Here is a 72089-nt window from a genome sequence, read left to right as displayed (position 1 = left end):
GATGCGATCGTAGATGGGCGTAATGGAGCCACTGCCACGCCCACGAAACGCCATTAATCGAAAACCTATACATTACCATAACTAAGCCTCAAATTAAAATACAAAACTTTAATTTGGTACAACGAACCGCAATAACGAGGACCGTGGTTTGAAAACTTTTAAAAATTGAGCGTGGCCACACCCTCTAATAGGTTTAATGTATATATTTTCCAAACTATTTTAGCTATATCACTCAAATTTCCACAAGATAAATTGCTTTGACACCTTTTGCGACAGCGTGAAAATAGTTGAAATCGGATGATAAGCACGCCCACTTCCCATATACCGGTTTTGTTAAACACAATCAATAACAAAATGCGTCAGAGAAATTTAATTTTACATCCAGAAGAACACAAGAGGTATTTATATATGTGCTGTAAACAAAGTGAATTTGAAAAAAAAATGGTTGAACAACAATAAACAGATTTATTTATTTAATATTACACTTAGTAATACTACAAATGTTGGTCTTATATTGTTCAAAAATGAACATGTGTGTTGGAACCAAAAGGGCCCCACTTAGACGATGTGCAGCAATAAATTTAGTTTTTATTATTCTACATACTAAGAATATAAGATAAGATAGAAACATGTAAGAACAAATACAATCCACTAATCTTAAATATGTATGTTCAAATTTATTTAACAGGCCCACATGCATACATAAATAAACACACTAACATATAAGTATATGCATTCATAACAGAACTTGTTGACCTAAGATATACATTTAGGCAATTTATTACAAGTGCACATGTGCACTTAAAAGCAATCCCATACTATGCAGTATAAACAATGTGCTACCTACATGCAACAAGGTGAATTGTTGGTCAAGTATAAATAAATATTTATTAAATGTTAATTATAAGAGTGAACAAATTAGTGTGATTTCAAAAATATATCTGCTCAGACAACTTAAACCGAATTGGGGGTTTAACGACTTGACGGCTCAACGACTTAACAACTGAAATGACGACCTCTTGTCTCGACCGCTGCTTTCCGACTTGACCCTTTTATTTAACTTTCGATAACTTGACTACTTTTCAGCTAACGACTCTTTTGACGACTTCTAACGATTCTACGGCTGATGGTGTGCCACCCTTTTACACTCGGTCATCCTGATCAGCATCTGAACCAGATGATAAACTCTAATATTCTTCTACACTTCCATAGTTTAATGTTGTCGACACTTGTGGATGTTTGCCGTGGCCCCTCAAAATCTGCCGCCTTTTCAACATCATATCGGCCATTCCGTTTTACTTTTACAATTTTATATGGTCCAATATATTTGTTGCTTAATTTTTTGCCTGCTACGAATTGCGCCTGTTTAATCGCAACCAAATCAAACATTTGATACTCAGCATGCGATTTGCGCCTCTTATTGTAATTCTTCTTATTCTCTGTTTGTGCTTTTTGAATGACTTCTTTTGCTTCAATTCTTATATTTCGCCGTTCATCTGAAAATATCGTCAAAATTTCTTCTTCTATAGCTCTTACCACTGCAGGTAGTATTCATTCAGTCATTTCGCAATTTTATTCCAAAAAATACTTCGAACGGTGTAAACTTAGTTGACGAGTGAACCTGTGCATTAATTGCTTTTTGCACCTGTCCCATAAACGTGTACCGCTTGCTTGGTTCTGATGCTGTCAGCTTCGACCAAACTGATAAGATAACGCGGTTCACTCTTTCCATCTGACAATTGCTTCTTGGAACCCCCGTGGTCGTGTACTGCAAAATTCTTTAAAAATGTTCGAAGTAAATGCTGATCTCTTGTCGCTTATAACCCTTTGTGGGTTGTCAAAGATATCGGCCCAGGTTGTCAAATTTTTCACTACATCTGCTGCATCTGTTGACTTTGTTGCATATATTCAAGTGAACTTGGTGAAACATTCGACTATGGCGAAAATATACTTGTTGCGTCTAATGAACCTAGATGGTCAATGTGGATGGTGCACAGTGGAGCATCGTATTTGTTAACGACATGAAAAAAATCGTATTGTTTGCCCATTTTGCGATTGTGTAGTATGCACTCTATACAATTTGCAATGTGTGGCCTGACCTTACGTTCTAAATGCGGCATGAAGAAATCTTGTTGAATTTCGTGCATCGTTTTCTGTACCCCTATATGACCGACGTTATGCGCTATTTCTATAATTCCCTTCTAAATTTTTTTCGGTATCGCCAACACATCATAACCGCTTATTTGTTTGTATATCAGTCTATCTTGAACAACAAAATTTTCATTATCTTCTTTATTAAGGATTTCAGCGACTGCTTTCACATGGTCATCAGTTTGCTGCGCTTTTATTAGCCTCGCTCGGATCTCAGACGTGACCAAAAAAACGTAAAGTTGAGTTTTTGCTGTTTGTTTGAAAATCTTTAATACCGGCTCTTCTACTAATGACCTGTCAGCCCTAGGAAAGCTTGTACACTTCTTACTTATAGGTACTGGATAGTTTTTAACTGTCTCCAATTCGGACCCAGGCAGACTTTGTCATCTTGTATGGTATGACCAAGAAAATGTATGCGTTTTTTCCAAAATTGTCATTTGGATCACTTTATTTCCAACCCGTACGACTGCGCACGCTCTAACACTTTTTGAATATTTGTTAGGCACGATTCCCCTATACCATCATTTCGCAATTTTTGAACAATTAATTTAAGAAAGCGCACAAAAACGGGCGGTGAATTGCAAAACTCAAAAAGCGCCTTATTAAATTCGAATAAAAGCTCTTTCGTTATGAAGTGTATTTTTTACTTTGTCCTCAACCGGCACATGGCAAAAAGACGTTCTTAAGGTCCAGAACCGTAAAAAATTGGACACTTTGCAGTTTTACTAAAACATGTGCAACAATGGGCACCGGAAAACGATCTTTTAAAACGAGACAATTCAACTTACGTAAGTCAATACACACTCTTAATGTGTTATCTTTTTTCCTTGCAAGTACCACTTTGCTTGCAACATCTAAAATAGATTCACGAATGACACCCTCCTGTAACGAGTCAGCGACTTGATTCTTGACCACTTCGTTTTCTATCGCCGACAATCGACTAAGGGGTTCCTTTAAACTACATTTTGTCTCTTTTGAAATTATTTTCAACTGGATGGAAGATTTTTCTTTGGATTTGCCTTGCGTATAGTTTTCGTACTTAATGTCAACGTGAATTTTACAATGAGGTCAGGTGTGCTCCGTTTTCAATCCATCAATTTCAATTGTAGCGGAAAATGTAGCTCCAACTTCTGTGTTTTTTTCCCTACGCCATATAACTTTATGGTACTGCGTTTTAGAGGATATTGCTGGAAGAGTCTTTTGTAAATGCTGAAACTCATGAGCAAGACGTCCGCACCTGTATCCACAAGGCAATCTACTGTTCCCACCTACAAATATTTGTTTTAATCTTTTAGAAACGAAATTGAGGTTTTGATTCGAGGAGTTTTTAGCAATGTGGCCGCTGCCATTGCATTTGAAACATTTTGTTTCTTCTCTACATTCCGATTTCAAATGTCTCGTTGACCCACAGTTGTAGCAATGCTGCTTACGTTCACTCATTTGCTCGCCGTGCAGTTGCCACTGTTGCGCCGCTTTCCATGATGAGAGTTTTCAACTCATTTCGAACTTTTAACCATTCGACGATGTATCGGATAACTGATGTTTCTTCTATTTCACCCATAGCTGCTAATTTTCACATATTTAAAATGTACTCATGTATGCTTTCTGACTCTTTCTTTTTTTGACACTTAGTTGTTGGTGTACTTTGGCGCTACTGAGTACTTTGTCGAATTCTGTTATAAGTGCCTCGCTTAACGTATTGTAATTTGATATGGTGACCATCTCTAGGAACAGTTTCGCTGTACATTTCGTTGTACGTTTGCTTTTCGCTCAACTCATTGTCATCGAAATTCTGTAACCACTGTCTAATAGGTATGCTTATTCCGTCACAATCAGGAACACAGGAACAACAAAACAACAAGAAAAGCTTTAGATTGAAACCGTATTTCTTGAATCGTTGTACAGTTTTTCTGTTAATATGCCATTTCGCTTTTCAGGCTTTGTTCAATTTTTTCTTTGGTTGTTTCTTCACTTTAAGTTGGTGTTGATTCTTCTATAGCAATTTCCACTGTACTTACTCCTTTTAAAGATCTTAATCGCATATTATGCATAATACTACAATACATTGCCTTTATGGCGTGATAGGTTGAGCCCCCATGTAACAATGCGAATTGTTGGTTAAGTATACATGTTTATTAAATGTTAATTATAAGAGTGAACAAATTAGTGTGATTTCAAAAATATATCTGCTCAGACAACTTAAACCGAATTGGTGATTTGACGACTTGACGGAGAACAACTGAAATTAAGACCTCTTGTCTCGACCGCTGCTTTCCGACTTGACCCTTTTGACTTTCGACAACTTTCCAGCTTAACGACTCATTTGACGACTTCTAACGATTCTACACACACACACTCATGGAAGATGGAAAGGTGGCACCAAAGAATACTGCGCGCTAATTACCCTGGATGTGAAGAATGCATTCAATTCTGTGGAATGGGCAAATATCATCAAGGCTCTGTACGAAATCGCTCCCCAATACCTCATAAATATTATTATGAGTTATTTTAAAAACAGAAGGCTGTTATTCGACACAGAGGAGGGTATCAAGAGCTACTCTATTTCGAGTGGAGTACCGCAAGGTTTGGTTTTAGGCCTCCTTCTTTGTAACCTGATGTACGACGGGGTGCTAAGAATACATCAACAACAATCCGTGAAACTAATCGCCTATGCGAATGACCTCATAGTGGTAGCAGTAGCGAAACATCTAGATGACCTCCGGGTCAAATGCAATTGTTGCATAAATGGTATACGACGGTGGTTCGCAAACATTAGTCTAGAGTTGGCTGGGCAGAAAACAGAAGTCTTGCTCATTAGCCCCAAGAAAAATTTAAGAAAAAATATCGCTTACCATAGGAGAATGTCAGATAACTTGTAACGAAGCTTTTTGCTGCCCCTGCTTCTTGTGATTTGCTGAGGTATACTCGCCGTGTCCAGGGTTCGTTACAATAAATTTGTAAACGATGGGGCCTTTTACAAATCGTATTTTATTAAAAATTTACCTTGCAATCACAATTTCTCTTTTACTTGACTGTACAAAATGGCGTCTTCCGCGTTGTAGTGGCGTCACCCGAGGATAGCGCTATGGCAGAGTAGCGGTTTGCGTGGCCCATTAGCGCGTCACTATCACGCAGAATTACGGCGGGCAGTGGCAGCGGCCGAAATGCCAAGCGTGGAGCAGGTCAGAGGATCAACTCACTACCCACTTCACGCGTGTCTTTCAGCCTTCGTACGGTTAAGAGTGAAATGTCTGCCAGAGGATCGACTCACTGCAAGGCATTCACTCCGCACCGCTGTAGCGTCATCCGCCTCTCCACGCTCCCGTTGAATAACTATTACACGATAGCGTATTCTACTCTGCCGCGCTCTGGGGGTGCTAAGCGGCTGAGGATGACTTACTTTTTCGTCCTGTGGTGATGATGGCTTCGACGGTGATTCTACCGCTGCGTGAGTTGACGCTCGTGTGTGCTAGGGCAACGACGATGCTGGGATGTTTCTGCCGGCGCTCGTGTAGGCTTAGATGACGATGTCCTGCTGCATGCGTTGAGGCTCCTGGGTGCTACGACGACGACGCTCGGATTTTTCTCGACGCTCGTGTATAGCCGTTTAAAAATAATCCCGGACCACAGGAGACTGTGTTGGCGACCAAAAATTAAGGGTTGAGTCGGTCAGAGGATCAACTCACTACCGAGCTCACCCTTAACGAACGGCGTTCACAACTTAAGACACTAAGACTAGCCAGAGGATCGATTCCCTGCTGAGTCTAGTGTCATGCGTGTGATTGCTGTTACAGTCCTGTGCTGACTGACTGCTGATGCACCTGATTGATTTCCGCCAAGCCGTGTGTTGCTTGTTCGCGCGTTCGCAACATGTTGCTTTGGGGTGGCGTGTGTTGCTAGAAGTGGTGTAGTTTTCCCGTTGCAGCTCAATACTTGTTGTGTTGTTTACGTAACGTGATTTTACCGTATCGTGTATAAGCCCTTGCTATGTTTCGTTTTCCTTTTTTTTTATACCCTTGCTATGTTGTATTTGTTTAACAGGGTGCGCCTTCATGCGTTGTGTGGGCTAAATTCCGTATAGATATTTAGTTCTCACAAACTTCACAGCCACAGCTGAAGTATCTTGGTGTAATACTGGACTCAAGGCTACAATTTAAAGAGCACTTGGAAAACACTCCGGGCAAAGCAAATAAATTCTATAATTCTTTATCTAGAATGATCGCAAATAGAGGCTGTGTGCGTTCCAGCCGACGATTTTCAGATCAGTTATACTGTATGCGGCTTCAATATGGATCCAGTCGCTAGACACAAAATCATATATTAGACCAATAATCACAGTGCATAGGCTTTCTGCAATACACGTGGTAAGTGCTTTCCGAACCGTATCAAGCGACGCTGCTGAAATATTAGCCAGTATGGTGCCCATTGACATCCAGGAAAATGAATTTACGCGCTTATACCAGCTATCTGAACCCTCTTCAGCAACAATAAGAGAGGAAAGAACCAAGAGCATTACACTGTGGCAGTAACGGTGGCAAACCTCATCCAAAGGACGGTGGACTTATAGACTGACACCAGACATCATACCATGGATAAATAGACAACATGAGGACTTGGATTTCCACCTGATCCAAATACTAAGTGGTACATGAGTGCTTTAGAATCTACCCTTACGAATTTCGTCATGACTATAGTCCGTACTGACTGACGTGTACAGAGTGTATAGAAGACTCTGAACATGTTTTTTATCATTGCCCTCGGCGCTCAAGTATAAGAGAAAATCTGAAAACTACACTTGACGGTAATTTCTCAGTGGAAAATTTGACAGCACTTATGTGTGAGTCCTCTATTAAATGACAAGATTGACACACTTACAACAAATTAGGAGTCAGTCAGTCCGTACCGTAGATTAGACTTAAATGTCTTCTTCTCTCCCACGAAGTAATACTTTGTCCAGTGGTTCCGTGGGAGAGATTTGAGTTGGGAGTAGGTTAGGTTTAGCGGATTAAAGTTCCGCACTTCGGCTTTCGATGCTTCCCTCTACTACGAGTATAAAAAAAATTTAAAAATAAAACACACACCCACACAAATAACAATTAACAATACAAACGTATATACATTTAGGCAATCGATTACAATTGCACATGGGCATGAGTTTTAGTTTTACTTATACATTTTTTGATAAACAAGACCGCCATAGGTCTGTAAAAATAAAAAACAAAGAGTGTGAAAAACAAAAGAAACACCAATGCGATGCAATAGCAAATACGGGAAGTGGTCAGTCGTTTCTCTCGCTCATATTTCTTTGAATATATATTCGCACCAAAATACATGTGTTTGAGTGTGAGTGGCGCTTACCACCAATTTTAAAGCAAGTATACTTTAAGTGCGAAAAATAAGCGTTCCAGCATTTCTTTGCTCTGTTTACGGTATATTGTTGATGGTACGAAAGGTACCTTAATTAAATTAAGAGATCATATGTATCTGTTAATAATATGTAGTAATGTTAATCCCGAAAATATGTGATCAATTAATAATTATATTATAGTTGAAAAAGTAAGAAATGTTTGGTCACTCCCGAACTGAGCCGTTCCGTACTTGGTCTAGTTTAATTACAATTTTAATTAGCACAGAGAGGTATTTTCTATAAATTGTATTTATTTTACGAATATATTTCATAATTTAAGTAATACACGAAAAGTTCAAACGTTTTGAATCTCAATTGTCAAAATTTTCCTTTCCTCTATAATATAATTTTTCACCCCATTTCAACACACAGAAAACAGTTAACGTTTGACACAAAGGTTGTGACGACGTATTATTAGATGATCTATTTTTGTTTATTTATTTTATTAGCGGTTATTTATTATTTCTTTATAAACGGCTTATAGGATAGCGACTCCACGCCTCTCTTTGAAGAGAGATCTTGCGAGAGTGAGATCTGTGATTTACGGCTACTTTTTTTAAGTGGATTTGCATAGAAGTAATGATTTTTCTGGTAATACGGCGGTGCATATGTTTACCAGTATAGGGTCCCAGCTGTCTGTGGGAATATTCTGTGTCGATAAAACCGACAAACAGTTTGAAACAGTGGATTGAAGTTTGATAAATTCCTCACTTATTCCATTTAAATTTTTGGCAAGTTCATTAATATCGTTACTTTCTTATCGACCAATATTCTCTCATTTTCATATCTAGATTTAAGAGCTTCCCAAGCCAACTGAGATTATCGGCATTTAGTGCGAACTGTTTAACTATTACGCCTGCTTGACCTTTTATTTTGTATCGGAGGTGATATAATTTTTGTGCTTTTGATAATTTTGGATGGTTGATGTATACGGCTGTAAACATGTCGCGGAAGGACGGCCATTCTTCATTACCTCCATAAAATGTTTCTGTGTCACATGCGGGCACCTCGAGATGGATGCCTGAACTTGCCTCTTGACTTTGAATTTGTAACAGCTCTACTCTCGAATGTGGAGTAGTTGCAAGAGCTTTTATTAGCTTTAACTGATCGGAGATCATAGCTTTATTAGCTTGGTACTGGTCTAATCAGTTTTCATACTTGACGAAAGCCGAGGTTTTAAAATTATGTGGTAGATCTGATGACTCAATTTCTACTATGGCGTCATGAGCCGCTTGGAGACGAGTCCAAAAATTGTTAGGACTTTGCTTTTTTATTTCTAATAACGATTCAGAGTTGTCTTAAAGGTGTAGTTTTTGTTGTCATTAACCATTTTTGTTATGTTATTCATTACTATATGTGTCAAAGTTGATTAAAATATTCTCAGAGTAAACTTGATTTAAACGCAGCGATAAATGATAATTAATACCGAATACTATTCTACGTATATAAGAGTTTTTTTCGGATTAGATAATTATTTACTTGTGAAATAAATTTTTTTAATTTGTTTTTTATTTTAAATATGTTGTTGTAAGTGTAATTTAATTTTCTTAATTTAGTTATTAAGAATCGCACTTTTAATTTAACAATACGTTTTATGACCTTATGTTCATGCATTTAGGTACACCCTAATACACGGACTTGTATGTATATATTTGTGTGCTCGTGAAATTGAGAGCTAGTTGAAGAGATCAATACACTTTGCACATAAGTATGCACTGATTGTTTATTTTCTAATGCAATTGAGAGCTTGTTGAAGATATCAATATACTTTTGTTTTTTTTTGTGCACGCAATCCTGCTAGTTTGTTCCAAGGGGTATTGCAGGATATGTGCCAATGTGGACTTTGGAAATATGTGAATATGCGTATGTACTTATGCCCTGGACAGGCAGATTCTAAGCCGTATGATTATATAGAATATAGAAAGAGAGCGCGAAACGAAAAGTTTGCGGGTACTTGCGCAATTATGTTTATATTATATTATATGTTATTATATAATACTTATGTTAAAGTAAGTATAGATATAGATAGCTGACAGGGATATGCGGATGACATTGTTATCTTAGCTAGGGGTAAATTCGTAGACACACTCTGCGATATCGTACAGAGGAGACTGGGGCGACAAAGGGATGGTGTAGTGTGGTTGGCTTGAACAACAACCCCTCTAAAACTACAGTAATTTCCTTCACTAGACGGAGGTCACTGCCTGGCCTCAGAAGTCTATCCCTTGACGGTAGAGTGGTGGAGATGGCCAGCACGGTTAAGTACCTGGGCCTCACGTTGGATTCCACTCTAAGATGGAAGCAGCATGTGGACCTGACCCTAACCAAGGCTACCAAAGCACTCATGGTGTGCAACCGACTTGCTGGGAAATCCTGGGGGTGCTCCCCAAGGACTATCAGATGGATGTACACCATGATCGTAAGACCACGTATGGTGCGGTATCCTGGGTTTCTAAAGCATCGCAGACTTCGGTAGGACTTAAACTGTCGAAGCTGCAAAGACTTGCCTGCATCTGCACGTCGGGCGCGATGCGTACGTGTCCGACCGCAGCACTGGAGTCATGCTAGAACTGACACCGCTACATATGGTAATCGAACAGACAGCCAAACAGACTCAACTCCGAATGACAGCAGAGTGAGTTGGCAAAGGGAAGGTAGTCTCATCCCAGCAGATGAAGGCGCTAAGTTAGGAAATGCCACTGGCCCTTCTCCCAAGGGACAGTATTACCAAAACAGTATGCTTCACTAAGAAGTTCAAAGTTACCCTTGGCAGTAAGGCGGAATGGAATGATTCATCACTGGACCTGCTGCTAAGGGAAAGCACTATCAAGTGGTACACCGACGGGTCGAAAACGACGGAGGGGATTGGTGCAGGGGTCCTGGGCCAAGCACCAAACTCTCCATTCCCATGGGAAGTTTTCCGAGCATCTTCCAAGCCGAGGTTTTCGCTATAAGTCGGTGGCAGGGATAAACCTCCAACGCAACTATCGCAATAAAAGTATTGAAATACTCAGCGATAGTCAGGCGGCACTAAAAGCGATATCTGCTTATGAGGTCAGATCGCTAATAGTGCAGAAGGCATAGAACGGCTGAACAGCCTATCAAACCACAACCGAGTGCACCTTATTTGGGTGCCTCGTCATAGGGGTATAGCCGGGAATAAACCGGCTGACGATTTGGCCCGCAGCCTACACAAAAATGGCAGGACTAGAACCATGCGTAGTGGTTGGTCCACATATCATTAAAGAGCTGCTCCGTAGGGAGGAAAGAGCAGGCAGGGAGAGACATTGGCAACAAATTCACGGCATGCACCATGCCAGGTTGCTAATGGGGGGTTACGACCTCAAACGGTTTAAAGCCGTAATTAATCTCCCTAGGATCAAACTCCGGCTGCTAGCCGCATTCCACACCGGCCATTGCAGGCTTAAGAAGCATCTCTTCTGCATGGGCTTAGCCTCATCTGCAAACTACCGGTTCTGCGACATAGAGCCGGAAACCCCAGAACATCTGCTCATGAACTGCAGAGCAGTCTGCAGACGCAGAATCAAGGCCCTGGGATCCATGTTTCCAAACAGGGATTGTATCGCCTTACTAGCACCTACCAGAATATTGGATTTATCAATATGCTGCGGCTAGATGAGTCGATGTGACTTAGGGGAGGGCACAATAGAACATAGGTCGCGGTGCATACCTCTACTCTATCTATCTAATATGACATAAGCAGATGAAAGGGCAATGGCACTCTTGCTTGCGCACTTCCTGAAGACTATTTGGGACGACCAAATTCCACCAGTGGTCGCACATAAGTCAAATAGCTCAGATTGGACAGCAACAAAGTACTTATGCAATGTGGACTCAATAAAGTGGACACTGGCTTCCTTCTCGAAATATAAGTCACCAGGGGCTGACGCTATCTTCCCAGCACTTCTGCAGTATGGAGGGAAGCTGTATTGCCGTACCTTGGTGGGCTGATGAGAGATAGCCTTGCGTTGTCGTCCATCCCATCACCGTGGAGAAAAGCAAGGGTAATCTTCATACGTAAGGTAGGAAGGAAGGACTATTCACTTTCCAAATCCATCAGGCCTATTAGTCTTACCTCCTTCATGCTAAAAGGTATGAAAAAGATTATAGACAACCACATAAGATCAAAAGTGCTAAAAGTCGCACCCTTACACGCAAATCAGCAAGCGTACAGAGCAGGCACGTCTACTAACACTGCTCTGTACCAAATAACGGTTAAAAACCAAAACTCGCTGAAGAATAATGAGGTTGCGATACGTGCTTTTCTAGAAATTGAAGGTGCTTTTGATGCGTCCCGCGCAAGCGTAATCAGAGCACAGGAGAAAAGGAACGTAGAAGCTCCGATATGATAAAGGCTATATTGCATCCCAGGATTGCATGGGGTGAGAGCAAGATACGTCTTGGTACCCTCAGAGCGGGGTATTGTCCCGCTTTTATGGAGCCTCGTAGTAGATGAACTCGGTGAGATGCTGACGAACAATAGAATTCGGTGCCAGGGGTACGCCGACGACATTGTCATAATGGCAAGAGGCAAAAGGGGTTAAGCCTAGCAAAGGGATGGTGCGCTGTGCGGCTTCTACGCTTTCAATGATGCATCTAATAGCTCCTAAAGTTAACTTGCTGGGTCTAAAGCCTTGTTGTCTAGGGGAGAGTCCTCCGGCTTCGCCGATGGCCGCTTCAAGTCTGGGTTTAAATAGACTTTCATAAAGTTTTCCCGCTGTGTCAAGCATACATAGTGGAGGGTATGCTGATGGTAAGTTGAGATCACCTTTTCCCTTAATGATTAGCACCAGCCGTTGTTTTTTCCAAGGTTCAGGGAATATTCCGGCTTCGAGGCAGGCGTTGTACATATTCAGAATTAATGCCGGTCGCTCTGCGGCGATTTTTTTAAGGATTTCTGCTGGGATCCCGTCCGGGCCGGGTGATTTATTAGTTTTGAGCTTGCCAGTGGCCAGTTGCAGCTCTTCGAGGGTGAACTGGGGGATTTGCAGAAGTCCTGTTATCTATTCTTACTTACTTACTTATCCTATTTTCGTGCGTGGGGAAGAGTGCGCTTACGATATGATCCATTTTGGCAGCGGTTAAGTCAGATGGTTTTGCTCGAACTCCGAGTTTCTTCATTTCTATTTTGTACCTGAGTCCCCAGGGGTTTTTGTTAACGTCCTCGCGTAGTTCCCTCCATTTTCTCTTTTTGCTATCATCGATGGCGTGCTTCAGCTCCATTTTCGCCGCTTGATATTTCTCGGCTTCTTGAGATGTGGCTCCTCTTCGCCTGGATCTCGTATACGATCTACGAAGGCGAAGGCATGTGCGTCTGAGTTGGGCAATATTTTCTGTCCACCAGTAAACTGCCGCTTTATGTTTGCTGTGGGTAAAACGAATTTCGAATTACGTATTTTACAGTATATTAAAATTTCTTTTTCACATACATCTGTGCATAGATTTTAATAAGTTAAGAAAAAAGGAACGGCTACGCTCATTTTGTTTATCCTCAAGGGACGTTTATGGAGGTATTGTTTTTAACATATAATGGTAGGTTTTGTGTTATTTTTGTATTTTCTCTTTGTTAATTTTATTTGAAATTTATATTTTGGCTACATTTTGGTTTTTTTTTTGTTTTTTATGCTTTTTTTTTAACACCTTTGTTTTCATTTTTGCTAGGTCGTAAAATTATTATGCTTTTCATTTAAGCTCGAAGGACCGTGAATATTAAGAAACCCAGTTTAATAAGAAATACACTCAACACCGTAAATAAAATATTTATAATGCACCAAAACTTGCAATTAGTGTTTAAATGAAATGTTTATATTTTCTGTTTATTAGTGCACTATATTACGATATATAGTATGTATGTACAATACATTAGTATTGTAATTAAAATAACAAATGTAAAGTTGACAAGTAAGGCGGCGAGGATCCAAGTATGTATCGAAAATCACTTGTGGAGGTGCCGATTAAGTGTACACCGAAAAAAAGATTATGTCACCGCATCTAGATAACGTAGCGAAAAAAGGGCAAACGCGTTGAATCGCGTTCGTATTGAATGAGGTGAAAAAGCTGTGCTGACCATCCCTTTTGTTAGCTGGTGATGTCTACGCGCGGTGTAGTGGTGTGTTGTATTGTCCTGTGTGGTCATCTGGTGTGGTATATTGGTGAGTATATGGTGGGCTTTACTAGGGTGCGCCAGTTTTTAACGATTAGAGTGGTGTGGTTATTTACTGAGTCTTAGCCCATTTAACCCAATTCAATTTACAAAGGATTGGATATGGTGTGAGTAATGGAAGAGCTATATGTACGTCTGGTTATAAAGAAAATATTTAAACATAAACGTATATCCCTCATTAGTTCTTACATTCATTGGTACGATGTCATATCTTAAAAGTTTAAAATTTCACTTCGCAGAAAAGATGAAACTTGCACAATTTTTTTTAACATGCCACCCCTAAAATCCTCAAGGAATAACAAATTTTAAAATTAATGCACCTTTAATAGTGTCATTAATATGGTAATTCGCAGAGGCTTAAATTTTACTCGTTTTACGAATCGTCGTAATTGCGTTTGCTTTGAAATTGGAAAGTCATAATTTTACATTCCATATGGCATAGCAAAATTTAAAATTTGTTCACATCGGCCGTGTGCCAAACGGTAGAAAAATTAAAATTCTGACTGATGAAAGTGAAAATGTGACATTTTTCCTGGTGAATATGAATGTCAGAATTTTACCAGCTCAAGAGCCGACTTATATAAGTGAATACGTATATGCATTCCCGATCAAGCGAGTTTAAGAGAACCGCTGCATACATACCATGAGCCCGTATGTTATAATATATTGTGGCAAACACGAATACCAGAACAATTTGGAATTGACGATAATCTGCCAAAAGCAACTAGACAGCGAACTCGTTGTTGCCAGAATGTTCTAGTAGCGAACTTTTGTTAAACATTTACTATTTAAGGGCTGCCGGATTGTGCAGCAAACGCAGTTCTAATTTGAGTGTTGCCGTGTAAAGAGCTATAAGCAATAAGTTCTAAACTCGAATAACGAGCAAAAAGTGTTAAGTTGTTGGAATTAGAAATCAAGATAAGTGCATAGCATTAAATTGGGAATTTAATTAAACAATCCAGTAATCGAATTCAAGAATGAGTTGCAAAAGAGACGATTTGTCGAGAAATCCGTTACAATATGTTCATAATTACTCATTTGCTTATTCAATATTCACACACTCACATTCTTTATGTCAGTTGTGACGTTCAGTTTACTTGTAAACTAATGACAGTAAATTGACTGTCAATGTTTACAGGTTTTTCGTAAGTAAATTTTGTATACGCCAAAAAGAGACAGAACAGGATTTAAGGGGTTACATAGGTCTTGAAACTTCAAAAAATTAATTTTTTTGATAAAATTTATTATAATAGTACAAAGTGTCAGGAATATTTTTCCCAAGTTCCAAGTCGATCGAGACGAAACTGTAGAAATTAGAGAGTTTATAACCCGCCGTCTTTGTCATGGCTTGACCGAAAAAAAAAAACTTTAAACGCGTTTTTCTTAAAACCACTTTATCGAAATCGGTAGTCAAAATTTCTCAACGACTATTGAAGCGATCGAGTTCAAATTTTCCACACTTATTTTAAGCATGTTTTTGTAGTCCCTGAACGAAGGATTTATTTTATCTTTGATTTCAACTCATTTTACAAGCCAATATGTGGCCTAATTTTATGCAAAAAATTACGGTTATTGTAAAAAACGCTACAAAAAATTCAATTTTTAATTTTTTTGATTTTTCTTCGTTCAGGGACAAGGAAAATTCACCTTCTTTTAGAAAAAAATTGGATTTTTGATTTTAGATAAAAATTAAAAAAGTTATCATGACTACCGCTAAAGCACTTTCTTGTGGACGGTCTACTTCACGACACTGCCAACGAATTAACTTATACTATTTTTCATTCAAATTTTCATCAAATATTGTCCACATATTTCATTTTTATATGTAAACAAAATAAATTGTATACTCTATGTAGTATCTTTTTAAAAATTAGAGAAAATAAGCTTATTTTTGGCCTTTAAGACTTATGTAACCCCTTAAAGAAGTTGTGAAATACATAGTGGTTATTCCTTGCCATAAACCAAAAGTGTTAGACGCTTCTGTGAAATAACTCTTTTAAGTTTTGTGTTAAAAATATACATTTTACACATATATAATATACGATAGTTAAATAAGTTTCGAATATAACTGAATTATTAGTAAATTATAATTTTTATTTAGTAATTTTTAAATTTGGAAAAGTCCATGAATTGAAGAAAGTCGCACGCAGAGGCATTGAGAGGAGCCAGCATGGAATCAAGTGAAAGTTTTTTATAAATTATGTTTAATTCTATTCTTCTTTAATTAAAACCTTCAAATGTATTTAAAGTAATAAAAATTATTTATATGTCTTCTGCGCAAAAGAATTTTTCACTGATATATTTACAGTCATAACTGACTAATTGCTGCTATGATAGCTATTCGTTCATTACGGCATGAGAGTGAGCAGTATAGATATATCGTGAATCAATTGCGAATAGCCATTTACATTAGTTTTTGCACAAGGCAATGATAGAAACCTTGTTCTGCAGATTAACAAAAAATTTTCAAGAGAGATTCTGTCCACTCAGGTCTTCTAGACTCAATTGAATTATCTCGATCGAGAAACTTTTCGGCCTGCAGACCGGTCTTAAACTACGCTACACCAATATGGTCGCCTGCATTTAGTGCAACGCAGACGAAGAAGCTGCAGACATGTCAAAACACTGCACTCCGGACTGTCATGGGATGCCCTTTGATGTCCCCAATCGAACACAATCCAACAATAGTGACCACCCCTACAATCGTCTGCTTGAAGCGGAACCACCTTCCAGGAACATCAACAGGTCCTTCCATGATTGCGTCGAAGACATTGAGGAAGACCTCGAATTGTCTCGGGAATCTAGAGTGACCCTTGCGCAACTTCATTTTGGATACTGCAATAGGTTAAACTCCTACTTATCCAGAATCGACACCGACATACCAAATATAAGTCCTGCACGTAATGAGTCTCCGCATGAAATTAACAACCTCTTTGCATGCCTAACGAACCCCACTCATTTAACACCCATTTCCCTATGGTCCGACCCCGTCGAAACAACTCGTTTTCTGGGCCTCCCGTTAGATGACCTCACGACAACCAAACCGAAACTTACCACTCATGCGGCGATTAGATAACCGTTACAACAACAACAACAGCCGCTTGGCTGATTGCTTCGTATGTTTCCAGCAACGTTTCTTTGTCTTTTCCTCATTAGCTGTTTGCTACCGATTCGAAATGACATTAAGAGTCAGTTTATAATCCTTCATCCAGTTCGAGAATGTGGTGGCTATGGATTTAGTGGGGAAAGTGTCAGACTTCTTGCAGAGAAGAAGCGAGAAATATTGGTCAGATAGCTGTTTAATTTCAAACACATGTCATTAATTCCATTGCCTGACGTTAATATCGTACAATCAACTGCTTGTGCGATGAAGGTTATTCCCTCTGGTGGTTGAGGGAGTTTCGAAATATAGAAATTAAATAGTGGCATGGAGAGAACAGGACCCTTCACAAGACAAATATTCAAACGACTCAAAGTTTTATGTTCCATTTGGTATATTAATATGTAAAATTTGTTTACACTGTAGGTAACTTTTTTACCCTTTTTCAACACAGAGTCATCATAGTAACTTTTTCACCCCTATTCAATACACAGAGGAAATTTAATCATTGATATACAGCCTAAGCTGAAATATATTACTATTTTAACGGATTGTAAATTGAAGCCTCAATTTTCTTTCTTCTTTTTCAATTATCTTTATTTCTAAACAACTTATCGCTTTAATACTCGTTATCCAACCTTACAACTTTTTACTAATCAAACATTTATTCCTTACTCGTCAGCACTTTAACTAAAACTATGTCTGCTATCATTTCAGCAGCACTTATAAAGTACAGATCGTTACCAAAACTACCAATTACAAATTTCGCTGTCGGGAGATTCTCTTTTTCCTAGCAAGTCACGGCAACCGAAACTTCAATATATTGAAACAAGTTTGCGCATCATAAGACCTTTGCGTAGGAAAGAGAACGATTACAGGCACTCAATAGTTTCGGTTAGAATTGTCAATTTGCCTTAAAAAGTAATATACACTTTAACAGATATATGTATCTGGTAGCGATTTTGGTGTTTAACCAGTAACTTAGCCGATAGATGGTTTGCTTGTTCTGGCATTTGTGTTCGTCACACTTTTATATGTAACTGCAATAATTTTTGGGTCGGCTTTAGAGTACCGTCCTAGAATTTCGTAGGAGGATCAAGAATATATAGCGATATAGCCGCAGGAAGCCTACAGTTTTCCAGATATTTGAGTTCAAATTTAAAAAGTTCAACTATTTAAAGTACGTATTTTTTCCTATTTAAAATTAATTTACCACTTTTATATCCACTAGTACCTCACTAATTCGTTTTTACACATTTATTTTACATTATATTCACGCAATAATAAAAGGGTTGCAAAATGACAAATAACCAGTGTTACATATTACGCATAAAAATTTAATTAAGAAATTATTTCAATATAATAAAACGAAACTGTTTGTAGTTTCTTGTAAAAGTAGCAATAATAATATCCTTTACAGAACAATTATTTTAAAGATGGTGAATTAGAGTAGTGTTAGGGGATATAAAAGTGAAATATAAAAGTGTTACATTAATTTTAAATCAAACAAATACATTCTGTATGGGATGTTGATGTTTTGAAATTTTTAACTCTAAACGCAAATATCTCGAAATCTATAAGTTTTCCGCGGCTATATATGTATATATTCTTGATCTGGAGGATCTGCTCTATCCGCCCATATCCATTTTATTTTCGAAATCCTGGGATTGTATTCTAAAGTTTTCCCTAATTTTCTTTATTGGCGTGCATGATCAGCTTAAGACAAGGGAACGTAGTAAAATAATTTATCGGCGACAACTTGAATTGATATTTATCGTTCCAGTGTAACATCAACTAACAAATTAAAATGATACAGTGGAGTTAGATAAAAAGATATGTTAAAACATTTGTTAGTGGTTATTATAGCTATTTCTGCTTGTGGTTTTCTTTACGGGATATATAATTATAATGTAGAAGTTGAGTCCAATGCTTGTCAAATGACGTACATGTTTGCACCACCTCAGTTCTCGGTATGTACTAATTGAAGAAATAGCTCGGCTTTAGTATAGCGTCCCGAATTCGGGTATAAAATGGGTATGGGCGGATAGATATATTATCCAGTTTAAGAATATATTAATATATCCGCAGGAGATTAATGGTCAATTCACATAGAACTGTTTTGACAGTGATGTACGCTTTTGTATGAGTACGTTCACATAAAAAGTTTTCGACGGGAAGCCAAGCAGAATCGGACAACTCCAATCTTTTTATGCTTTGCCAATTAACCGTCGCCATTTTTTTAAGTTCAATGAGGCAAACTCTGTAAATTTTAGAATAGCATTCTCCGAATTCGGGGATATAATGGGTATCTACGGATAGAGTGGTTCTCCAGATAAAGGATATACCTATATGCATACTTATTTTGGGTCGGCTTTAGAATAACGTCCCACGCTTTTGTGGATAAAATGGGTATGGGCGGATAGAGGAGATCCTCCAGATCAAGAATATATAGTCGCGGGAAACTTATAGTTTTCGAGATATTTACGTTTAAAGTTGAAAATTTCAACTATTTAAAGTACGTATTTTTGCGATTTAAAATGATTTATACACTTATATTTTTCACTTTTATATCCACTAACACTTGAATAATTCGTTTTTATAATTTTTTTTTATATTAGATGCTGCAAAAATAGCTTTATTTCAATATTTAAATCATTCTGCAATTTTATTAATTTTGACAATAACAAAATGGTTGTGAATGTCAAAACATCAGTGTTGCCATACTAATATATTTTGTAAACGAAGAAAAATAAAATAAACAGAGAGATTGTACCCTAGATACAGGAAACAACGCAAAAATAATTTCTGCGCGTAAAAACTTTGGTACACCCCGGTGTTGGATTCACCAGGGTTATTTTTTTTGAAGCGCGGCCTAAGGCCGCCAACGCAAAAAGAAGTTCTGCGCGAAAAATATTTTGATACACCCCGGTGTTGGACCGACCAGGGTTATTTTCTTTGAAGTGCGGCCGAAGGCCGCCAACGCAAAAAGAAGTTCTAAAAGTTAAAAGTAATATTGTCATAGAGGGTATAACATAATACTTAACATCAATGCTTTGTAATAGTTTATTTCTCTAGGTTTCTCTTCCCGCCCATACCCACACTAAAGTTTTCCCCTTATTTTTGCTGAAGTATGTGTTTTGAGATATATACATTTAAAGTTAAAAAATTCAACAATTTTAAGTGTTTCTTTCATTTATAATGATTTTACCCAAATATTTTTAATTTGTGTGTATACTAAAACTTCACTAAGGAATAAAGAAAACAGATAATAACCCAATAGCAGGACATAAATAACGCGTTATTAGTTTTAGGAAAACTTTAGAATACGGTTTCAGGCTTTCGGGGATAAAATGGGTATAGGCGGATAGAGGAGATAAGAATATACATACATATATAGATATAGCCGTGGGAAACTTATAGTTTTCAAGGTATTTACGTTTAAAGTTGGAAATTTCAACTATTTAAAGTACGTATTTTTTCGATTTAAAATGAAATATACACTTATATTTCACTATTATATCCACTAACACTTCTCTAATTCGGTTTTACACATTTTTTTACATAATATATTTCAAAAATAGTTCAATTCAATATAAAAATCATTGTTAAATTTGATTAATTCTGACAATAACGAAAGGGTTGCAAAATGTGAAATAACCAGTCCTACCGTATCGACATCTTTTGCAAATCAACTAAAATAAATTAAAACAGATAATACCCCAAATACAGGAATCCAAAACCTAGAAAAATAAAAGGGTCGGCTTTAGTATACCATCCACGATTTCAAGGTTAAGAGGGTTATTATTGGATAGAGGATAGGATAGGAGATTCTCCAAATCACGAATATATATAATTATAGCCGCCGAAAACTTATAGTATTCGAGATACTTCACTATAATGTTTCTACATATTTATTTCATATTAATTATTTTAATATTTGCTTTAAATAAACATTTTATTTCAACACAATTTTTGTTATATGCACAATAAAAAATGTGTTCTATATTGACAGATAATAAGTGTTGCCATATCTATTCTATATATATATATATTTATATTTTGCAAACGAATTAAAATGAATAATAGAGGATTATACGCCAAATACATAAACTATGTTGTTGTTGTTGGTGTTGTAACGGTTATCTAGTCCCCGCTTGGATGGTAAGTGATAGTTTGATTGTCGTCGAGGTCATCTAACGGGTGGCCCAAGAAACGGGCTGTTTCGACGGGGTCGTACCATAGGGAAAAGGGTGTTAGATGAGTTGGGTTTGTTGGGCATGCAAAGAGGTGGTTAGTATCATGCGGTTCCTCATTGCAGGCAGCACATATGTTTAGTATGTCGGGGTCTATTCTGGATAAGTAGGAGTTTAACCTGCTACAATATCCAGAACGAAGTTTAGCGAGGGTCACTCTGGTTTCGAGGGGCAACTCGAGCTCTATGTCTGCTATAGGTGGTGGTTTAACTCCTAGTACGCCATTCACTGAGAGGGAGTCGATAAAGGTCTTAATGGCTCCACTGTGAATGGCGGTCAGTGCTTGTCTGTAGCTCGTTGCGTCCGAAGTCTTGTCGGCGTACTGTCTAATGTCGTCGACGTAATAAAGGAATGACCTCTTGATTTTCCTAGGAGGCGGTTCCGTTTCAATCAGGCGACTGCAGGGGTGATTTATGCGGAAACACCTTAGCAGTAACTGCTTGGAGAGGAGCTCGTTATGTTCCTTAACCGGAAGCATAAGGGCCTCACTATGTAGGTGTTCGATTGGGGACATCAAGAGGCACCCCGTGATAGTCCGGAGTGCAGTGTTTTGACAAAACTGAAGCTTCCTCGTCTGTGTTACACTACATCCAGGCGACCAAATTGGTGACGCGTAGTTTGGGACCGGCCGGCCGATTGCCTTGTAAGTTGCCAACCACGTTTCTTTGTCTTTTCCACAAGAACTGCCGACAAACGACTTGAGGATTTTGTTGCGGCTCTGTACTTTGGCAGTTATCGCGGTCGTGTGGGAAGTGAAGGAGCACATACTGTCCAATGTGACGCCTAAAATTTTAGGGTTATTAACTGTCAGAATTTTTGTGCCATCGACTGAAATGTTCAGGTCCAGTCTGTACTCCTTCGTCCAATTTGTGAAGATGGTCCCTGTGGATTTAGTGGGGAAGAGTGTTACGCATCTTGCACAGAAGAAGCGAGAAAGATCGGAGAGGTAGCTGTTTACTTTTGAGCACATGCCATCGATTCCATTGGCCGACGTCAATATCGTGCAGTCATCAGCGTACGAGGTCACTGTATAGAAATTAAACAGTAGTGGAGAGAGGACACCACCCTGCGGAACCCCCTGTTTAATTTTTCTAAGTTTGGAGTTTTGACCTCGAAATAGTACGGATGAATCCCGGTCGCTCAGGTAGTTCATAGTCCACCGCTTCAGCCTTGGAGGGAGCGTTGATTGTTCCAGGTCCTCAAGTAGGGTTGCGTGATTGACTGTGTCAAAAGCTTTTGACAAGTCCAACGCTACGAGGATCGTCCTCTCGCAGGGTGGCTTCTGGTTCAGGCCATGAACTATCTGGGCGTTTATGACGCTAAGTGCTGTGGTGGTGGTGTGCACTTTTCGGAAGCCATGCTGATGGTCTGCTAGACTAAGGTGGTGAGTGAATGACGGGAGGAACAAGACCTCCAGTGTCTTCACTACTGGGGAAAGGAGAATTATCGGGCGATAAGACTCCTCTTTGTTGGCGGGTTTCCCAGGTTTCAGTAGTGGGACCACTCTTCCGACTTTCCACACATCGGGTATTTGAAGAGTGGATATCGACAGGTTGAGGGTCTTGGTGAGATAATTTACTCCCGTTGAGCTTAGATGTTTTAGCATCAGCATGTTTATTCCGTCATTGGCCCAATGGATGTAGACGATTTGGACTATGTGATGACACTCTGAACCTCCCCATCGGTGAAAGTTAGTGGTGCGCAGTCTTTTGGCATTTCGCGCAGCTGTTGGGTAACACATCCTTTGCCCTTGTCGGTCGAAGCGTACAGTTGTTGTTGTTGTTGTAACGGTTACCTAATCCCCGTTTGGGTGATAAATTCTAGATTCGTTGTCGTCGAGGTCATCTAACGGAAGGCCCAGGAAACGAGCTGTTTCGACGGGGTCGGACAATAGGGAGAGGGGTATTAGATGAGTGGGGTTTGTTGGGCATGCAAAGAGGTGGTTAGTGTCATGCGGAGACTCATTGCACGCAAGACATGCATTGCATGTTGGGGTCTATTCTGGATAAGTAGGAGTTTAGCCTGCTTCAGTGTCCAGAACGAAGTTGCGCGAGGGTCACTCTAGATTCGCGAGGCAACTCGAGCTCTGTGTCTGCTATGGGTGGTGGTTTGACTCGTATTACGCCATTCACTGAGAGGGAGTCGGTGAAGGTGTTAATGGCTCCACTGTGAATGGCGGTCAGTGCCTGTCTGAAGTTCGTTGCGTCCGAAGTCTGGTCGGCGTACTGTCTAATGTAGTCGACGTAGTCAAGGAAGGACCTCTTGATGTTCCTAGGAGGCGGCTCCGCTGCAAGCAGGCGACTACAGGGGTGGTTTCTACGAAAACATCCCAGCAGAAACTGCTTGGAGAGGAGCTCGTTATGTTCCTTAACCCGAAGCATACGGGCCTCACTATGTAGGTGTTCGATTGGAGACATCAAGAGGCATCCCGTGATAGTCCGGAGTGCAGTGTTCTGGCAGGTCTGAAGCTTCTTCTTCTACGTGTCACTGCATCCAGGCGACCATATTGCGGCTGCATAATTAAGGACCGGCCGGCCGATTGCCTTCTATGTTGCCAACAACGTTTCTTTGTCCTTTCCCCATGAGCTGCCGGCAAGCGACTTGAGGATTTTGTTGCGGCTCTGTACTTTGGCAGTTATCGCGGTCGTATGAGGAGTGAAAGAGCACAGACTGTCCAAAGTGACGCCTAAAATTTTAGGGTTATTTACTGTCGGAATTTTTGTGCCATCGACTGAAATGTTCAGGTACAGTCTGTACTCCTTCGTCCAATTTGTGAAGATGGTCGCTGTGGATTTGGTGGGGGCGAGTGTTAGGTTCCTTGCAGAGAAGAAGCGAGAAAGATCGGAGAGGTAGCCGTTTACTTTTGAACACATGCCATCGATTCCATTGCCCGACGTCAATATCGTACAGTCATCAGCGTACGAGGTCATTGAAATTCCCGCTGGTGGCTGGGAATAGTTTTGAAATATAGAAACTAAACAGTAGCGGGGAGAGGACACCGCCCTGCGGAACCCCCTGTTTAATTTTCCTGAGTTTTGACCTCGAAACAGTACGGATGAATGCCGACCGCTCAGGTAGTTCATAGTCCACCGCTTCAGCCCTGGAGGGAGCGTTGATTGTTCCAGGTCCTCAAGTAGGGTTGCGTGATTGACTGTGTCAAAAGCTTTTGACAAGTCCAACGCTACGAGGATCGTCCTCTCGCAGGGTGGCTTCTGGTTCAGGCCATGACCGCCATATCTGGGCGTTTATGACGCTAAGTGCTGTGGTGGTACTGTGCACTTTGGTGAGGTAGTTTACTCCCGTTGGGCCTAGGTGTTTTAATATCAGCATGCTTATTCCAACAGGGCCGATGGATTTAGACGATTTCGCCTTTTTGATGACACTTTGAACCTCCCCATCGGTGAAAGTAAGTGGTGCGCAGTCTTTTGGCATTTTGCGCAGCCGTCGGGTAACACATCGTTTGGCCTTGTCGGTCGAAGGGTGCAGTATAAACTGCCGGCTAAAGTAGCTCGCGCACTTCTTCGGGTCCGAGGAGGCATGGTCATCGAATTGAATTTCAACCCGATCGTCATGTCTCCTCGGATTTGACAGGGCCTTGACAGTAGTCCAAAGCTTACTCACACCGGTGGAGAGGTTGGAGGACTTCAGGTGCTCTATCCATTTTGTCCGCTTATGATGATCTACCATTTGCCGAATCTCCAAATTGAGATCCCTTATTCGGGGATCACAGGGATCGGCATGGCGTAAGGTGTCGCGCTCGTTTGCTAATACTGCTACTTCGGCTGGGAAGTTTGGGCGGAGTTCCGCAATTCTTCCAGCCGGTATGAAGCGAGCAGTAGCAGCAGCGATCACCTTACGGAATTGACGGTCGCCAACGGTGACGTCCGTAGGAATGGGTAGTGCGTTGAAGGTGCTCTCAGTAAATTCTGTGAAGCCGACCCAGTTAGCTTTGTTAAAGTTAACATAGGCGCGGTTATCCACAGAAATAAAGTCAGGAGGTTTCTCGATCGAGATAATTATGGGCAGATGGTCTGATGCAAGAGTTAGCATAGGTCGCCAGGTTATACTATTTATCAGACCACCGCTAGCGATGGTAATATCTGGCGAGCTATTACAGGTGCCCATAATTCTGGTGGGGGCTTCGTCATTCATTGTGCAGAATGTCGAATCGTCTATCTGTTCCGCCAGCTCCATCCCCCTACGATCGTTTGACAGGCAGGAATGCCAAAGATCGTGATGCGCGTTAAAGTCGCCTAGCACCAGACGGTTTTCACCACGAAGTAGCGCATCTATATTCGGGTGATATCCTGTTGGGCAACATGTAACTAGGGGGATGTATATATTAAATATTTCGAGCTCGACATCGCCTGACCGGACAGCTATACTTTGACATTCTAGGGTGGTGTCCCTGCGGTCGATGTCAACATCGATTAGACGATATTGCACGGTGTTGTGCAATATGAAGGCTAGGCCTCCACCATTATCCCGCTCGCGATCCTTACGTAAAACGTTGAAACCTGCACAACTCAGAAGATCTGAGCGGCTGTTTAACTTGGTTTCTTGGACCGCAGCTATCGTTATGCGCTCCCGGCTCATAAATGCAACTATCTCCTCGATCTTACTCTGGAGTCCGTTGCAGTTAAATTGTAAGAGTCGCGTTTGTCGCGGGTGTCCAGTCGTGATTCTAGGGGTGAGAGGGGTGCGTGTAGGTGGTGGTTGTTGCAGCTGTGCTATCCGCATGGGCGGTTGTCGCACTGTGGTGTTGGTTGGCGACGCCACTGTATTAAGATTTTAGTTGTTGTTGTTGTTATAACGATTATCTAATCCCCGTTTGGGTGATAAATTCTAGATTCGTTGTCGTCGAGGTCATCTAACGGAAGGCCCAGGAAACGAGCTGTTTCGACGGGGTCGGACCATAGGGAGAGGGGTGTTAGATGATTGGGGTTTGTTGGGCATGCAAAGAGGTGGTTAGTGTCATGCGGAGACTCATTGCATGCAGGACATGTGTTTGGTATGTCAGGGTCTATTCTGGATAGGTAGGAGTTTAACCTGCTACAGTATCCAGAACGAAGTTGCGCGAGGGTCACTCTAGATTCGCGAGGCAACTCGAGCTCTGTGTCTGCAATGGGTGGTGGTTTGACTCGTATTACGCCATTCACTGAAAGGGAGTCGGTGAAGGTGTTAATGGCTCCACTGTGAATGGCGGTCAGTGCTTGTCTGAAGTTAGTTGCGTCCGAAGTCTGGTCGGCGTGCTGTCTGATGTCGTCGACGTAGTCAAGGAAGGACCTCTTGATGTTCCTAGGAGGCTGCTCCGCTGCAAGCAGGCGTCTGCAGGGGTGGTTTCTGCGAAAACATCCCAGCAGAAACTGCTTGGAGAGGAGCTCGTTATGTTCCTTAACCGGAAGCATACGGGCCTCGCTATGTAGGTGTTCGATTGGGGACATCAAGAGGCACCCCGTGATAGTCCGGAGTGCAGTGTTCTGACAAGTCTGAAGCTTCTTATTCTGCGTGTCACTACATCCAGGCGACCATATTGCGGCTGCATAATTGAGGACCGGCCGGCCGATTGCCTTGTATGTTGCCAACAACGTTTCTTTGTCCTTTCCCCATGAGCTGCCGGCAAGCGACTTGAGGATTTTGTTGCGGCTCTGTACTTGGGCAGTTATCGCGGTCGTGTGAGGAGTGAAAGAGCACAGACTGTCCAAAGTGACGCCTAAAATTTTAGGGTTATTTACTGTCGGAATTTTTGTGCTATCGACTGAAATGTTCAGGTCCAGTCTGTACTCCTTCGTCCAATTGGTGAAGATGGTCGCTGTGGATTTAGTGGGGGAGAGTGTTAAGTTCCTTGCAGAAAATAAGCGAGAAAGATCGGAGAGGTAGCCGTTTACTTTTGAACACATGCCATCGATTCCATTGCCCGACGTCAATATCGTACAGTCATCTGCGTACGAGGTCATTGAAATTCCCGCTGGTGGCTGGGGGAGTTTCGAAATATAGAAATTAAACAGTAGCGGGGAGAGGACACCGCCCTGCGGAACCCCCTGTTTAATTTTCCTGAGTTTGGAGTTTTGACCTCGAAATAGTACGGATGAGTGTCGACCGCTCAGGTAGTTCATGGTCTACCGCTTCAGCCCTGGAGGGAGCGTTGATTGTTCCAGGTCCTCAAGTAGCGTTGCGTGATTGACTGTGTCAAAAGCTTTTGACAAGTCCAACGCTACGAGGATCGTCCTCTCGCAGGGTGGCTTCTGGTTCAGGCCATGAACTATCTGGGCGTTTATGACGCTAAGTGCTGTGGTGGTACTGTGCACTTTACGGAAACCATGCTGATGGTCTGCTAGGCTCAGGTGGTGGGTGAATGACGGGAGTAACAAGGCCTCAAGTGTCTTCACTACTGGGGAAAGGAGAGTTATCGGGCGATAAGATTCCCCTTTGTTGGCGGGTTTCCCAGGTTTCAGCAGTGGGACCACTCTTCCGACTTTCCACACATCGGGTATTTGAAGAGTGGATATCGACAGGTTGAGGACCTTGGTGAGGTAGTTTACTCCCGTTGGGCGTAGATGTTTTAACATCAGCATGTTTATTCCGTCAGAGCCGATGGATTTAGACGATTTCGCCTTTTTGATGACACTCTGAACCTCCCCAACGGTGAAAGTAAGTGGTGCGCAGTCTTTTGGCATTTTGCGCAGCCGTCGGGTAACACATCGTTTGGCCTTGTCGGTCGAAGGGTGCAGTATAAACTGCCGGCTAAAGTAGCTCGCGCACTTCTTCGGGTCCGAGGAGGCATGGCCATCGAATTGGATTTCAACCCGATCGTCATGTTTCCTCGGATTTGACAGGGCCTTGACAGTAGTCCAAAGCTTACTCACACCGGTGGAGAGGTTGCAGGACTTCAGGTGCTCTATCCATTTTGTCCGCTTATGGTGGTTTACCATTTGCCGAATCTCCAAATTGAGATCCCTTATTCGGGGATCACAGGGATCGGCATGGCGTAAGGTGTCGCGCTCATTTGCTAATACAGCTGCTTCGGCTGGGAAATTAGGGCGGAGTTCCGCTATTCTTCCAGCCGGTATGAAGCGAGCTGTAGCAGCAGCGATCACCTTGCGGAATTGACGCTCGCCAACGATGACGTCCGTAGGAATGGATAGTGCGTTGAAGGCGCTCTCAGTAAATTCTGTGAAGCCGACCCAGTTAGCTTTGTTAAAGTTAACATAGGTGCGGTTATCCACAGAAATAAAGTCAGGAGGTTTCTCGATCGAGATAATTATGGGCAGATGGTCTGATGCAAGAGTTAGCATAGGTCGCCAGGTTATACTATTTATCAGACCACCGCTAGCGATGGTAATATCTGGCGAGCTATTACAGGTGCCCATAATTCTGGTGGGGGCTTCGTCGTTCATTGTGCAGAATGTCGAATCGTCTATCTGTTCCGCCAGCTCCATCCCCCTACGATCGTTTGACAGGCAGGAATGCCAAAGATCGTGATGCGCGTTAAAGTCGCCTAGCACCAGACGGTTTTCACCACGAAGTAGCGCATCTATTCATCGTCGATTAGACGATATTGCACGGTGTTGTGCAATATGAAGGCTAGGCCTCCACCATTATCCCGCTCGCGATCCTTACGTAAAACGTTGAAACCTGCACAACTCAGAAGATCTGAGCGGCTGTTTAACTTGGTTTCTTGGACCGCAGCTATCGTTATGCGCTCCCGGCTCATAAATGCAACTATCTCCTCGATCTTGCTCTGGAGTCCGTTGCAGTTAAATTGTAAGAGTCGCGTTTGTCGCGGGTGTCCAGTCGTGATTCTAGGGGTGAGAGGGGTGCGTGTAGGTGGTGGTTGTTGCAGCTGTGCTATCCGCATGGGCGGTTGTCGCACCGTGGTGTTGGTTGGCGACGCCACTGTATTAAGATTTTAGTTGTTGTTGTTGTTATAACGATTATCTAATCCCCGTTTGGGTGATAAATTCTAGATTCGTTGTCGTCGAGGTCATCTAACGGAAGGCCCAGGAAACGAGCTGTTTCGACGGGGTCGGACCATAGGGAGAGGGGTGTTAGATGATTGGGGTTTGTTGGGCATGCAAAGAGGTGGTTAGTGTCATGCGGAGACTCATTGCATGCAGGACATGTGTTTGGTATGTCAGGGTCTATTCTGGATAGGTAGGAGTTTAACCTGCTACAGTATCCAGAACGAAGTTGCGCGAGGGTCACTCTAGATTCGCGAGGCAACTCGAGCTCTGTGTCTGCAATGGGTGGTGGTTTGACTCGTATTACGCCATTCACTGAAAGGGAGTCGGTGAAGGTGTTAATGGCTCCACTGTGAATGGCGGTCAGTGCTTGTCTGAAGTTAGTTGCGTCCGAAGTCTGGTCGGCGTGCTGTCTGATGTCGTCGACGTAGTCAAGGAAGGACCTCTTGATGTTCCTAGGAGGCTGCTCCGCTGCAAGCAGGCGTCTGCAGGGGTGGTTTCTGCGAAAACATCCCAGCAGAAACTGCTTGGAGAGGAGCTCGCTATGTTCCTTAACCGGAAGCATACGGGCCTCGCTATGTAGGTGTTCGATTGGGGACATCAAGAGGCACCCCGTGATAGTCCGGAGTGCAGTGTTCTGACAAGTCTGAAGCTTCTTATTCTGCGTGTCACTACATCCAGGCGACCATATTGCGGCTGCATAATTGAGGACCGGCCGGCCGATTGCCTTGTATGTTGCCAACAACGTTTCTTTGTCCTTTCCCCATGAGCTGCCGGCAAGCGACTTGAGGATTTTGTTGCGGCTCTGTACTTTGGCAGTTATCGCGGTCGTGTGAGGAGTGAAAGAGCACAGACTGTCCAAAGTGACGCCTAAAATTTTAGGGTTATTTACTGTCGGAATTTTTGTGCCATCGACTGAAATGTTCAGGTCCAGTCTGTACTCCTTCGTCCAATTGGTGAAGATGGTCGCTGTGGATTTAGTGGGGGAGAGTGTTAAGTTCCTTGCAGAAAAGAAGCGAGAAAGATCGGAGAGGTAGCCGTTTACTTTTGAACACATGCCATCGATTCCATTGCCCGACGTCAATATCGTACAGTCATCTGCGTACGAGTGGCTGGGGGAGTTTCGAAATATAGAAATTAAACAGTAGCGGGGAGAGGACACCGCCCTGCGGAACCCCCTGTTTAATTTTCCTGAGTTTGGAGTTTTGACCTCGAAATAGTACGGATGAGTGTCGACCGCTCAGGTAGTTCATGGTCCACCGCTTCAGCCGTGGAGGGAGCGTTGATTGTTCCAGGTCCTCAAGTAGCGTTGCGTGATTGACTGTGTCAAAAGCTTTTGACAAGTCCAACGCTACGAGGATCGTCCTCTCGCAGGGTGGCTTCTGGTTCAGGCCATGAACTATCTGGGCGTTTATGACGCTAAGTGCTGTGGTGGTACTGTGCACTTTACGGAAACCATGCTGATGGTCTGCTAGGCTCAGGTGGTGGGCGAATGACGGGAGTAACAAGGCCTCAAGTGTCTTCACTACTGGGGAAAGGAGAGTTATCGGGCGATAAGATTCCCCTTTGTTGGCGGGTTTCCCAGGTTTCAGCAGTGGGACCACTCTTCCGACTTTCCACACATCGGGTATTTGAAGAGTGGATATCGACAGGTTGAGGACCTTGGTGAGGTAGTTTACTCCCGTTGGGCCTAGATGTTTTAACATCAGCATGTTTATTCCGTCAGGGCCGATGGATTTAGACGATTTCGCCTTTTTGCTGACACTCTGAACCTCCCCAACGGTGAAAGTAAGTGGTGCGCAGTCTTTTGGCATTTTGCGCAGCCGTCGGGTAACACATCGTTTGGCCTTGTCGGTCGAAGGGTGCAGTATAAACTGCCGGCTAAAGTAGCTCGCGCACTTCTTCGGGTCCGAGGAGGCATGGCCATCGAATTGGATTTCAACCCGATCGTCATGTTTCCTCGGATTTGACAGGGCCTTGACAGTAGTCCAAAGCTTACTCACACCGGTGGAGAGGTTGCAGGACTTCAGGTGCTCTATCCATTTTGTCCGCTTATGGTGGTTTACCATTTGCCGAATCTCCAAATTGAGATCCCTTATTCGGGGATCACAGGGATCGGCATGGCGTAAGGTGTCGCGCTCATTTGCTAATACAGCTGCTTCGGCTGGGAAATTAGGGCGGAGTTCCGCTATTCTTCCAGCCGGTATGAAGCGAGCTGTAGCAGCAGCGATCACCTTGCGGAATTGACGCTCGCCAACGATGACGTCCGTAGGAATGGATAGTGCGTTGAAGGTGCTCTCAGTAAATTCTGTGAAGCCGACCCAGTTAGCTTTGTTAAAGTTAACATAGGTGCGGTTATCCACAGAAATAAAGTCAGGAGGTTTCTCGATCGAGATAATTATGGGCAGATGGTCTGATGCAAGAGTTAGCATAGGTCGCCAGGTTATACTATTTATCAGACCACCGCTAGCGATGGTAATATCTGGCGAGCTATTACAGGTGCCCATAATTCTGGTGGGGGCTTCGTCGTTCATTGTGCAGAATGTCGAATCGTCTATCTGTTCCGCCAGCTCCATCCCCCTACGATCGTTTGACAGGCAGGACTGCCAAAGATCGTGATGCGCGTTAAAGTCGCCTAGCACCAGACGGTTTTCACCACGAAGTAGCGCATCTATATTCGGGTGATATCCTGTTGGGCAACATGTAACTGAGGGGATGTATATATTAAATATTTCGAGCTCGACATCGCCTGACCGGACAGCTATACCCTGACATTCTAGGGTGGTGTCCCTGCGGTCGATGTCAACATCGATTAGACGATATTGCACGGTGTTGTGCAATATGAAGGCTAGGCCTCCACCATTATCCCGCTCGCGATCCTTACGTAAAACGTTGAAACCTGCACAACTCAGAAGATCTGAGCGGCTGTTTAACTTGGTTTCTTGGACCGCAGCTATCGGTTGGTCAGATTGGGAGTTATGCTGTCTATGTGAGCTCCTTAGGACCGTGGAGGTCCTATCTTGGCCACTCGACTGGAGTGGCAGCGCAGTGCGCGAACATGGTGCAGGTTGCACGGCCATTGAGGCAGATGTCGCATTATTGCGTTGACAGCATGGGGCCACGTAACTCGTGGTCCACTCCCTGTGTGTCTTAAGGCCCGAGCAGGTCTTAAGATGGCTCCATCCATTGCATGTATTGCACCTAACCGAGGTGGAATTTGGATGGAGCCTTTTAGCGCATACGCAGCAGTAGAATACCTCGGGGCCCGGGTTGGACTCGATGCCAGCACGGGTCAGGAGGATACGGAGCAACCCTGCTGCTAGGCGTTGCTCCAGTGACGACAAACTTAATCTAAAACTTACCGATCTAAACAGGGTTAGATCGTCGAAATAACAGCCCTTGGCCGGATAAAATCCGGGTCAATTCCGGTATCGCAGAACCGGCTGTTGTGGCAATTCATAGGTTGTCTCTTTCAATGCTACCTCTTCTATTTGTATCCTATTTTTTTTATTTTGGTTAGCAGTACGGTATATTGGATACCGAATCTGTTAACAGTCTGTTAGTTGCAACAATGCATGTGTTACCTAAAATGTTAGCTATGTGTTACCTCTGCTATTTACATGTGTGAGCGAATGGGTTCGCTGTTTGTTATTCATAACATCAATATCAGTTACCCTAAGAGCTATTGTTTTGGTTAGCAGTTTCTTACCTCTAACATAGAAACATGTTAACGCATTTATTACACATTTGTTAGCAGTAACAAGCATGGCTGTTACTTTATTTTCATCAACGTGTTTACTTAAACTAATTAATTAATACCATATATGTATATATTTAATTTATATTAATACATATATATATAGTAGTAAAAGTATATAATCAGGGGTGTTGTAGAATCTGATAGTTGTCGGAATCTGAATTGAAACCGATAAATAAATGTAGTAGGTGTCATGTATTCAGATATTAATGGTTTGACGTTGGAAACAGAAATTGTATCGGTTTTGTTATCAGAAACCAAGCTACAATATAGTCGCTGACAGATTTGAAATGTTAGTTGAGAAATTAATTTATATTATTGTTACGATCTATATATTTTGTTATATATATAGAGAAAACACAAAATGTCATAATTATTGAGTTTATGAAAAAAATCTAGATATTTAACGAGAATTTACAAAACATAATAAACGTAATCTAACACCCAAATGTTTTAATATATATTCCTTTTGATATTTTCATTGCTTTTTTCTTCCAATAAAATAAAAGCTAAAATAGCGAAACTCATTGAAAACTTTAGTAGACTTTATTCAGTATTTAAAATTTATTGCTAGTTTTGTCACATTAGTAAACGGCTGATTCGAATATTGGTTTAACATACATATGTTTGAAAATACGAAAATTTAATCAGATTTGGCTTGCAATACTAACAACTACGCCAATATGTCTTGGATTCCACAACACCCCTGAATAATCCAATATATATTAGATATGTGCAGTTTAAATATAAATATAAACACTTAAGATTTATACTTAAACAAGTAAAGTACGTCTAACAATACAATCTTATAAACCATTACTTATACTACAATTATAAATGTATTTGCATCAAAAATATGATTTGGTCCCTTAACTACGATAATGCACCATGTCATACTACATTAGTTCTTCACCGGTTTTTTATACCAAAAACTCGACTACACATGATTTAAGCGCCTGTTTCATATTTCTATAGGTATATCACGTTGTTTTGCAAAATGGGACATTTGAGCTATTACAGCATAGGAATAACATCGGTGCGAAGATTCACATCAGTTATATGGCATTGGTCATCTTTTGCTTTTAATTTTAAACACAAACACGATAACCGTCGAGTAATAACTCTAATACCAGTCAGAAGGTACTAAAACATTGGCGATTTAGTATCTCCCAGCTAGGTACAAGGTCTCTTCATTTAATTCCTTATGTATATGTAACTAAATATGTATTACCTGTAGATCTCCGAAAGTTGTATTCAGTCCAATTTACGCTGGTCACCAAATAGTTGCCCAATACCAATGAAAATACCAGCGACGCGCCCAACACTTTCTGATAGCGATGTTGTTTTTAAGGGGGGTCGACTCTCGTCTATATTTAAGACCTTTTCCAGGTCTGACATGTCATCACCAATACGTTGAAACTCTTTTTTACATTGTGTTTAATAACGTTCCGCCGTGCCATTAGATAATGCTAAAAGATTTCGTACCAAAATATCCATTGTATGTGTGAACTGTGAACAACTTTCCATTTGAGCATATAACGGGTGTTTTTTCGAGGTATAGAACTTTAAGTTGGCATTACTGTTCAAGATGGCGACCGATTTAACAGCTGTCAAGTGCTGTCAGTTTGGTTTGGCAATTCATCATGAATAGACTCACGCCTGAACAACGCTTGCAAATAGTGCAATTTTATTTCGAAAATAATGGTTCTGTGTTCATTGGTCCGTACTTCTTCAAAAAGATGATGACCAGAACGTTACAGTCAAGGGTGATCGGTATAGAGCCATGATTACTAACTTTTTTATTCTTGAATTGAACAACCATGATGTCCAGGAGCTGTGGTTCCAACAAGATAGCGCAACATGTCACACAGCACGTGCCACAGTCGATTTATTGAAAGACACGTTTGGTGACCGCATAATTTCACGCTTTGGACCTGTGAATTGGCATCTTGTGATTTAACACCGCTAGACTACTTTCTGTGGGGTTATGTAAAGTTATTGGTCTATGCGTATAAGCCACAAACGCTTAACCATTTGGAAGACAACATTCGCCGTGTTATTGCCGATATACGGCCACAAATGTTGGAAAAAGTCATCGAAAATTGGACGTCTAGATTGGACTACATCCGAGCCACCCGTGCCTGTCATATGCCAGAAATCATATTTAAAATGTTGTTTTATTGCAATTTTTTTTATACCTCTAAAAAACATCCTTTACAAGCGAATGCAACAATGTCTTTTCAGGCGGTGATATGTCCCAACAGTAAGACAGTCCCACATATTTGTCCTTTCCGGCTTTGCATTGGCTTGATTTCCACATCTTGTCATCACTGCATTGCAGGTCAAGAAATGGTGCCACCCTCCCATTGTGACAGTACCGGATGACGGAACACACAATCACATGTCATAATCTATAAATTCTTGCAATTGAACCAGTCGATGCTCCACAAATTGTTCTTCTTAACGTTCAGAAAATTTCTTATCTGGCAACGGTGGCATGGAAATGAGCCAATATTCGTGTAACCAATCAAAATGCTTGTATCGTCTTGATGTCTGCAATAGAATTATGTTGAAATTGCAGTTGACGCATAATAAAATACCTATGAATCCGAACTTTTGCCGAACATACCAGACTTTTTTAATGTTTCTGTGTAATTGCTAGCGGAATGTGAGTGCGTTAGCGTGTCCTGCGTGATTACTAGTATTTGTCCTACCACTAGGCCCTACTTACGAATAAGTTTCATTGTCATCATCCCAATTGACTTTCCAGTCATCATATTCATCAGCAGTTTGATCATTTGTGGATTTGTTTGAGTTTGATTTCGCCTTCGTGTTTTATCTATGCAGATATTTTATTTAACCTATGATAAGGTAACCAAACAAAATGTTAAAGTATCAGCTGATGGCATTTTCTAACCAGAAAACGATTTTAAGTTAAGATGAAGAAATCTACTTTTAATTTTTTGCAAAAATGAACTAGAAGAAAAAGTTTTTAATAAAAAATTCCAATTAATAAAGCTATACATATATTATATAAGCATATACAATATTGTCCCGTTATAATTAAATTATTTATAGTTATATATTATTATAATGCCGATATATGGCATTAACTATGGCCTCAATTATATATAACATCTGGAAAAGTTAGAAAATTTACTTATTTGTATTCAGTAAGCTGTCATTACCTCACATAAGGCCAAAGGACGATAGTTCACGTACAAGCCGTAGAAATTCGGCAGAGCATTCATTTCCGTCTCAACCGATTTACGCACAACTCTATGCCCAACACTTGGAATATTTTAATTCGATACGCAGCAACCAGGGCGAAATGTGTGTTGGGTTGAAATCGGGCAGCTCAGAGTAGCTATTTTCGAAATCTCGATCCTCATTTCATAGTAGACATTCACGAATTCTTGATCCTCCAAGTTGAGAGTCCTCTGCGTATAAATAGCAATGTTGACCGTTACCTTCTGCAAGGTGGTAAGCTCCAAACGACACAGTACATTCTTAACTTTTTCGGCGTCCCGTGCACCACCAGTAAGAAATACTGTTAGAGAGTTCTTGATTTCTGAAAGATATTAATGATTCCCTTTAGACTCTGCAAAATGGAAAGTGTTGAGTGCCATATAAAAACACTTAAAAAGTACACTTAGTAGATAATAAGTAGTTAATTTAAGCATTGCACAGCCATGCTTACTTGTGTGTCAAGTTCATTTAAATTCTGCGCGACTGTGGACATGCGCATGTTGATGTGGAAAATCGTTCGCATAATACCCAATCATGCGCTGCACATTGCAAGGCAATACAACCTAGAGGAGTCAAAGTTATTGGTCTTTCCTACCTTAAAGCAGAAAATGAGGCAACTTACGCTAGAACTACCATTGGGCAATATAGCACGCAACACTTCACGATAGCGACACAATTGATCCCACTAAATTTCAAGCTCGCGCAGCGCATTGAGATTTTTTCTCAGCTCTATGCAATTATATTTAATAAATTCTTTAAAAACAACATAAAATTCAAATACTTAAGTAAGAGGTGAAATTTCACAAGAGTAGTAGTGAATTGGTTACCTTCGTCTTGTATGAAATTCATAATCATGTGATGAGTAGCGGAACTCTTTCTGTGTTGGACCGACGTGGGTTATTTTTATTTTGAAGCGCGGCCGAAGGACGCCTGTGCAAAAGGAATTATACGCGAAAGAACAGAGTACACCCCGGTGTGCACCGACTAGGGTTAATTTTTTGAAGCGCAGCCGAAGGCCGCTAACCCCAAAAGGAGTTGTACGTGAAAGAACTGAACACACCCGGTAAACGACCGACCAAGGTTATTTTTTTGCCTGGGATTTAGTATAGCATCCCCCGAGTTCGGGGAAAAAATAGGTATGGGCGGATTGAGGATGTTTTCCCGATTAAGAATATATATACTTATAGCTACAGGTGACTTATAGTTTTCGAGATATTCGCATTTAAAATCCAAAAACTAACAAATTAAAGTATACAATTTTTTTTTATGTATTATGAATCTTACACTTATATTATTCAATATTATATCCACTAAAATATCACTAAATAGATTTTATATATTTTTTTAATTATAAACAGTACATAAATAGCTTTAAATCGTAATTAAATTGTTCGTTAATTAGACTGATTTACACATTTACAAAATTGTTGCATGTAAACAAATAATAAATGTTACCATACACATATTTTACAAACGACAAAAAATTGCTAAAAAGAGAAAGATTATTCCGCACGCAAATCTGGTGTTGGACCGATGAGGGTTACATATTTCAAGTGCGGCCGAAGCCGCCAGTGCAGATAGTAATTCGACGTGAAAAAACTATGAACATGACGTATTGGATTGATAAGGGTTATTTTTTTGAAGCGGAGGAATGGTTCGTTTTGTTTGAAATTTAATCTACAAGATTTTGGGGGTATAAACTGCTTCAATAAGAGAACTGGGAGATTAAATTTAATTTCAGACAGGGAAAAAGAACTGCCAACTGTTCCATTCAAGATTTTCACTAAGAATATTATGCCAAGCATTTCTCTACGACTAGTAAGTGTAGGTGGATTTTTAAGTTTTAAATGACTAGTGTATGGAGGTAAACTTAACCTAGAATCTCATCGGAAATGCCCTGAGGTGAAAAGTAAAAATTGTTTTCGAACAGACTCTAACTTGTCAGAATGGATTTGATAGCTAGTCATTCAACAGAGCCATGTTCCAATATAGGTTTCAGTAATATACGGATCTATAAATTATTTAGCCAAACGTTTAAAAAATTGGTAACATGGTATCAATATGAAGACTAAAATTAAGCTCAGTGTCCATAGTAACTCCCAAATCAAAAAGTGTAAAAACTATTGTTTTTTATTACATAAGGTACTAATATATCTTTCAGTCTGATATTGTGAAATCTCATCATTATCTTTCGAAGCTCCAATACCAAATACAGCCATGTCGTTCCCTTAAGTACCATACCTGCAAACATGTTTAATTAATTCGATCGAATTACAGTACTCAACATTACAATGGGCTTTGAATGGTTTAGAAAGTAACACCGAATATGGAATATTGTTGACTACTACAGCTTTATTTTTGACTTGCAAAGTTATTGTTCTCCCGTTATCTTGTATAGAGCGCCGATGATACAGAGGGTCATAGCATCTTGAGCATATTCATGCATGTGTTTTGGGCTTCCCACCCACGTTCCTTTTAAAATAGTAAGTCGGTTCACATTATTTCAATTTCCATCTGTGCTCATGGCATCGCGCAAATGAATATATTCTTTTGAACGTAATTTTTTCTAGTTGAAACATATATAATTTAAACGTTCTGTTTCAATCTTAACATACATATCAACATTAAATTGTTGAGATAAACTGCCACATTTCAAAATGTGATTATCTTGGTTATACGTATCATGAAACGGTATGCATAAAAACTCATTGAGCTGACCCTTTTGTTAATTTTTTGACCTTTAAAAGAAAAATAAATAAATTTAATACAACATACTTACATATTCGTCTAGATTACACACATACCATTGACTGGATTAATTTTCTTGATTACAAAATGATATCCGTCTTCTCCTCTGCAAAATAGTAAAGGGTATTCTAATGCATCATAGGACCGATGTATTTCACTAATATGCTTAAGGTTGCCACCATCACGGATTGGTATATTAATATGTTTTTTAAAGAATAATCAATACCTTAAAAGTTGGATTAAAAACACGTTGTTCAATATCATTTGCACCAAATGATGTCATTTGGAACATACTGTTATAACTTTTAATATTCTACAAGAAATGCTTTGATATAGGATCTTGCCCTAGTTAAGGAACGTTTACTTATCCTAAACAAACAAACATCAAAACAACCTTATCTCTGAATGCACAGAATGTATGAAAACAACATTAAACAAAACAACCTTATCTAAGAACAATGCAAATGTATTTAAACAAACAATATGTTATATGTAAAGAAACTATCAACTAGTAATAAGTAATACTAGTTAGTATAAATAGCAGTAAGATCTATGTAACAAGTTAGTCTTAAGAAATTCAATAAAGAGTACACATTTCGGTGCAGCTCAAAAGTATATTTCTTTTGACTCATATCGTGTAAACGATATTAACTCCCTGAAAGTAATGAATTGAGTTGTTCAGGTGCTGCATAAGTTTCGGTAATTTGACCGTTCCGTTCATGCAACATAATTCTGTCGAAACCTCAAAGCATTGCAATATGGACAAATAGTATTTATTGTTCCAAAATCAACCGATTTATCACCAGCATAATCGGCTGTTGCATCATATCTAAGCGCCAAACGTTCAGAGGTAATTGTTACATTTGATCGCCTGTTTGGTTGCCTCTCGCTTGATGGTAAATCTTGCTTTAGAAATCCTCATCCTATTTGCCTCCAAACGCTGACATCGCTCTTCTTCCGTCTCATTATTTCGAAAACTGTACACCCGACTTTCTTTAAGCATACGCCGGCCGATATTTGATATTGGTGGCTTCTTAACAATATTTTTTGGATTTTAAAACAAATGAAAACAATCAATCAATCAAAAAACTTTTTCTGGTTTTTTAATAGGTTTAGGTGTTGATGCTTCCGTAATAAAATTTTTATTTTTGTATACAAACCTTGCCTTGGCAATAACTAACACAATAAAAAAATAATTATCGAATTTGTTCTGAAGTTATGCGGGAACATTTGCACTTATGTACATTAGACAGATTCATTTTTATATAAAAGATATTTAAAATTAAAAGCATTCAGTTGTAGACTAAATCATTTGAAAGTTAGTGAGGTTTACAAAATTAGTTGAAAATTTAAGAGACTGACACGCGATGAAAAATTGATAATTTTTTATTTGTTTAATTTAATTTAACTTATACTATAATTCAAATTAATGTTAATTTATTCAAATTTTTTTTTTAATTTTAATACAAAGTTTAGTCGTGTTATTAATTTAAAAACGATAAAATCGAACGGTGATTTTTAAATACAAATATCTCGAAAACTATAAGTATGAGACGTGTATGTGCAAACACTTTTTTAATCCTGAGGATCTCCTCTATCGGTCCACACTATCAGATCGCGGCGCCAACGAAATCGTTGTCATGCCCCCAAAAGAATGGTGCGATCTCCGAAGAAATTCTTTAGATCGAATTGTTATAGCATATATTAGTATATTTAAGGAGATATCTTCACGAAATTTGCCATGGATTATTGTTAAAGAGAGTGGTGCAATCGGATCACTATAGCACATAGCTGCCACACAAACTGAGCGATTAAAATCAAGTTCTTGTAAAGAATCTGTTGCATTGGTGAAGGGTATTATATTAAGACCAGGAAATTTCCGGAAATTGTAAATAAAACGAAACATTTTTAATCTTCATCAATATTTATTTTGTCGCCTTCAAAATATGCTCCTTCTGAAGCGATACAAATATGCCACCTCGATTTCCATTTCATCGAAACATGCCAAATCCGGTGAATCCGGAGCAGATACCGGAAATGTGGACCCCAGAGGCAGTGGCTGACTTCCTACCGAAAATATCGGTTAATTTGTAAGATATATTATTCAAATTAGGAGAGAATCTTTTCCTTATAATAATATGCCTGTATTTCAAAAATTGGTTGAATCGAGTCAATATTTTCCTTAGCCCCCATATACTTAATAGAAAGATTTTTGACCCTAGCCCCCATTAAACTAATATCAGAATTTTTAAACATCTGGTTGACTTTACTACTTACATATATATTGTTGACATTATGGGAGGTCTCAGGAGGAGGTATGAAACTCATAGGTCATCTGTTTCTATTACTTATACGAAATAATGCCAAAAATAGTTAAAATCGTGTCAATCTCTTATATACCTGTTAACAGATGTTCAAATTTCCGGTTGGCCTTACACCGTATATATCGGTCAAAATTAAAGATATCTTAGCAAACTTAACTGAACGTTTGATATTGGATATACATTAGTTTAACGCCGAAAATATGTGAAATTATATTACATATAATAATTTCCGTTATTTTAACAAACCGCTGAACGTGGCTTTAATCTCCTATACCTAACATCATCAATTGCGATCTTCGGGTTGATGATGTGATGTCTTCAGTTAAGTTTAGGTCAGATATATCTCATTTGGGGATAATTTTAATATAATTTTCGCGAGTAAAATATAGTTATAAAACTAATTGAGTCTATGATCTATAATATAACTTAATAAAATACCAAATTTGATCGTAATTCATTCACGATTTCGTCGAATAATGAATGTTGAATTCTTTCGCAACATTTTTTAATATGAAGTTTTGCCAACACCTCAAGGTATTTCCCGGATTTGATCCTTGCAAGATGCAAAAGCATGAAATGTTCGGTTACTCTCGAACTTAGTCCTGCTTACTTGTGTACACTCAGATATAATAATCAGTTCAGAGTTTGATTTCGCTTATTAACAATGGAGTGGGGGCTACGAAAATCATATTGCAATGATTGCTTATATTGTATAAGTGTGAAAAAAACGCAAGTGACATAAATTTCACTCAAACAACTTAATTATTTCCAGAAAGTTTATTTACCGATCGGTTTTCTCAAACGCCTGCAGTTGATGACAGAAATGAAAGTGGTCGTCCTCGCGTTGTTCGAAGCAATTTAGCAATAACAACTTTTCGCGAACGCATTCCTAGAAATCCCCTTAGATAAAAGTAAATTTTGTCAAGGGAAATAGATGTAACGACCAAGTCAATGTTAAGACTTAATCGAGATGATCTCTATACGAAAGCCCCTGAGCAACTGGTCATCTTCTGACAACGCGCTTGAAGCAAATTAAGCTCAACAGATTCAAGCGGCGTTCTCAGTGGCATGCGGTCAACGGCCATGAAATTATTCTTTTTACAGATAATAAATTTTTTACAGTTGGAAACGTTTTTATTAAGCAAAACGACAAAATCTACGTACAAACTTCCAAAGATGCAAAAAATGTTACTCCAAGGGTTCAACGTGGTCATCATCCACTTTTATGAAAAAGGATTTAAAGCTGAGACAAAAGTGTACCAGCAGGATGTTTTAGAAGGTATGGTAAAGTAGTGAAACAATACTATTCGATGGAGAGCATTTGAACTTCCTGCAAGATTCTGCTCCAACACACAACTCAAAAAATCCCCATTAGTGGCTTAAAAGCAATACTTCTGATTTTATAGCTGCAGATGGTTGGCCGCCTGGGAGTCCACATTTGAATCCATTGAACTACAGTTTGTGGTCAGAGTTGGAAAATAAGAACAAACCTTTGGTTCGACCAGTGTCCAAATAGAAATCTGTGCGTTTGAGGGCTTCACACAAGCAAGCAGAAGGTGACCAATTCGAATACAATTTTGTTCATCGCTCATGTAATATATGTATTATTAAATAAATTTATTATAAAATGTATTGTAGTTTAATTTTTATAACAGCCTGAACTTGTAACAGAACTTATGGCAACTAAGTATGTATACCATATAAATATTACGTGTCACGTTGTTTGTCCGGGGTAGTCACAACAAAAATGAACGACACACAGACATTCCTAACAAATCAAACGCGACATGGAACCTGAAAAAATGGCGAAATAGCTGCATTACTGAGAAAAAGCTCTATCTTAGCCGATGATGTTAACGCACGTTTAAACAATCGTTCTTGTGGCGAAATTATGAAATACTCGGCCCTTCTGGTATATATTTATAATAAAAAATTTCGTTTCTTTGATTAAACACGAATTGTTTATGTCATTCCATAGTAAAACTTATGGCTATTGCCAACAGTACCAATATGATAAATATAGAGATTTGTGTTAGATTGATTTTAATATAAATATCTGGGAGATGAAGCATAAACCAGAAATGAAATGAAGTGAGTATACGACCTATATTATAAGTTAATCTGAAGCCAAATATGATTGTGACACATTCAGAATTTCGGCGAACAATAACATGCAACACGTTTTAATATTATATAACATCCGAACTTAGAACTTCTTTATTTGTTTAATATATAATTTGATAAACAAAATAATTATAGTATATTTATATATACATATTAATACATATTTGTCTTGCATTATATAATATGTATAAAAAAACATTTAAACATTTTCAGAGAATAGACTTTGAAGATAATGTCAAATTTCCTCATTACGGATTGTATTACTACAATGAAGGCCGTATACCAATTGAAGTGCACAAAAATCAATTCAATGGAGCACCCATTATTTTTGTACCAGGAAATGGAGGTTCTTATAAGCAAGTAAATATATTCGGGCGTAGTTCCAAGCATAATAGTATTAGTCATTTGACATTTTTAACTATTTTATAATTGACTTACGTTTTTAGGTACGTTCCTTGGCATCAGTAGCATTGAGAAAATCCAGGGAGAGTGCTACTAGAATTCATTTGGATTATTTTACTAGTAAATATTTAATATCGGATAATAATTAAAACGCTTGAAGCAAAATAATATATTGTAGAATTTTAAATTCTTTCTTTAATGTAAAAACGTTTTTTAATATATTTTCAGTCGACTACAACGAAGAGCTTTCAGCGCTTTATGGCGATTATTTGGAGCGGCAAACATTATATTTAAAGACTTGTATAAAGATTGTTCTGAAGCTTTAAACAAAGACTGAACAAGCAGCAAAAGTAATTTTAATTGGTCATTCTATGGGAGCTGTAGTATCACAAGCAGTTTTAAGAGATCCAGAATTTTCTGAATCCATCAATACCATACTATCCTTATCTTCTCCTATAAATAAGCCTATTTTAATTCTTGATGAAAAAATACATGCATTTTATAAAAGTATAAACAAAAATATATCTGTGGGCCGGTCCTCTTTAAAATTAAATAAAAATTCGAATTTTTGTTGCGCTACATGTAGTCGTCTTCTGTTAAACAATCATACAAATTACGAAGATCAAAATTTGAAAAATGTATTGATAATCACAATTGGTGGTGGTAATCGTGACGTACTGGTTCCAGCTGGCTTTACAATTTCAAAATATAGTGACATACATGCAATGGTTAGTAGTGTCATCAATCTATTGTTTTTTTTATTATTGGTTTTAATGGTATATATAATTATTTTGAAGACAATGTCAATACCTAAAGTTTGGTTAAGCTGTGATCATTTGTCCGCAGTCTGGTGTCTTCAGCTGGTGCAGGTTATTAATAGATATATGTTTGATATCTCTGTCAGTGACAAGCAAAATTTCGTTTACTTTACTAAGGATAGAATACGTCGGGAGCAGGCTGCACTTACTAACTTCGTGGTTTGTATTTAAGTTTTGATATAAAACCCAATAAACTATATTTTATTCCATAGAAATCAAATATAATGCAATCAAAAGAAATAAACATTGAACAGGAAGGTAGACATAACAGTGTATGGCGAGAAGACACTTTAAGAGTCTTTTCGAAAGGATTTAAAGAAGGACCCAGAAGTAATTTTATACAATTAATTCCAATACGGAAACATAAAAAGCACACGGTAAGCATTTAGTTTTAGATTCAACCTTAAGTAAAAATCGATAGAATTTAAGGTTTGGAAAAAAAGAAATACTTCTGTTGAAAAGTTTGGGAAATGGAGGCATGAATCTACAACTGTATGTTATTTTTTAGAAATTATGCATTGATGTTACTCAATTGGAGTCTGATGACTTTTTATTTGGATGCACTGTAAAGTCTAGATTAAATAACGATTTCTTCTGGTAAGAATGTAGCATACTATAAAATTGAACTTTATGATAATGATATCTCTCTATTTAGCCAAAACAAAGTTTCACTTTCTTATAATTTTCAAATATTGCCATCGATTAAAAATAAAATTCGTTCAGTGGCAATACTAGATATAAACAACTTGAAGAATACATACGTAAATTGGACCCATGTTGGTTTTTTCGCTCGTGCTTCTCGCAAACCGGTAAGGACTCATTCCTCTAGTTAATGTTTGATTTTTAAATATTAAATTTTTTACTTGATTGACCATTTAATAATTAAAGAAGTCTTTGTCTAAATATAAGGTGTAGTAAAAACAGCTTATAGAAAGCTCATATGCGGAAAACTGGGTCTGTCGGCGAGCACCACAAGTAAAATTATTCGCCATAATATTCTGGACTATAAGATTATGCCAGAGTGAAAGCGGCCAAGCGAGGAAAGCTGCTGCATTAGTTTTTAAGATTTCAGTGTGATCGATGGATTTAGAAGAAAAGTTTTTTTATTTCGATACCTTATTTTTCCTACAACATTGAGCGCAAACAAATTTCTAATTACTAATAATAGTAGAGAGAGTTCAAGCGAGAAACCACTGCACATATTGCTATGTTGCTTTGGCTTCTAGAAGTCGCTCGCACACTGACAACTTTGAACGATTTACATAAGAAGACACATGCATCGATTTATAGCTAGAAGCAGCACCATCTTATAGCATTTTTCTCTCACACTCTGACATCAGGCTAAGGCGAAAGCGTTGGCGAGACTACCGGTGTGTGTTGCATGGCGTTGTCCTGATGGAACAAAATTTCACTGCTATTGACTTAAACTGGCCGCTTGTTGTCGATTGCTTACTTTAATTGTTTATAATGATAATGAGTTTGGCCGAAGGGGAGCAGCTCAGTCTGTAGATGATTCTTTGCCAATCACACCAAGGACATAGCAAAACCTTCCTGACCGTTATTCATGGCTTTGTCACCATTTGTCACCACGATTCGATCATCCGCTTCCAAAATGGATTCGCAGGTGGAAATTCGATTCATGAGTTTTTTTCGTTAACTTCTGTGGCACCAACCATCGAGTTTCTTTTTGTATCCAGCTGTATCCAGCCGGAATCGCGAAAGAAAATTGCGCGTGATTGGCTGTTACAGTATCAGGATCATAACCAATATTCTTGTTTTCAGCCGCCTGGCTTGGGGTTTCACCTTTTGATACGTGTTCCAACAATTTGGAGTAAAGAAATCACAAAAATATGAAACGTTTTTTTTTAAATCCTTTCTTTCGAACGCCATATAGCATATCCCGGTTGTATGTATACAACGCGAGATACAGATTACTAAGGTCATCTGCTGAAAAAATAGTTGATTTTGTTTTACTAGACCTTATATTACTATAAATTCTTCATAGACCATAAAGATTTTTGAGGTGAATATATCATACGAAATAACTATTTGTGAATATCAAATGGGCGGATAATAAGTAACTACTTACAATTAAAGAGCTAAATATCGATTCTATCTGCCGGATCTATGTTATCGAGTTTGATTCGTGAATATATAAAATTTTAAATTTAATGTTTTACTGATATAAAAATTGATTAGAAACTGTGTTATGGAGTTACAAAAAACTTTACAAGTTGAAAGTGAGTGAATATGTTCAAAGCATAATTAAAATAACACATTTAAAAGATAATTTTATGATCTACAACCTTTTATGAAAGGAAATTTTATTTATTTATTACTTACGGTTTCGCTGAAAATAGCTGAAAACGCGATTCTTTTGACTTTTGACCTCTAGTATTGTAATTTTTTTTTTTGGACAAAGCTTTTTGTAAATATATGTACATATGTACATATACATATACCTTCTAGTGTCTACATATCTATGCATATTGATCACACTATAATATACTTTCAAAAATATATGTGTGAGTTTCTGTTTTTGCAACGAAATTAGTAAACCTGTTCGGTATTTTCAAAAGATCAAGTTTCTGAATGCTTGGAATGTGTAGAGCAGTTTTAAATGAATTTGTTATGGAAACGGATAATCAAATTTTAAAATTTCAAAACGTATACCATATTTTACCTAATTTTGAAATAATTTTTTGTAAAATTTTTTTTTCACAGTTAAGGATATACATAGTATAATTAATAATGATGTTTGGAATATGCTTAATTAACTTCGAAGGCAAATATTTTTATATAACTATTAAGTCGAGTGTTGTACAGTAATCCAATTACTTTAGTTGATATGAACTATTTGTATTCAACATATTTGCAGAAAATGTATAACGTTGATATATTTAATCCCGCGGAGAGAAATGTGGTCTTTAAATTTCCTCGCTGGTCCACTTTTCAAAAATCAAATCTGGTAAATGAAAGCTCACAGGGAACACTTTACTATAAACTCTTAGTTCAAGGTAAGTATTGAAACATTTAGACTGTAACAAATGAAGAGTTGAAATAATACATTTTGTCAGTTATTTTTCTTTAATTTAAATTAATTTAGTGTTCCTATTTTTTCGTTTATAATTTTGTTATTTGTTCATTGTAATTGTGTATGGGTTCCCTAATGTAGGCTTTGAATTTTGATATCTGCTGCACGTGACTATTGTATATTTATAACAAGAAAAATCGTTAACTTCGGCTGTAGCTATAAAAGCCTCCACAGATGCATTTATGTAGCATATAGTAAATAAAAAAACATTTTGTGTGACAGCTATATTATCCGATCCGATATCCGCGGTTCCGACATATCGCTCTGGTCGTCACACTAATCATTTATATATATATCTTTGAAGGGTCTCCTACGCTACCCTGATTTCTATTATTCTAAGCTTGTTTTCTCTATTTATTGATTTTAGATATGTAAATCATTGAAATCTTTAATTTTGATGTATGGTCTTTGTTTTTCCAATTCATTTTAACTTTTTTTAATTTTAAAAAAGGCGGACGAGAAGTTTTCATGGTCAGAACTACCTTTTTGCGCAATTATACATATGTACATATATTTCATTTGTAGTTCATAGGTCTGTTATTTCAAAGTCCAAAACTTTATATAATATATTAAAATTAATAAATAAATTAATGCGCTTGTATAAGAAATATGTGTGTGTTCTTTTATTATTACTTTAATTGTATACTAGTATTGCAACCATTCAATTAAAATGTAAAAACCATTCATTGTTTAGGTGTTGAAGAAACGTTTCCAACTATTGAATTGAGAATTGTACCGTTATCTTGTATGGGCGATCTGAATTCAATTATCATTAAAATGTGTATACCCTGGGCACCAGGATTTAACAAATATCAAATTATTCGGTATCTTAAATCTATATATTTATACATAAATTAGTATTCTAATCAAAATGTTACTTTAAACAGAGATCCTTCAACAGAAGTATTTTATATGAATGTTCCTGTTTCTAGTCCGGTTGGCTATAATTCATCAATGAATCCGATTTCTTTAGAAATATTTTTGGATCCACTTTGTCGCTATCAAATAAGGTACGTACTAGTACTATTGTATACAGTTTGGTTGATATTTTCCAAGCCAGCATCGGTGGCGATATACTGTAATTTGTTGTATTCAACGAAATATTTATAATAAATAATTGAAACCTCACCTTGGGTACAATCTTCAGAAACAAAGTATTAAATATTGTATTTTTATTTATTAAGAAAATAAACAATTATAAATAATTACTCCACTTATATATTAAAGTACTGGCTTGTCACTTTACTACAAAAAACTTATATTCTTCTTTATGCTTTTATTTGCGGCTGCGGTAGATTTCTTTAAATAGTTTTAATATAGTAGTAAAAGAAGTCCTAAATCCGACAGTTCATGTCGTTCAAATTCTGTTTTAATAACTGTATTCGAGCAAAGAGAGTACTGTTCAGCCAACATTCCTTGACATAGACCAGGCATTCGATAAAGTGTGATATGAAGGTCTTTTATATAAAATTGAAACTACATCCTTTTTTAAATTGCATAAAGCATTTAAAAAATTCGAAATTTACTGTTAAAGTAGCTAACTTCATATCTGAGGAACTCTACATATCTTATATACAGCAGATAATCCCACAGGTAATAAATAATGTATTGACATCCACTTTTGCGGATGACACTTCCCTGGTATGACGTAATAAATGTTTTGAAAAAAATGTTAAAATGTTTTGAAAATGTTAAAATGTTTTGAAAATGTTCTGTTTAGAGTTAAGTATTATTTGTAAAAATATTAAAAAAAAAAAAAAACGACGGTTTAAAAAACGATATGCTTATATGGTATAAACCTTTGAATTGGTTCGAGCTCGTCATTAGGATACTACAATAGAATAATATATTATTTTTAAAGCCCCCAGAATGAAACTTCTGTGCCCGTAGTGTTTGGTAAATGAATAAATGATTATTCAATTATTGACATGAGCTACGCCGCCTCTCAACGCACAAAACTAAACGCCAATACACCACACCAACACGATCCACTCTCGAAGACACCACATGCTAATACACACAAATATACCCACCCACGTACCTACATACGCAGGATCTACACACCACAACTACACCATTAAACGATCAAAACAGACTGCCCGAGAACCAGAGTTCATTCATATCGTTTGGAGCATCGCCGTTTTTCTTAGAATGCGTAATAATTTTTTTTTATATATTGTACTTTTCGGCATTCCAAATTTTATAATTTTAATTTGCCAAAATAATAAAGACAACAAAACATATTACTACCGAGTGCTTTGTGCCTTCCCCTTAAAATAATTACTTCCGAAGTAAAGTGCGCGGTGCACTATGGGTTTTTAAAATAAAATAAAAAAGTAAAAACAAATACAATTTTATATACATATGTATTTATATACAAATATCCTTAAAAAAGTGCAGCCCAAAACATATTATAGGTATATAACTTTTCATATTATACATAACTCGTACATATGCATAAAAATAAAAAAAGTAAATTTCAACAAAAAAAGGAATTATTTGAGTGCAATGTGTAGTGACACAAATACATGTACATAAAACATACAACAAAAAACAGTGTAAAAACATTTACAACTATAATATTGTACAATAAATAATAAAAATGCATACATAACTACAAGAACGGGAGCGAATTAAACAACAACCAAAAAAAAAAAACAGCATACAACAACAATCACATCAAATAAGCACAACAAAGGACTGTAACAGAAAGCTACAAGACACACACGCACACGCTCAAGCACATTCGAACACATATTGTCCCCAAAACCCCTTGGCGGAAATCAAAGTGAGTGAGATTGTACATAAATAGGCTTCCCAAGGCATTAATAGGCAGCGCTCCCCATATGGGTGATTTATGGGAATCAGCTGTAAAAAACTTTAAATCCCACTTCAAAAAAGTAGCAGGAAACTATAAATTTAATCATGAACAGTTCACCATATTACTAATTCGAATTGAAGCCGTTCTCAATTCACGATCATTCACAACACTCTCGCAAGATCCCTCAGACTTCACAGCCCTAACTCCAGGGCATTTTCTCTGGCCATACCTGAGTCAGGCGGGGTTCTATATTCTTATTAATTTGATGGGAAATAATCAAAATTCTTCATCATGATAATCATCAGCCAATGGAAGGAAGAGTATATAAAGAACATAACGACCCATTCGTTCCATATAACGTGGCACAATCACAAATGTGTAATCATAATAAATACCCCCTTCATACAGATAAATATGGACGGGATATACCAACAGCATCAACGCTAACTGTGAAGTCGACCATTAATGTGCCACGCCCTGGGGCAACTTCAGCGCCACGAATAACGGCGGCGACCGCCCTTGCAACCGCTTCTTGTAGTGGTACGTAACTATTACAGCTACAACAACGGAACCTCATCCCGGCTGATGTCCACTGGGCCATCATTCGTGGTTTGGATTCCGACGCGAATAGACGAGCGGACGCATCGTTGTGATGTTTTTCAATTTCCTTTTAAGCGATATTTGTTTACGCGTTAGCATAAGCACCGTTGCCTGACGTAGATATTTGTTGCCATAAACTCTTGCGGAATTTTGTTTTGTGCGGGCATTCGCTAACAACTCGTTTCGTTTGCTGTTGTCCGGTTACGAAATCGCGAGTGTATTTTTCGGGCAATTACACAATTTTTCGCGTTTTTGTGCATTTTCGGCGTGGTAGAGGTGATAGAGCTGAGTAGCGGTAAGTGCATATTTTTTATTAACTTATATTTTTCTTACCTTAGGTTATATCGCAGCGTGGTCGTTCACGTTGTTGTTGGCCGACTCCCTGTACAGTCCCAGTTTAGTACCGTGCTGACGGTTTTTTTTTTTGCCATCTGGACTGCTTATTTGGAGTGCTGTGTTGGACATCTGGCGACTAGTGTCAGCAAGTCCTGAGCAGGATTGCTCAACAAGTATCGGTGGCTGTCCCAGAGTTGGAGATCAGTTCAGCGGTACATCGATTAACTCGCAGCCGTTACGGGGATTTTGATCCATCCGCCATCATATGAGTGACCTTTGCGTAGACCATTTTGGATGGAGCTGTGGACTGTATCTACAGAGCGGGTATGTGCTTGGGACACTTTCTTAAGCGCGTTCAGTTGCACGTACGTGGCGAGCAGCTATTGTGAGTCAGTGGTACACTCGGCGGATCAGCCTACCGAAAGGCGTTCGAAGGAGAAGACGTGTCCATCACGGAGGAGGAGGGTTTAGTCCCTCGCTGGCAGTGAGGAGTCTGGGCCATAGACCGTGACGATGGACACAAAGGCGGGAGACAAGGCGGCGGGGCCATCGGTAAGGTCCCGCCACGGCGGAAGGTACGTTTGGGGTGACCGGGAAAAATGTGGTGTGAAGAGGGCGGTAGCCGAAGCGTTATTGAAAGCGGCAAAGATGACACCGCTGAAAAAGCGCACCTCGCAAAATCGGGCGAACGTGAGTGGATCTCGTGCGCGATGGTGAGGGCGCTAATAAGGCGAGCGCGAGCAAGGGCAGTGGGGGCAGAGGTGACGCAGCTAAAGAGAGCGCTATTATTATCCGAGGTCGCGTGGTAAGCCACATTACAGCCATAAAGAAAATTATTGGGGAGCTAAACGGAATAGTTTTTGGGGCTGAAAACTTTGCGATGGGAACCGCTAAGGGGCTGATAGAGCTTGCCTCGAAGTACGAGGCATTACTGTTGACAGTCGTAACCGAGAATGTTCATCTTCGCGGTCAGGTTGACGCCCTTAGAGGAAGCTGTGGGCAACACTCCTCGCCGCCGATCAACTCAATGCCGGCTCCATCGGCACGAATGCCTGCGGCCCCAGCACCTGTACTGGACGCGATTGCACCGGTGACGCCGAAGCCTGTTGAGGCCTGGTCAGTCTTTGTCAGGAGTAAGGGGCCTGCAACTTCCTCTAAGGAAGTTACCAATTAAGTCGTGAAGGAAGTGGGTCCTTCACTCGGTGTGAGGATCCACGAGGTTAGGCCGATTAAGGGTGGTGGGGCGGTTATCCGCACTCCCTCTGTTTTAGAGTGTTAAAAGGTGGCGACTAACGCAAATTTCAGGGAGGTGGGGTTGGCCCTGAGTGTCAACCGGAAGTTGGGTCTTCGGGTTGTTGTCCAGGGGGATCATACGGAGATCGCCTATGAAGAATTCATAGAACAACTACTCCGGTTGAACCTTCAGGACTTAAACCCGTCGTCTCAGAGGTCTGACGTCCCTGGAAAGTTTCCCACTGATGATAGCACCAATGTCGTCCTAGAGAGTGCGGACAAAATGTTGTGCGCCCTCTTGGGGGCAGGTAGGTTCCACATTAAGTAGTTCTCCTTCCGGGTGCGACGGGGATAGCCCCGTTGCTGGCTGCCTCCGGTGTATGGGTTTCGATCACAAAGTGGGTGAGTGTCGCGTCAAATCAGATGTCTGTTGGAGGTGCGGTCAAGACGGAGCTGAAGATTGCGTCAATGCACCCTATTGCCGCAACTGCGCATTTAAGGGTAGACCAGCTGGGGTCGTATGCCGTAGTGAGTGAGTTGGGGGGGATGTGTGACTGAGGGAGATGCGGCATTGCCTTACTTCAGGAGCCTTAAGCCATCATTGGTTCGTGGTCTTCCTCGGAGTTTCAAGGTTTTCACGGGCCTTTAGCGAGACCCTAGAGCCCTACCTGGACTACATAGATAATCTACTACTACTTGCAAGTAGTAGCCCATATATCCCAGGGCTGGATGCGAATGCCTCGTCTTCGATGTGGTTTAGTAAGGTATCCCGGCATACGCCTGGATATCAAAGCCACAATCGAGGCGAAGTATTAAGTGAATGGGTGGTGGCTAAAAGCCTGAGTGGCGTGAGTGACATTGACGTGACGCTTATGAAGCAGATAAGGCGGGGGTGGGGATTGCGTGATCATAATTTGATCCAAATATGAGGTAGTATGGGGCTATATGAGGTAGTATGGGGGGTGAGTGATAGGGTACTTAGGAAGTGTGAAAGTTTTATGGTTAGGAAAATGAAGTGGTGAATGCTTGAGTTAACCTCGAAGAGGAGGACTGTCAGGCGATTGAGTAGAAAGTTTCAACGCGCTCGACGGTGCAATTCTGACAGGCGGTCCCAGCTTAGGTATGAATTTATATGTGCGATTAGGGAATATAAAGAATTGTTGGTTAAAGTTAAAGAAGAGGAGTGAAGGAATTATGTGCGGAAAATAGGAACGACCCGTGGGGTCAGGTCTATAGGATCTGCTGAGATCGTAAGAGGGAGGATATCACCTCTCTTCGCGTTGGTGACACTATGTTATCAACGTGGAGAGAGTGTGCGGGGGCATTGTTAGGAACGTTCCTCCTGGGGCGAGGTTCAGGTATCCCAAGCACAAGAGGTACCTGTCCCTCCATTAGATGATGGGGAATTGGGGTACGCCTTTGGCCTGGTGAGGTCTAAACGGTCCCCAGGTTTTGATGGTTTGCACGGAGATACTTGGAGGACTACTTGGAGGCGTGTGGGAGGGTTATTTTCCATGCGAGTGGTATATTGCTAGCGTTATTCCTTTCCTGACGTCCCCTGATAAGATCAGAAGTGATCCTCGGTCTTATCGGGGCATCAGTCTCCTTGGGAAAGTGCTGGAAAGAGTTATGGTGGAACGGCTTCATGAGTTAATGTGGTCGGATAGGCAGTATGGGTTCATGAAAGGACGCAGTGTAGAGGATGCTTGGTTCTACGTTCAGGGTGCTGCTAGGGAGAATGTCAAAAAATATGTCCTTGGCATATTTGTTGATTTCAAGGGGGCATTTGATTGCCTATGCTGGGATCGAGTGTTGCAATGGCTGGAGCAGCTTGGCCTCTCTAGTCGGAATGAATGAGATTGTGGAGATCGGAGTTGTCCGTGGCTGCCCGCAGGGATCCATTGCTGTCCATATATTTGGAACCTCATGATGGACTCTCTATTTGGACAGCTCGAACCCCTCTGTAAGTGTTGTGCGTATGCGTACGATTTTCTTATTCTGGTTAAAGGTTTAGAGCGGGTAGGAGGACAATTTTTAGAAATTGTTAATAGTTGGGGCTTAACATATCGATGGATAAAACGGTGACAATGCTGCTTAAGGGCAGATTGTCGTCAGTTCGTCCACCGATTGTTGGAGTGAATGGGGTCAGCATCAGGTATGTCACGCGAGTGGATACCTGGGGTTGACCATGGGCGAAAGGATGTGTCTGGGTTTTTTGCTTAAGGGGAATGGGCCTCTGAATGCATTTTTGCATCAGAGGCACCTTTCTGATAGGTCGGGGTGTTTGCGTGGGGCGCGATATGAAGACTGGGTTCACTTAATCGCGGAGTGCCCGTTGTTTACGGACATAAGGGTTCGCGGGCGTATGGTAATAATCTGGACTGATGAACATTTAGATGTTAGCGGTGTGATCTCCATTAGTCGGAATGAATTAGGGTTAGCTTCTTGTGTGAAAGGTGTGTGCGTGTAATGTGCTTATGGGGTTCAACCTCTGGTTACCAGTCTAGAGCAGTATGGAAGCTCAACTGGTAGTAGCTTCGGCTATGAGGTCTGACCGTGTACCTAATTCTGGTACCACGGGGAGCGGGGGCCCTTGGAGTTCGCTCCAACCTGCTCATGCGGACTGGCCCTTCGGGGAGTATCGTGATGGTTGTGGTTGATATCCGAATGCCGAAAGAACTGATCTTTTGTGAGTTGAATGTGGAGTTGCATTGGAACCGGGTGCCGGATCCAAAGTACGGCAGAGGTTTTAGATAGGCCTCGAACCCTACCAAGAGAGTTAGTGTGTCCATTCCATACTACCAATCGGTACTGAAAAATACCTGGCGTTTTCAGGGCGCTGTTAATTTGATCCGCTGTGCTTTTGATCGCTGTGGAGTAAGGCTGTCGTCAGCAGGTACCCACGTTAAACACACCGGACGTTATGCCGCCCACATCGGCTGCCACATGGCAAAATTTTCCAACTGCTCCCACTGCTTAACTGTGTGGCCACGTTAAGCGCTTCACAGGTGTGCCAACTGTGCAACATCCCGCATCATAACATGCTTTACCCTCCTCCATCCAGACCGAGACGAAATGTAGTATCAACGCGGCGTCATATCGCCACTTCACTGGCCTCGGGAGCGTTGTTGTTACGCTGCGGCAACCACAGCGGTTGTTAGGTTAGTATTCGCCTAGTGGGGGGCGTGGATGGCTAGATGAGCAACGCCCCTCCCCCTCAACGCACAACACTGAATGCCAATAAACTACACCACATCCACTCTCGAAGAAACAAACGCACACTACGCATATTCCATACACTTATAAACGTAGGATGCTACACACCACCCAACGATCAAAACTGGCTGCCCGAGAACCAGAGGCTCTTCTTACCGTTTGGATCGCGAACCGGCAACAAAGCATCCGTCGCTGCATCAGCGTTTTTCTTCAATTGTGTTATACATTTTTTAAATATTGTACTTTTCGGCATTCCAAATTGTATAATTTTAATTTGCCAAAATAATAAAGGCAACCAAAACATACTTATTACCATCGAGTTCTTTGTGCTTTACCTTTAAAAGGTTTTTATTTGATTTCATGTTTTACTATAATATTGCAGTTACAAATTTTCGATTGTGGGCACAATGTCAAGGATAGCTCAACAGTTTTTTCACTGGCTGCCGTCTCATCTGACAGCTGTTATATTGGTTATCCTGAAGAATCAAATAAGCAAACTCCATGAGGAATCAAGTACGAAAGGTGTTTGACCATATCATGGATATTTTCAATACGATTCGTTATATCTTATAACCGGTAAGCTCAAATTAATAAATTATTATTTCTACAAACCTAGTCTAGTGAACGAAATATCTCACTTTTACACCAATAAAATTATGATGATGTTCGCTTGTTATAATCTGTCTATTTTCGAAAAACTAATACTTTTACTTTAATCTATTTTTCAGGTTGTCGTGTATTGAGCAAATTTGTAACACACCATGATGATAACGAAAGTGGGCGGAGCCTTTCAATTTATCCAGCTGTAATTATTCACGGCACTGCTATAGTGTTGTCAATACTACTTGTTTTTGCAGTTTGGACTGCAGTCATTCTAAATGCATATGGACTTTCAAAACTAATAAATTGGTATACTATATATATAACTTTAGTTTTTGTATTTAAAAATTATTTTTGTAGGTTTTTTCTTAGATCGGTACTTCTACCCATAGCAGACACATTCCCAATTTTAATTGCCGCATTCCTGATTTCGCTGGCAATAAGGACATGTGGAGCAGTGGCACTTATCATAACATGTGCCTTATATTTACTGTTGGTATGCACGCACAGTATAATAGTTTCTTTCTAAATCCTATGTATTAAAGTTTGTTCAAAATGTTATATAATTAGAACGAAGTGCATGGTGTAAAACATACATACATAAATATGGTACATAAATTGTTTCAAAAAAATATATAAAAAAATTCAAACCTCCACCAAAACTCCACCGTAGAAAAATTTTGTGAAAGTGATACTATTTAATTTCTTTTCACATAGATGTTTTTAATTTGACTTATTATTTATAAGCATATTTTTAAAACAAAACATGGTCAAATATAAATGTTATTATTTGTTTTAGATATCAAACGCTTACAGCGACTACTTAGAAAATTGGTTACTAAGAACAGCAGTGTTGTTGCATGCAAAATTTCGGAGCTTATATGATAAACAAAATGGACTAAACACAACAACAGACATATCAAGCGATACAACTAGTCTTATGAGTTTAATACGTTGTGAAGGAATGAATAATTTCTCTTTTCACTTATCTGTTCTCATCTTGCTCACTATTATGACTGGTTTGAACAGTATGACTTTCGTTGCTTGGGCGAAGGATCGCAGGTGATATACCAAACAATTAATATTTTCAGTTTAGTAGATACATTTAATCTTAAGTGTTTATAACCGTTATACATATATCAGGAGGGGTAGGAATGCTATATCTGCGTTGTAATAATAAATTATTGTGAATTGAGGAATCTAATCACGAATTTAAACACAATGTGAAAGTTTCACATAAAAATGCATAAATTTCAATTATTAAAATAATAAGGGATCATAAAAAAAAGCTTCGTATCAATTCATTTGATTTTCGTCATGTTTGTTCACACGGCATTTCAGCACAGCTAATAATTTTTGAAATTAAGCTTGCCCTTATTAAAATAAATTACTCATTACAATCGAAAAAAAAATTATAATTACGAAACATTCAGAAAAACTATCGTTACAAAAACCGTGATCTAAAAAATATGAAAAAAATGCAATCAATTAGTACAGTTTTGTTCAGTATTCAATATTACGAACACTCATATTCAACATAATAGCGTAGCGGCCACCAGTTTAAAAAAAATTCAAAATCCTTTTGGAGTTAAATGTAACTTATATAAGACTATAATTTTACAAAATTTTAAAGGAATCGGAAGACCACTTGTAAATGGTATTTTTTTGCCGGAGTAATTAAAGTTCATTAGTTCGTAAGTTGCCAAAAATGTATATTTAGGTTTTTCTTATTTCTATGTCAATACATTTTTTCTGTTTCCTAATTTGTTTTTGATAACCACTTTCTTTGGGTTTATTATATATTAATATTTTCCATTAATTTGTATTTTTATAGCATTGTAAGTCGTGGAACAGACCCATCCCTACTACCCACTGTAATAGTCATATCTTCCTTGAGCGTTTTATGGCGATTAAAAGCACCCAAAAAAATGTAAGCAAACAATTCTATTATTGATATGGCAAATAGTAATAACTATAATAGAGCACATTTTAAATAACGTAAATTTATTGTTTTCAGCTTTTCTTTCCAAGTTGGCTACACGATAACATCGTTACTCATTTATATGGGTGCTGGAGCTTGCATTATTTATTGCCAGGATGAATTGTATAAACTAAACTATCTAATTGCCGGCACTTTCGTATTGATAACAGTGCTAGAATCGCTGGGACAATGTTATAAGAAATTTAGCTGAATTGTAAAGATAATTGCTAGTGCAGAAAGCCTTTGAAATTGGTAAAAAATTAAAAAAATAATACTTAGTTGAAACCCGTTGCGGAAGAATTAAAACAACGAAAACGAAAGGAAAAATAATTTACGGACAGTTGGTCGGAAAGAGGAAGGGCAGGAGTTGGTTGATTTTGAAAAACTTATTTAAAAATTTAACTAAGCAAGTTTTTGGTTTATTATTGTATCCTTTTTTTTTAGAAATTTGGTGTAAACTTAATTTTGTATGTCCCAAACACAATGTACTTTTTTATTTAAAAGTTTTTCACCTTATTTGGCCTAATTTTCCAATATAAGGACTCTAATTTTTATGTAAATAACACTGGTTACCAAAATTTTAACTTTTTTTGTCACATGAAAACTTATACCAAATTTTGAAAGTATTAGGGCCACTAAACAATAATATGCGAATAAAAAAAAATTGCCACGTCAGGTTTTCCTGTGACATAATAACATGTATTTTTTAAAAAGTACAAAAATTAGCTACGTTTTGTAAAATTATTGCTTAATAGAAAAAATACTTATGATTTGCGTGAATATTTGGCTCCTGGAAGGTCTTTTTTAAGTCTCTAACAATTATCTGCTAACATTCCGGCGGTCCATTTCCTTTGATAACGCTTCTCCATTAATGAAATGTCCGGAAATGTCCTGATGGAACCTCGCGCCTTATTCGTCACTCAGTACCCAAATTTGCCGGAAATAAATCCAGATGAGAGTTTCATTAAGTCTGTAATTTTACGATTTATGTTTTCCTAGAAAATTTTGGACAACGTTCACAAAACATTTCTATACGAGTTTTTCCTGATCATTCACGTTTTCTTCAAAGCCTCCTTAATTTTTGCCTTGCTGAATTTAGGGAATTTCTCTTTCAGATATACAAATTAACTTCCATCTCTTGGCATAGCTTTTACAAAAATTTTGATCAGGCCGAACATTATGCGAATGGTATGAAGTATCATTTTTAACATTTTTGTGGCCTGGAGTGAGTGATTTGCGCTTAGGCCACACTTTCTTTGTACAGTGAGTATTTTTTATATTTTGCGTAACCAAACCGTAGTCCAAGCAAAAGTGCAATGACTTTAAAATCGCCACATATATTTCAATTATGTTTTCTGTATTCAATCTTTGCAAGAAGCAATGTTTTTATGAGCAACCGGTACTGAAGGAAGTTTATTTATATGTTTGTATACATGCTTATTTTACAGATTTATATCACATTATCGACTGAATAAAGACGCATTTGGGTGTTAAATTACGTTTGTTACGTTTTGTAAATTCTCTTAAAATATTTTGATTTTTTCCATAAACTCGATAATTATGACATTTTTTGTTTTATTCTTATGTTTTCCCCTATAGAAAGAACGATAAATTAAATCGTAACAATAATATAAATTATTTTCTTAACTTACATTTCAAATCTGTCAGCAAAAATCCTCTTGCTTTTTTTCTGATAACAAAACCGATAAAATTGGTTTCCGTGACTCCCAAAACCGATACAATTTCTGTTTCGAACGTCAAACCAATAATATCTGAATTCATGACACCTACTACATTTTTTTATCGGTTTCAATTCTGATTCCGGCAACTATCAGATTCTACAACACCCCTGATTATATATTCGTTGGTCTCATTTATTTCTAAATACTTATCATTTGATACTTTAGCAATAAATTGAAGGTCTATTTTAAAAAAAAAGTTTTCGATATTTTTACTGTGATTAAAATTGAATTTTCTTTGTATGGCATTATTCCAACTTTAATCATTTCTAATTCATAAAACCAATTCTAAATTCTTCTATTTCTTGTGCAGATAAAATACTAGGATGGATAATGTTGTGTTTCGCAAATACTTAATTATCTTGTATTTGGTCTATTCTAAATTTTTCTATTTGGCTAATTATTAAAATTTAGCTGACTATTCGTCCCGGTTTGGCCGGGACAGTCCGGACTCCGACTTAAGCGTCCCGGCCGTCCCGGGGTTAGAAATTAAAAAAAAAATTAATGAATTGAATTAAATTGTATTGCTCTCTCACCTATTATATGTCGCGATTTTTAGTGAATTATAATATGGAAAAAATTGGTTACTAAAAAAACTGTTCCGGATTTTGCCGTGACAAATATGGTCACCTAAGTCTAGATACAATAATACCTTACTATTTGATTCGTTGTTTTGTTTTATAATTTCTGCAAACGCTGTCTAAAGTTTTTGTCATCTTTTTCAGCCGTTCTTAACTGTTTTAATGGTGTGTTGAATGAGTTGCTAATAATTATTTGTTTGTTTATTCCGTCAATAGCATTATGAACATTTTCATCTGTCACCGCTAAATGGTCCAATATTTCAATTCTATCGCCTGGATTCATTGTGCGAAATAACCATTTGTAAACGTCGCATCCTATATAAAATGGAACCATTTTTTTATTATTTTCAGTTGCGATTAAAGTCTTCAATTTTGATTTAAATTTTGGAATAATTACTAAATAATGCCTTTCTTTACTATGTATACCCAGATTTTCGATATTTTTCATTATATCGTTAAGAATAGTTGTTACTTCGTTAATATCTGTTATATGTTGATATGTTAACAATTATTTATTAGTTGATGTATAACAATTTTAAGATTACGATTGTATACTCTACTTTTTATGGCTTTATAGGTAGCTTTATTCCAGAGCTCCACTTTCATTTTTATAAAATAAAGCTGTTTATTAAGTTTTCCTCGTTTTCGCCCGACGAGAGGGTAGGGGGTGATTCACCCAGATTTGGAGTTCTCGAAGGAGCCCGTAGCAAACTACATTTATTTTGCGTTATATCCGTCTCGCTGCTGAAAAAAGTTTACTACATAGGAGAACGTTTTCTCACTTTTGTAGATTGTCACTAAAAAAGCGACAAAGCTATTGCCACTTTATTTTGCGAAGCATTGGAAAGTTGGAATTGGAAATTGTGCTGGAGTCGACTCAGCTGAATGCTATCCTCGAGCAATAACTTTTTTTGGTGTCGTTCAAAAATGTTTTAAAGTCGCACTCAACGTTAAGAAATTTTAAAATCTAAAATACCCAATTCACTTCACTGTCTTTCTAATACAAGGTGGTCTGCCAGAATCGATGACTTCAAGTCATTTGCGAAAAATCTTCCCAGATTGAAAGAACTTCAAAAACTCAACCTTACGGCATAAACTCGCCGGAACGCTGATGAAATTTTGAAATATATGAGCAAATTTGAGTGCGTTTTGATGGCCTTCAAATAGTTTAAAATCCTTGAGTCAATAAATGAAAGAAAATTGTTTCTTAAAGAGATCAATGCTAGCATTGGCGCTGAAGTTAGAAATATAGAATGCGCGATCAGTGGAAAGCAATATATAATGAATTCTTAATTGTTGCACAGAATTTAAAGCATGTCAAGCCGATGTTACCATCAGCCAGAAAAAAAAACTCGGAAACGACCTACATGAAGAAATTGATGAAAATTGCAGTAAAGAAGAAATTAAATACATAAGAAACATTTTCTACGTCATACTTGACGGCGTTATCTGTGGAATGAAGCAAATATTCGCCGCAGAGAGTGACATATACGAATCGTTCTCATTTCTATGGCAGTTTCATGATATGAATGAAGATGAACTCAACGCAGCTGCAAAAACTTTTGCGAAAAAGTATTCCGTTGACAATCTGACAAGTTGTCCAATGAAGCTATTCTCCCCAGACACGTTTACGATACAAATTTTGAGACCCGTTTTACTCCATACAACTTATTGAATGCCATCAATTTTCCAACATTAGGAAGACTTCCAAAATATTTGTATCGCTTTGTTAATAAAATTTATAAAGTATTAGCAACATTCCTGTAGAGGGTGCCCCACCTTTTTACCCATGCTGCTATGTAAGACGATAAGCGCATTGGAAATTCGCAATGTCGGCCTCTGTATTGCGTAAGCAAATGTCAAACTTGTGCGTTTAACAAATTCAAAGTAGCAAACGCAACAAATTTCTAATTTGAATAATGTACGTTCGTTTATTATTTACACTTCTGTATTGTAGATTTAGTTTTAATTTTTCTTTGTTTCACTGGTTACAATGCGCATGTGTTACAGAATACCGATTGTCCTTCGCAACGCAATTCACTTGCTGTAGATATTTCCCTATTTTCATTAAAATCTAATTCATTACTTTCTTACTTGTTTTCCGAATACTTCTATTTAAAAAATCAGCAATCGGTATACTTGTCTGAAATTAGATTTCCCTTTCATGAAGTAAATTTTAAAATTGTACTCTCCTAAATCCAATTAAATATCTTAAGAGTCTAGGACTATTGTCTCTTCCCGAATATTTAGTTAGTAGCCAGTTGAATGGTTGATGATCGCATTCTAAAACAAATTATCTAAATTTCCTATAAAATTCAATAATGCCCAGAAAGGATTTGATTCGTTTTTGGAAACTAGGTATCCTAAGCCCTGAATTGAAATTTTGTTGGGATCAGGCTTAACACCATCTGTGGTCAGAACAAGCCCTAAAAATTGCGGTTCTAAAGAAAGTCGCATATGTTAGTTTGTAGTTTTAATTATGATTTCCTAAGAGGTTTAAATATATATTTTATATTTTGAATATGTTCTGTTATACCTGTGACAGATATTTAGTAACAATACATTACTACGCACGAATACCAGATGTGTGTCACCAGATACCAGCACTTTACCATGAGAACAAAGCAATTCTATCATATTTCATTGGAATATTTTTCCTTTTTAAAAAGGAAAAAAAAACATTTTTAAAAGTTTTTGAGAAACTGACCAATTTGGATTAACTAGCTGCAGCATTTGAGGAAGAAAATTGTTCGGCCCAGAGATTATTAGAGAGTGGAACTCAAACCTTATTGGCAGTCTATAATGCTCCGAAATCTGTGAAAAGTCTCAAGACGACGATGAAGAGGAAGAAGATGATTAAAATTATAAATTGTAGTTTTTGTACCCTTTATTCCATTTTTTTACTTTTAATAAAAATAAATGTATTGAATGATATTTTTTAATAAATTTTTTTTATCATGTAAGAAGTTATTAATATTAATAAGGTTTAAATTCAAATATAATTCCTATATTTTTATTAACAATTCTGCAATTTCATGGGCAGGTAAGTGATGTTAAATAAATTAATACTGAATAAAAAGTGGATAGGTTAGGAAAAAATTATAAAATATAATATAATAGTTAATAAAAATTGACAAATATTTATAATCATTGATTTATCGATAGTTCATCAACTATATATGGCGCGTTTTTGATCGGAGGCACCGGTTGACCTGAAGTGATGCTGTGACCGCGCGCTCTAAGCTCTCTATCTCGAAAACGGTTCACCGTATGAAAAAAATTTTTTAACAAAATTTGTAGAGAATTTTGTATTCTACAATATTGATAATAAATACCAATAGCAAAAAACCCATAGGAAATGAGATATTTACAAAAAAAGCGCAAAAAACCTATTTTTGTGACCTTTGACCTTGAAATTTAATAGTTGCGTACACCCTACCATATGTAGGTTTTGAGACAACTTTTAGGGTGTCAATATACAAGTATTTACAGACTCACAGCTGGGTATCTGAATTCAGAGGTGAACTTACTATAATGACTGGACTATTTTTTCAGTACTGAGATTGGTTTTGTTACCTCTCCTCTTTTGTGTCTTTATACTTTATTATTCAGTCCGATTTCAAATTTCAATAAAGACGGCTTAAAACCAATAGGTTGTCGTTTTCCTTAGTTGCAAAAACTGCGTGTCGGTGTGCGCATAAAATATTATCGTTTCTGAATTTGGTGCGTTGGTGCAGAATTATCAGTGTGCTGTATGTCGATGCAGATATCAATCGAAAGAAAAAAAAACTAATTTTGAACAGCAAAATTGAGCGGGTCCAATTACGCGTCATGGCCGGTGCAAATGAAAAGCATGCTAATACACTCCGACTTGTGGAAAGGTGTATGTGGTCGGGAAGTGAAATCGGAGGAGATGACGCCAAAACAAAAAACGGCGTTTGACAATAAAAATGAAAAAGCACTCGCGTTTATAATGTTATCCGTGAAGCCTTCACAAATTAATAATGTGAAGCATTATGATTGCGCTGTTATTGCATGGAATAAATTGCTTGAAATACATCAGCCAAAAAGACCAGCGCGAAAAGTGTTATTTTTCTTATAATAACCCAACGATTACCCTCCTCCCGCCCAACCGACGCGAGGGGCGCAATCCGCATACGTGCGGAATTAGCCGAGTCAGAAAAGGCAAGAGAGTGAGATCTAAAACTGCTCAGCTACAGAAACAAAAATTTCAACAGCTAAGATCTAAAGTTACAATATAATAAATTCTTACATTTTCATTTATTAAGAGAAAACAATAAAGTCTTTTTAATTTTGAAAAGTGAGTCAGATAAGTCAAATGTGCTGGAATGAGAATTAAAATCATGACATATACGGCGGAATGGCTGGTTTAGTTCAAAATTTGATCTACAAGATTTTAGCAGTAAAGGTCTAACCTGCCTCGAAAGGCGAACCGGGATATTAAATTTAATTTCAGACAGGAGAAAAGAACTGCAAACAGTTCCATTCAAAAGTATCACTAAGAATATTATGCCAATCATTTCCTTACGACTAGAAAGTGTAGGTAGATTAATAAGTTTTAAACGACTAGTGTATGGAGGTAGACTTACCCTAGCATCCCATCGGAAATGCGCTAAGGCGAAAAGTAAAAATTGTTTTTGAACCGACTCTAACTTGTCAGAATGGATTTGGTAGCTAGGGTTCCATACCACAGAGCCATATTCCAATATAGGTCTAACCAAAGTTGTATAAAGTGTTTTAGTAATATACGTTTAACAAAACTGAGGACAGCTTTTGCTTTCAAGACCATGGTATCAATATGAAGACTGAAATTAAGCTTAGGGTCCATATTAACTGCCAAATCAACGTAGTTAAAAACTTGCTCTAGAATATGGTGTTTTATTACATAAGAAGAGGGGTGCACAGATCTACGGGAAAAGCACATCGTCTTACGTTTATTGAGATTGTTTAAGTCTGTTTGCAACAGACACCTTTCCTCAGTTGAAGTGTATGATTTAAAAAGCTTTACATCGTCAGCGTATAATAAAATTTTTGAGAATTCTATTACTGAAGAGATATCGTTAATAAACAACAAGAACAGAATCGGGCCAAGATGACTACCTTGCGGAACACCTGAAGAAAAATTAATTGTATCTCAAGGTGTATCCTCAAATATCACTCATTGTGTTCTATTATAAAGATAGGAAGATACCCATTGAAGGAATCTTGGCTGAAAGCCCAGCAGATCAAGTTTATGTATGAGAATCGAGATATTTACTTTATCGAAAGAGATATTTTGGAAACATTACTTAATTCATTTAAAGTGAACTGACAGTCATTGCTACTTTCAATATATGTGAATATTTCCTCCATTGCCAGATTCGTACTTTCATTTTTGGGATGTCCGACTTTACCCCCAGTGGTCGGTTTTAAAAAGGAGGTATATAATCTTGATGATACTTAGCTTCAGCAACAACTAAATCATGTTCAAATTCGATTCGAGCTACAGTAGCTTTTGATATAGCATCGGAACGAGGCCAAGCAATTTCCAAAATTGAATTTTTGAATTGAAGTGTACTTACCTCATAAATTCTACTGCGACGATGTAGGGATTTTTTTTTCTCAAAATTTTCATTCAATTCATTGCCGCAAAATAAGCATTGTTTTTTAAAAGAAAAAGCGGAATCACTTAAACGTGATCTAGTACGAGGAGGACTTACTGATGACCTTGTAAATGTACTGGCTTCTTGTTCTTCGTGTTTTCTTTTGGTGAGTGCAGCAATAGAACACTTTCGTGTATAATTTTTACGACACTCCTCATGCATTGTTACACTTTTTTGTTTTATAAGATATTTCGAAAATCCATCATCTCTTTCAATACTCGCATTAATCAGTGTCTTCATAGCACGATTAACAGTTACAGTTTGACCTTCAGTTAAAAGATGAGTACAAATAAAACAATAATTTGACATTTTTGTTATAAAACTCAAAACAGCACGAAATAGGTTAGGATAAGCACATGTTTTCACAACGGAGTTGCGCACAAGACTAACGGTATCTATTTCATTTATTAGGCACTCTGACATGTATATACGTAACATACTTATGCAAATTATGACGACTACGAATTATTTAAACTTTTAATCCGTTATATCTCCAAAATGGTGGCTCTTCGGAAAAAAATTATTTATATGTTTTTTGTAGAGAATTTTATGATCTACAATTTGGGTCTGGGGTAATTTTGCGAAAAAGCTCACCAACTTGCTGAAAATCGCGAAAAACTCAATATTGTCGACGCAATAGAGAATATTTAGAATAGTCGACAAGTGAACCGGTTTTTTTTTAAATGTTTAAAGGCTTGAGTTTTTCTGTTTATTAATTTATATAACTCTTTCGAAAACCACGGACTTATACTTTTGCTTTTATTAACAATTACTATTGGAACATACTTTTCAAATAATTTCATAATAATGTTATTAAAATGAGAGACACTCAATTCAATGTCACCATTATAATTAGGCCATGTTATTGTAGAAAGTTCTGTATTTAACTTTTTAAAATTGGCTTTTGCAAAGTTAAACCGAGTACAGAGGCACGAAGTTTGATGATTATTATCCCGTACAATGCCTGAGATTTCGACAGATATTTCTAAAGCAGGATGATATGAGTCCTCTGGTAGAACAAGAGGATTACTCTGAATAACGGAACACTTTGCAGAGGTATCAACGTATACTAAGTCTAAGCATTTACCAAATTTATTCGGAATCAAATTAATTTGGTTCAGACCCAACTCGGACATTTTTTCGAAAAACTCATTAAAACATGACCGATTGCAAATCGGCACGATATAGTCATCGAAAGGTTTCCACGAAGCACATGGTAAATTGAAATCACCTAATACAATTATTAAATCTGCATTATTTGCCATCGAGGTAGCACTATTTAATAAATAAGCATGCTGCATGTATACAGATAAGTCCGAATGGGGTGGTATATAAGATAGGGTTAAATAAATAAAGCAACTATTAACGTATACTCTAATACATTTAAATTCAAATGAGTCGGTCCCTGGAACAAGAATATTTTCAGATGGGATAGAGGAATGCACGGCAAATATAACACCTCCACCGATTCTGTTCAGTCGATCACATCTAAAAATTTGAAATTCGCTGTTTAAAATCTCATTATCAAAAATGTGAGGTTTTAACCAAGTTTCTGTAAATCCAATTATATATAAATTAAAATTGGAACTGTTCAAATACAAGTCATTAATTTTGTATTAAGACCTCTAACATTTTGATAATAAATGCTTAGCGAATTTCTACCAATCAGTTTTTTATATCGGTGGTTGCTTTTGGTAATTTAACAATGTTTTCCTCAGTTTGACTTCTAAGTTCAGGTTTAAATTCGCGTACAAAAGCCCCAGGTGGCCAGAATGAACTATCTAAGACCTTTTTGAATGTTTCAAGAGATACGTCTATTTTAAACGATGATATACTTCTATCAGAATTGAAGTTAAATTTACGTATATTGATATCATCGATTTTTAAACGTGACGAAATGTAAGATTTAATGTCCTCCATTAAGGTATCTTTGGCAAGTCTCGAAATAAATATAGACTTTTTAGGTGGAATAACTTTATATAAGTATAAATTATTAACTGATGCTACTAAGTTAATAGGGGGAGCCTCTGGAATTATGAGACACTTATTACTATTAGATAGAGCTTTTGGGGAATTGAGCTCTTTGGAAGTTGACGGCTTATCACCTTGAGGGCAAGGAGAAGAGAGATTTATTAGGTCATTGGGAGGAGACGTTCTTTTCTGAACAGAAGAACTAAGTGTTACTTCATCGGAAGGACGTTTACGCTTAGGAGCAGGTTTAGAGGATTCGTGAGAATCATTCAGATACTTAAAAGATTTGAACAATTTTTCGTAGTGCCTAAATTTTCCAGTGAGGGTTACAAGATCTCGACCGATTTCGTTAAAGCCATTGCGTGTCTTCCTATAAACTTTAAATAGATCGATTTCAATAGATCTACAATTTAAACAGGACCAACGCAATCCCTTACAGTCGAGAATAGAATCTAAGATTCTACCAGTCAGTCCAGCACATTTAATATGGGTAAGCTCATCACAAAGCCAGCATGAAACGTAGCGATCTGACTCGCCTTTAATGTTACAATTGGGGAAGTTACAAGACATAATAAACCACAAGAATGAAGATCAAATAAAAGAGTAAGTAGAACAAAATTTAATAGATAAATAATAAATTAGTGTGTTAATAAAATATTAATAATAATAAATTCAATTAAGAACAATTTTTTTTATGAAAGTTTAAAACCAAGACAATTTGAAAAAGCAATATAGCGAGCAGTTTTAGAAGCACTGTAACAAATAAAAAGCTAAACGCAACACAGCTGTGAATAAAGAAGTAAATAAGATAAACAAAGAGAGAAAATAGAATAAAATAAAACAAAATGAAACAAAAAGCTGACTCGGCACCAAAAATTGGAAAGAAAAAGTTTTTAATACGCACAAAACTTAAGAACATTTAATACTTATCATGAAACTGAGAGTTTAATCACTAAAAATTTTATTAACACGGTAACAAAATCAATTAAACTTCAAGAATTTTTTAAAATAAAAACACAAATGTACACAGCCAAAAAATTACAGCTTAAGAGCTTGAAGTGTTGCCAATCTATCTTATTTAAGAAAATTTGACACCTCAAAATGAACAAGCGGGCTACTGCTAGCCACATAAGTAAGTTTTTTAAATTAGTGGAAGAACCCACAGATGTAGAAGTTGTAATAACTAATGAGCTTTTAGTTATTATTTTGCTGTCGAGTTTGCCAAAAAAGTTCACTCGCCATTTTAAAAATTAAATTACTAGAAGAGGCCTTTCACCCTATAGAAGAAAGTCATGAAAGTGCTATCGAAGTGTTAATATAAGCACGATCATGTGCAAATTCAAACGCTCAGCGAGTAGACAAAAACAGCGCGACCCCACTTACGGTTCGCGTAACAACAATATCAAGTGCAATAAGAATTTGAAGTGCTTCAACTGCGGTCGGCGTGGTGACGTTAATATTTTAGGTACAGCGATTACTTCAAAAAAATGCACTGTACGTACCGGATTTGAACCAACAATAAAGGTTTATTTTTATACAAAAGCGTGCAAACTAAATGCAATAACGCAACAGTTTCAAAAGATGCCTTAAATAATGCAATTAAATGGCACAATCGTTTTGGGCACGTTAACTTCAATTGTTGAAAATATATGTCAATCAAAAAAACAGTATTAGGTTCGAAATTCGGCAAAATAGTACCCGATTTTGTGGGTGAAACATGCGCCGAAAGTAAAGCGTAACAAAGACGGCAGCGTACAACGTTTTAAGTCCCGTTTAGTAGCTAAGGGGTGTATCCTACGTATTGGTGTCAATGAATACGAAACGTTCTCTTCTGCAGTTAGGTACGCTACTATTCGGATGGTAATGGCATTGGCAGTGGAGCATCGTCTCCATAAACATCAAATGGACGTATAAACGGCATATCTCAACAGTGAGTTACGTGATGAGGTTTATATGAAGCAACCAGAGTGTTTTGTAGACAGCAGTTATCCGGATAGAGTTTTAAAGCTGAAGAAATCCTTGTACGGATTAAAACAAAGTGGTCGAGAATGGAACTCAAAGCTAGTCGTAGTTCTTCGAGACATTGGTTTTTCACCACGCCCTAGTGAACCGTGCTTTTACATCAATATTCATAGCACGGTACGCAATATAATAGCAGTATATGTAAATGATTTCACCATTACCAGTCATGTAAGTCCGAACTATTACAAATCAAAGCGAAAATTTCAAAGAAGTTCCGAGTGGTTGCTGGTGATCAACTGATCAACTAACAACTTCTAAAGTTACAATACATAAAGAATACGGCATGTCCGGTTGCAGAGATACCGCAACACCATTGGATGCGGGTTTCATCACTCAATGCAGTAAAAGACGTGTAAGAAAGTCGACAAGACATAGTATCAATCCATCGTTTTTTTTTCTCTATTATTTTGTTACATTTGCTTTATTTGGTATTTAAAATTTCTGACAAGCATGTACTTTTTTTACTTAATTTGCAATAAATTCTTGTAATTTCGGTTTTGCAATTTTACAGACACGTTTACGATACAAATTTTGAGACCCGTTTTACTCCATATAACTTATCATCAATTTTCCAAAATTAGGAAGACTTCCAAAATATTTGAATCGCTTTGTTAATAAAATTTATAAAGTATTAGCAACATTCCTGTAGAGGGTGCCCCACCTTTTTACCCATGCTGCTATGTAAGACGATAAGCGCATTGGAAATTCGCAATGTCGGCCTCTGTATTGCGTAAGCAAATGTCAAACTTGTGCGTTTAACTAATTCAAAGTAGCAAACGCAACAAATTTCTAATTTTAATAATGTACGTTCGTTTATTATTAACACTTCTGTATTGTTGATTTAGTTTTAATTTTTCTTCGTTTCACTGGTTACAATGCGTATGTGTTACAGAATACCGATTGTCCTTCGCAACGCAATTCACTTGCTGTAGATATTTCCCTATTTTCATTAAAATCTAATTCATTACTTTCTTACTTGTTTTCCGAATACTTCTATTTAAAAAATCAGCAATAGGTATACTTGTCTGAAATTAGATTTCCCTTTCATGAATTAAATTTTAAAATTGTACTCTCCTAAATCCAATTAAATATCTTAAGAGTCTAGGACTATTGTCTCTTCCCGAATATTTAGTTAGTAGCCAGTTGAATGGTTGATGATCGCATTCTAAAACAAATTATCTAAATTTCCTATAAAATTCAATAATGCCCAGAAAGGATTTGATTCGTTTTTGGAAACTAGGTATCCTAAGCCCTGAATTGAAATTTTGTTGGGATCAGGCTTAACACCATCTGTGGTCAGAACAAGCCCTAAAAATTGCGGTTCTAAAGAAAGTCGCATTTGTTAGTTTGTAGTTTTAATTATGATTTCCTAAGAGGTTTAAATATATATTTTATATTTTGAATATGTTCTGTTATACCTGTGACAGATATTTAGTAACAATACATTACTACGCACGAATACCAGATGTGTGTCACCAGATCCCAGCACTTTACCATCAGAACAAAGCAATTCTATCATATTTCATTGGAATATTTCAGGAAACACAGCGATAAACAAGTTAGATAAAGGCTTTTAGACAATTGTCAAAATGACTCAACAAAACTAATAAATAAAATGAAAAATAAGATATTTTTTAAATTCGTTTTATTTGCATGCTGGCGGATTTATGACGGGTTTTTAGGGACTCTTTAACCAATTATGTTGTTTGTGAAAAAACATTACTTTTGCATTATTTGAAACAATCGGTCATATT

General features: G+C 38.2%; 1 protein-coding gene, 1 long non-coding RNA gene and 1 pseudogene across 3 annotated transcripts; 1 reads left to right on the top strand and 2 right to left on the bottom strand.

The window, feature by feature from the left end:
• The first annotated feature begins 18601 nt into the window (after nt 1-18601).
• On the top strand, nt 18602-58843 carry LOC138857267 (GPI inositol-deacylase-like). Of its 2 annotated transcripts, XM_070109489.1 has the most exons (18): nt 42772-43046; nt 43113-43225; nt 43472-43618; nt 43705-43780; nt 43889-44388; nt 44458-44637; nt 44691-44855; nt 44987-45075; nt 45134-45287; nt 47357-47495; nt 48267-48396; nt 48460-48582; nt 56161-56354; nt 56507-56687; nt 56739-56874; nt 57178-57440; nt 58213-58308; nt 58396-58843. In XM_070109489.1, exons 5-13 carry the CDS (start codon nt 44032-44034, stop codon nt 56306-56308), a joined length of 1485 nt encoding a protein of 494 aa, XP_069965590.1. In that variant the 5' UTR covers nt 42772-43046; nt 43113-43225; nt 43472-43618; nt 43705-43780; nt 43889-44031; the 3' UTR covers nt 56309-56354; nt 56507-56687; nt 56739-56874; nt 57178-57440; nt 58213-58308; nt 58396-58843. The 2 variants fall into 2 exon arrangements, with proteins under 2 accessions (XP_069965589.1, XP_069965590.1); XM_070109488.1 differs by lacking the exons at nt 42772-43046; nt 43113-43225 and adding an exon at nt 18602-18812.
• On the bottom strand, nt 32556-35786 carry LOC138857268 (uncharacterized; annotated as a pseudogene).
• Nucleotides 58844-59036: 193 nt separating the features above from the next.
• LOC138857270 (uncharacterized) lies at nt 59037-60421 on the bottom strand. The gene is made up of 2 exons (XR_011396351.1): nt 60012-60421; nt 59037-59952 (listed from the first exon to the last, which is right to left on the bottom strand). It is a non-coding gene; the product is annotated as an uncharacterized lncRNA (long non-coding RNA).
• Nucleotides 60422-72089: the final 11668 nt, after the last annotated feature.

Source organism: Bactrocera oleae, chromosome 5, assembly GCF_042242935.1.
Source record: "Bactrocera oleae isolate idBacOlea1 chromosome 5, idBacOlea1, whole genome shotgun sequence".
Classification (NCBI taxonomy): Eukaryota; Metazoa; Arthropoda; class Insecta; order Diptera; family Tephritidae; genus Bactrocera; species Bactrocera oleae.
Note: the sequence above shows the minus strand (reverse complement) of the source record. Positions and strands in the feature narration are given on the sequence as shown.

Bases quoted from the DNA above. Each gene is read 5' to 3' on its own strand.
- LOC138857267 (XM_070109488.1), top strand. From the start codon at position 44,032: ATGGGAGCTGTAGTATCACAAGCAGTTTTAAGAGATCCAGAATTTTCT. The intron at 44,389-44,457 runs GTTAGTAGTGTC...ATTATTTTGAAG, and splicing joins ATAGTGACATACATGCAATG to ACAATGTCAATACCTAAAGT. The intron at 44,638-44,690 runs GTTTGTATTTAA...TTTATTCCATAG, and splicing joins CTGCACTTACTAACTTCGTG to AAATCAAATATAATGCAATC.